Below are 72,089 nucleotides of genomic sequence, written 5' to 3' on the forward strand. Positions count from 1 at the left end.
CTTTAATGGTCAGGACTCTACCAGGATCACTACAGATTAGGTATTATTTAGGTGGTGGATGATTCTCAGTGAGTGTAGAAACAAGGTGGTGGTTTTAATGTTACGGCTGATTGGTGTATATTGCTTTATTTAATATCACATAGTGGCTATTTAAAGCAGCCACACTGCTTTTGGGAGATAGAAGGATACCGTATCCTGAGGAAACCTACATGAATATGGATACATCTCGCCAAACTTCTTACAGACAGTGACTTTGAAAAATCAGTCTAATGAGATTAATTATCAAGCAGTGTTCAATGTCACACACGCTGGTTCTATTATTTATTTAGAATGAGCTTGCTTATACACTATCAGATTCACAGCAGAGAAAATTACTGCAGTCCAGATTACTGAAATCTCATACCAACATGTGTTGTCTCTATGTTACTTGGGGCTAATTATTGTCATAAATTAACAGTATTATATAAGTATTGGAAAAGAAGTTACTTACACTTTTAGTTATACTACTTTTATTGAAAATAAGCTTTTTAATGGTCCTTTAAACTAATTTGATCAAGTTTAATGGCTAGAATTAAAACAGGATGCTTTTACCACATGGTGCAGGAAGGACACGATTGTAATGTGGTACTTAGTGTTTTCTGGGTAACTCTTGTTCCTGCTGCTATTAAATCATCCGGTTTTATCTTTATTATCATAAGTGTAGTGGTATGTTGTAGCGCTTTATAACATTTTGTTATATAACATATCTTATATTATATTTTGTTATTATAATATTATTATTATTATATTATGTTATATTTTGTTATTATAACATATCTCTCCGCTGCTGAGAGATACCAGATTGCATCCAAGGAGAGCACGCCGCTGTACACGCCTCTTTCGACACGTGCACAGCCCTCCTCTTCTCGCCCATGCATTCTGCACAGGCGTCTCTTCCGCCAATCAGGGTTCTTACACAGCGTATGAAGACCCACCCACCCACACATAGTCCGGCCCCCACCCTGCAGATACGGTGGCCAATTAGTATCTGCTGCAGGCACTGCCAATTATGCCCGCTAGATGGCACCCAGCCGACCCGAGGCAACACTGAGTTTCGAACCGAGGTGTTCAGAAACTCAGTGCTGGTGTGCAAGCGGAATATCCTGCTGCGCCACCTGGGCGCCTTTATAAAATTTTTTATTAAAACTGTGTTTAATATTTCATGAGTTTCCTGAGAACTTAAGGGAAGCAATTTATCTTCATCATGATAAATACTTACTGAGTGAAATATTTCCAAACAATAGCAACGTCTTATGTAATAAACTGAGGTGCAATCTGCACTAGAACATTAATTTTTGTAGCATTAATATCTGTTTTATAATTCATTTTGTCCCTTTTTCTGCCGCCCAATTTTTACCCAGTTGCATTATGCTTTCGCTCTACTGGAGCTGACCCCCGTCCTGATTGAGATTGAGACTGTCACACGCCCCCTCCGACACTGCATCTTTTCACCTGCACGAGGCGAGTTCATATGCCAATCAATTACTGACTGTAGTCCATCTGTTTCTTTACATACTTTTTTTTATCCTGCTTTCACCCTGTTCTGCAATGGTCAGGACCCCTACAGGACCACCACAGAGCAGGTATTTTTTAGGTGGTGGATGATTCTCAGCACTGCAGTGACACTGACATGGTGGTGGTGTGTTAGTGTGTGTTGTGCTGGTATGAGTGGATCAGACACAGCAATGCTGATGGAGTTTTTAAACACCTCACTGTCCACCAACCAAATATATCCAGCCAACAGCACCCCGTGGGCAGCGTTCTGTGACCACTGATGAAGATCTTAAAGATGACCAACTCAAACAGTAGCAATAGATGACTTCACCTGCACGAGGCGAGTTCATATGCCAATCAGCTTTGTTTATAGAGAGCCACACCCTGATTAGCATTATTCCTCTACTCTGTGCAGACACCATCAACCAGCCAGGTGACAGACAGAGCTGAGATTCAATAGAATGTATTCAAAATCACAGCTCTGGTGTGCTAGCGTGTTTTACCGCTGCGCCACCTGAGAGGCAATATCTGTTTTTTTTATTTAATTTTATTTCTTTTAATTATTTTGTTTATGCTTATTAAAAACACGTTTTTAAAAAAACAGATATTGCCTCTCAGGTGGCGCAGCGGTAAAACATGCTTTTTTATTTGAATTCATATATTGTGCGACCTTGAAGTGGATTAGTGGATTCTTAAAGTACTTGCACATTGTTGGTGTTGTGGATTTGATTTTAAATACAGAGTAATACAATTTTGTTTTTGGAGATATTCGAAAAATTATAAACAATTAGTAAAAAAAAGTTGTTCACAAAAGTATTCAGACCCTTTGTAAAGGCTATTGAGCAGAAGTATGAGGGTTTAAGTCCCACCATTACCAAGCTGCCACTGTTGGGCCCTTGTGCAAGGCCTAAAATGTAAATGATCTTCCCGCTCAAAAAACAAGTTACATTGAAGTGACAGTTGTGTTATTCCATACATGGGATAGTTGCAGAACTGTGTATGTTTGCCTTGTGTAAAAATTTAACATACATTAGAGTATATCTGGTGTGTAGGTTAGAATTTCATTCTGCATGTTACTGGGCAAAGAGAAAGAATGTGGTTTACACAGGCAGTTTCTGTATCAAGACATCAGCCAACAGCACACAAGGTCAGAGTACGGCCACATATGTAACAGTGCTCTGGTGTATTTTATCCACCTCCCCCCTGCCTGACCCCATACAAGCTTACACATGCACCCCACAGCAGCCAAAAGTCCATTAGAGCTAATTTAGCAGACTGAGTTTCCACTAACCTAACCTCCTACACCAGTAATGCTTTGCAAATCTGCCATCAATGCACTTGAATATTTTAGACATGGTCAATCATTTATCAGAAGGAACCACAAACGCAAAGAAGTCCGCGGCTGATCTGGTGAGCTAATGTTACACAATGTGAAACAGGGCTAATAAAAAAAGCTCATCTGAGATAAGTCCACATTTCTTGTTTTTGAAAAAAAAACACACACTCTCTAAAATCATATGGCAGTTGTAGCCTAGTGGTTTAGGTACTGAACTAGTAATCCAAAGGTCGCTGGTTCAAGCCTCACCACTGCCAGGTTGCCACTGTTGGGCCCTTGAGCAAGGCCCTTAACCCTCAATTGCTCAGACTGTAAACTGTCACTGTACTGTAAGTCGCTTTGGATGAAGGCGTCTGCTAAATGCTGAAATGTAAATGTAAAATAGGAATGCCTAAAGTTTTAAATAACTGTAAGCCAGTTGTAGCCTAGCGGTTAAGGTACTGGACTAGTAATCTAAAGGTCCCTGGTTCAAGCCCCACCACTGCCAGGTTGCCACTGTTGGGCCCTTGAGCAAGGCCCTTAACCTTCAATTGCTTAGACAATATAATGTCACAGTACTGTAAGTTGCTTTGGATAAAGGCGTCTGCTAAATGCCGAAGATGAAGATGAAATACAATGTCCAAAAAGCTTATAGTAAGGTGTCCAAATACTTTTGGCCATGTGGTATATTGTTCTGTCTTATAATGTGTCTGTCTTTAAATGTGACTACAGCACTGTGTTAACTAATTTGACCTAAATACACGTATAATATGTTTTATATTCATATATAATAAGTGTCAGTCACCCTAGAGAAATAAAATGAATCACCACTGTTCCATTGTAATTACAGCAGTATGTGTTAACTAAGCATACTGCCTGGGGAAAGTTTAGCCTAGTGGTTAAGGTACTGAACTAGTAAGCAGAAGGTTGCTGGTTCAAATCCCACCACTGCCAGGCTGCCACTGTTAGGCTCTTGAGCAAGGCCCTTAACCCTTAATTGCTCAAACTGTATACTGTAAGTCGCTTTGGATAAAAGTGTCTGCTAAATGCAGACAATTTAAATGTATACTGGTGGTCAAAAGTTTGCATGTAAGATAAGTCATGCGCATCCAATTTTTTTTTACCCAGTTGCATTATGCTTCCTCTCTACTAGTTCTAACCTCTGTCCCAATTGAGGAGAGCAAACTGACACACTCCCCCTCCGACACGTGAGCAGTAGCCGACTGCATTTTTTCACCTGCACCAGCCGATCACACCCTGATCAGCATTATACCTCCACTCAATCAGCCAGCAGAGGTCGTAATTGCATCAGTTATGAGAGAGTCCCTATCTGGCTCCTCACACTAAACGAACAACAGCCAAACGTTGTTCATATAGCCGCCCAGCCCAGCTGGATGGCAGAGCTGAGATTCAATATGATGTATTCAAAATCCCAGCTCTAGTGTGCTAGTGTGTTTTATCGCTGTGCCACCTGCGCAGCCAAGTGTCTTGGGATTTTAATTTTTTTGACTCACTATTTACTTACACTTACATTTTCGGCATTCAGCAGACACTTTTATCCAAAGCGATTTACAGTATAGTGACAGTATTTTGTCTAAGCAATTGAGGGTTAGGATCCTTGCTCAAGGGACCAACAATGGCAACCTGGCAACGATGGGGCTTGAACCAGCGACTTTTCAAAATGTATCTTCTTTGGATGCAGTGAAATAACGTTTGTGATGTGAGGCATGAAGACACTGAAGAGAATGTGACCACAGATATGTTATGTTTAAGACCTTATAAAGACAGCAACAAATTACACAAAACTGTCATTTAATGAAGACAGCAAAGTCACAGTTGAGCAGAGAACAGAGAAACCCACTGACATAAAAATAGTGTGTGTGTGTGTTCAAAAAAACTTCATGCATTCAGAGCTTTATTTGTACGACGAAAATCAGGTCAGTAGGCACATCACTACTGCAACAGCAAAAACATTTGGCTTCAAGGCAATGCAACGAGTGCTACTCTCCATTTATTTTAGCATACCACCCACTTATGTGATGTAAATTAAAAGCAAATACTGTACATTACTGCACATTCTAGCAGTAATATACAGGCCAAGATCCAACCTGGACAAGACAACAGTCTATTACAAGACATCAAACACTCACTCACTCACACACTTACTCACTCACATTTTGGGCAATGTGCAGAAGCAAATCCATCAAATAAATGTTTGGAAGGTGCAAGGAAACTAAAGTGTACCCAGAGGAAACTCACACGGTGGAACGTGCCATACTCTACAAACAGTAAGCAGTGATAAGGAATAAAACTTGGGTCTCTAAAGCTACTCAGCACCAACACTACTTGCTTCGTCTCTCATATTATATACTGTATATGAGAGCATATAGGACAGTGGTAGTCTAGTGAGTAGAGCTTTGGTCTATCCATTGAAAGGCTTTGGGTTTAAATAATTAAATTGTGCATTTCATGATCCTGGTATTACAGGTACAGAGTAGAAAATATAACAAGTTACCCTCTCTACCATCTTAAAATTAAACCATTTTAGTAATGCTGCAGTCCAAATTAAAGTAGAAAGTACACCGATCAGGCATAACATTATGACTGGTGAAGTGAATAACACTGATTATCTCTTCAACCCGGCACCTGTTAGTGGGTGGGATATATTAGGCAGCAAGTGAACATTTTATCCTCAAAGTTGATGTGTTAGAAGCAGGAAAAATGAACGAGTTTGACAGTGGCCAAATTGTGATGGCTAGATGACTGGGTCAGAGCATCTCCAAAACTGCAGCTATGGTGGGGTGTTCCCGGTCTGCAGTGGTCAGTATCCATCAAAGTGGTACAAAAAAGGAACAGTGGTAAACCGAGGAAAGCAAAGGCTGGCCCGTGTGGTCCGATCCAACAGACGAGCTACTGTAGCTCAAACTGCTGAAGAAGTTAATGCTGGTTCTGATAGGAAGGTGTCATAATACACAGTGCATCACAGTATCACAGTTTGTTGCGTATGGTGCTGCATAGCCGCACCCTGCCACAAAGTAAAAATGGTTCACGAATGGTTTGAGGAGCACAACAACGAGTTTGTGGTGTTGACTTGGCCTCCAAATTCCCCAGATCTCAATCCAATCGAGCATCTGTGGGATGTGCTGGACAAACAAGTCCGATCCATGGAGATCCTCCTCGCAACTTACAGGAGTTAAAGGATCTGCTGCTAACATCTTGGTGCCAGATACCACAGCACACCTTCAGGGGTTTAGTGGAGTCCAAGCCTCGACAGATCAGGGCTGTTTTGGCAGCAAAAGGGGGACCAACACAATATTAGGGAGGTGGTCATAATGTTATGCCTATCGGTGTATATAATAAAAGTCATTAAAGCCAGTAAAAAGAGAGTAATTCTCTGTCATACTAAAACATTTTGTCATATTGTTCCACCCCCCATATACTGTCTATGCACCTTATATAAACATTATACATCCTAACAACCTCATATAAATATTAAACACTTAAACAACCATATATAAACACTATACTTTTTTGCAATTATGCACTTTAGATCATCATAAGCTGCTGCAGTTCTTTGTGCAATACTTTAAAATGTAAATACTTCTACTTGTACTTTTTTAGTTTCTTAGTTTATTCTATTTTTATACTTATCTTAGTTTATTCTTATTTCATTCATGTCGCACACACTGAGGCCTGGGTAACTGTATTTCGTTCTATCATGTACATGGTTGAATGACAATAAAGCTAAGTCTGAGTCTAATATCAGCAACTGATGGGAACACTGACAGACTCCAACATTATGCAAAGCTAAAATGTGGAATATGTTCATTTATGATTTTTACATCAGTGTATGGGGCAGTGGCGGCTCCTGCCAAATCTCTCAGGGGGGGCAATTGTTGCGATGATGGCCAAGATGACCCGTTCAATGGGTAAATTAAAGCTTAAATAATTAACATCTTAAGTCATCTGTCAGTTTGCCCTCACAAATAACTTTGAACATGGAGAGAGACCAGCTTTACCATTAATCATAAAATGAAGTAAAGCTCTCACCCTAACAATTTAATTCAGTCTTCATCAGATAGCATTTTATTTTAGGTGCAGCAGATCCAGAATAAAGATTGGCATCGGGGCTGATGTGCAATGAATAAAGAAGTACAATCAAACAATTGGGGAGATACAAGTGCAATCACAATTCACAATTTAAAAATGACATTACTTACTTGTTTACCTTTGTAAATGCTTGATGTTTAAATTTGGTCTGGGTGGCCCTAATTCTTAAGTTGCTAATTTATCCTGATTACTACGATGACTGAACGGCATTTCCCATAATGACACGATGGAGTTGCTCCGAACTGATAATGATGGTAGGTGATGGTAGTCATGTTGACGAGATCGCGACACCAGGTTACGTGTGACGCGAGCACGTAAGTGCGAGCCCTCCCAGAACCCATTCAGATTGTATTGCAGCGCCTGCAGTTCGAAAAAAAAGTGCCTTAACATGAGAGTCTATGAGAGCAATCAGACTGAAATCGCCCCAAAAGGGGCAGTACTGTACGGAACACAACTCGACGCTGATTGGACTACGATATTCAAAGGCAAGACTGACTGTCCAGAACAGTCACAGCTGTGATAGAAACATTTCTTCCCTTTCGCCCTTTGGTGGTGCGTCGCCCGATCGCCCTAAGGAACGAGCCCCTGGTATGGGGGGCATATCTAAATATTGGGGGAAGTGTCCACCCAATACATATCGTGATTACAGTCTTGTTAGAACCCCAGAACTTAATGGGTTTAATAATATACCTTATATAGAGTGATAAAACAGACAATCAATGAATTAATAAATATTTTGTATTGATCAGGGGTGACGTGATCTGGTATTGCTGGTGAGAGCGCGCACATCAGCACGCGCGCTTGTTCTCTCTCACACTTACACACACTCACACACACACTCACACTCACACACACAGAGAGAGAGAGAGAGAGAGAGAGAGAGAGAGAGACCCGTATTTGTCTGTTGGGTGCACAGCTGGAGTTTAGAAGAGCGCCAGATCTGAAGCTGTGCAGCAGTGCATCAGTATGGCGGAATGCGCATCCCTTACGCGATGATTGCTGTGAACCAGACCGGGACCCGGACGCACACCGACACTCTTCCATTCGCGGTCGGGACTTACAAACTTCTCGCTTTTACTATCGGGACTATCGGTGCTCTGGGGTTCTGTAACAACGTGGCTGTTATTGTACTTTATTATAAGTTTAGGAAACTGCGCACCCCCACCAACCTGCTGCTGCTTAACATCAGTGTGAGTGACCTGCTGGTGTCGGTGATCGGGATCAACTTCACCTTCATCTCGTGTTTGGAGCGCGGGTGGGTGTGGAACAGCTCCACGTGTGTGTGGGACGGATTCAGCAACAGCCTCTTCGGTCAGTTTTTCTCTCATTAAATAATCAAACATGTATTATGTAGGATTTGTTAAACATAGTGAAAGAATTAGGGCAGTACTATAGTGGAGAAGGTGCTGTGTGGTAAAAGTCTGGAGCCTCTACCACCCGTGGTTCCTGCCATTCTAAACCATTCCTGTCAGATCAGCCACTGATGGGAATTTTCCAAAACATACCTGTGAGTGAACTGGCTGCTCTATATTGTCCCTAGGTTTAATTAGGTGTAATTAGGATTACAGTATGACTGAATAATCAACAGTAAACTAACATGTTTTAATTTAAGACACTAGACTCACTTTATGCCTGATTAGGATAAAATTTAATTAAAGATTATTTAATGAACGAATAATTGATGAATTTTACTCAGTGGTGAAGTAGTAGTAGCTTTATGTATCATTTTGACCCAATATACACTAATCAGCCATAACATTAAAACCACGTCCTTGTTTTTACACTCACTGTCCATTTTATCAGCTCCACTTAAAATATAGAAGCACTTTGTAGTTCTACAATTACTGACTGTAGTCCATCTGTTTCTCTACGTACTTTTTTAACCTGATTTCACCCTGTTCTTCAATGGTCAGGACCACCACAGAGCAGGTATTATTTAGGTGGTGGATGATTCTCAGCACTGCAGTGACACTGACATGGTGGTAGTGTGTTAGTGTGTGTTGTGCTGGTATGAGTGGATTAGACACAGCAGCACTGCTGGAGTTTTTAAATACCGTGTCAACTCACTGTCCACTAGTGATGGGAATTTCGGCTCTTTTTAGAGAGCCGGTTCTTTTGGCTCGGCTCTCTAAAAAGAGATTTAAAATGTATTACCTCTTTCGGCTCCAAAGTGGCTCCTTAGATTTTTTTGTTGCTTAAATTAATTTATTACCAAATTTCATGTAAAATGAATTACTAATGTAAAAAACATTGTATCAAATGTTTATTGTTTAAATGGCTTTTTTTATATACCCAACATGGAACAGTGCTACAACAATAAATTATAAAAAACAAAGACCCATCTCAATTAGTCAAAAAGGTCTGATTGTGTATATTATTTGTAAATTTGCATCTAGAGTGGGGCGGCAGGGTGGCTAAGTGGGTAGCACTGTCGCCTCACAGCAAGAAGGTCCTGGGTTCGATCCCCAGGTGAAGTGGAGTTTGCATGTTCTTCCCGTGTCTGCGTGGGTTTCCTCCAGGTGCTCCGGTTCCCTCCCACAGTCCAAAGACATGCAAATGAGGTGAATTGGAGATACTAAATTGTCCATGACTGTGTTCAATATAACCTTGTGAAATGATGAATCTTGTGTAATGAGTAACTACCGTTCATGTCATGAATGTAACCAAAGTGTAAAACGTGACGTTAAAATCCTAATAAACAAAACAAAATAAACAAGCATCTAGAGTGAAACAAAACAACATCAACGAAGCATCACTCAACTAAATATTAAAAATATTAAATGTGCAAAACAAAAAGAAAAAGCAGCATCCAGGTGACAGTATTTGTAAGTATTTAGTGAAGATTGGCATTCAGAAAAACCAAGCAGCTCATCTTTGATGGCTTGATCCTGTTTCTCCTTTCTGTTATGATCTGCCCTGTTAAAAAAGATTCTCTCTGAGGGGACAGATACACAGTCTATGTGCCATCACATGTATAAGGTGTGGGTAGACTGAACACTTGGTCTCCCAGTGAACACTTGGTTCAGTGGGTCTGAACTTCTCTGTAAAAGGGGCTTCTCGTGTCCAAACTTTACTATGTCTCCTCTCACTCATGTTCCTCACCTTTCCAGCGTGTAATGTCTGGCTGTGTAAAGCGCTGAGTTCTCTCTCTCCCTCCTGTTCATGTGCACGCTGTGTGTGTGTGTGTGTGTGTGTGACCCCTCCCCTCCTGCTCAGTGTAAACACACAAACGCCACCACGTATCTTGACCAATCACGTGCGGCTTTGACAGAAAAAAACCTCGGAAAAAAACGAATCGGCTCCCAGTCAGGAGCCGGATCCCGTCGTTCACTCTAAAGAGCCGGATGGTTCGCGACCCACCCATTACTACTGCCCACTCTATTAGACACTCCTACCAAGTTGGTCCACCTTGTAGATGTAAAGTCGGAGACGGAGGACTCTGTAGTGGTCCTGTGGGGGTCCTGACCATTGAAGAACAGCATGATAGGGGGCTAACAAAGTATGTAGAGAAATATATGGACTACAGTCAGTAATTGTAGAACTACAAAGTGCTTCTATATGGTAAGTGGAGCTGATAAAATGGACAGTGAGTGTAGAAACAAGGAGGTGATTTTAATGTTACGGCTGATCAGTGTATGTGTCAAAGTCCACAACAAATATATAAAATAAATAAGCGTTTTATGTAGAAGTATTTCATGGCAAAGAAGTGTGTTCCAATCATTCAGTTACAGAAAATGGACAGTTGCAAAAATTATTAAAATCCCAAAATCTGCGGTGGTGCAGAGGGATATTCCGCTAGCACACCAGCATCAAGTTTCTGAACTCCTCGGTTCAAAACTCGGTGTTGCCACCGGTCGGCTGGGCACCATCTGGCGGGCATAATTGGCAGTGCCTGCAGCAGATACTAATTGGCCACCATATCTGCAGGGACTATGTGTGGGTGGGTGGCTTTTCATACGCTGTGTAAGGACCCTGATTGGCGGAAGAGACACCTGTGCAGAATGCATGGGCGAGAAGAGGAGGGCTGTGCACATGTCGGAAGAGGCATGTACAGTGACGTGCTCTCCTTGGATGCAATCTGGCATCTCTCAGCAGCGGAAGATAAAATTGAGTGCACTAAATCGGGAGGAAAATGGGGAGAAAATGCGTAAAAAAATTCAAAATCTAATTTAATACCACAATGTAAATTCTGACCTCAAGTGTACTTGACATGTTTCTTGTATAGTTCTAAATAATCAGTTTGCACAGAGTTGGTTTGGTTATTGTGAAGATTAAGCAGCAATTTAAACCAGAACATCAATTACAAGCCAGGCCTTCTTGTCCAACATCATCATCTGACCTCACAAATGCTCTTTTGATTAAGATGGGCACAATTACCTACAAATACACTTAAAAGTCGTGTAGAAAGCCCTTCCAAAGTGTGCAGGCAATGCAAAATTCATTTCACTGTTCATATGGGATATTCAGTAAGCTTATGGTTGGTGTTTACATACTTTTGGTATATGGTGTATGAATGATTGCTTAAAGTTTTTCTTAAACCAGTCACTGTCTAAATAATTGGGTCAGTGTGTTATAGGTATGCAGAGGAAAAGGTCAGGCCTTTGCACTTAGTTGGCACTTGAGTTCTCCCAGCATAGGCACTTTGAAACATGGCACTAATGGATCCTGGTAGACATTTATTAATTTTACTGTTCCCCAGACGTAAGTACTTTTTCTTGAGAAAAATATTTTCAGAAGATGGGGGCACAGCTGGTAGAGTGGGTGCTGCACAGTAACATGGGTCTTAGGAACCTGCATCAATCCTTACCTCTGATCACTGTATGTTAGGAGTTTAGCAGGTCATGCTTAGTTTTGGTTACCTTGAAATACTCAAATTCCCTCCCTGTTAGCTGTTTGCAACAAACAAACTAATAAATAAATGACACGGACCATATGATTCACTGACCCAAGTTGTGAGCTAGTTGTGAGTTAGTTGTGAGTTCTCCCAGCATTGGCACTATGAAACATGGCACTAATGGATCCTGGTAGACATTTAAGAATTATACTGTTTCTTAGTCCTTTTTTGCTGACAAATCTTTTTTCTTGTCATTTTCAGGTATTGTGTCCATTATGACCCTATGTGCCCTGGCGTATGAACGCTACATTCGGGTGGTACATGCCAAAGTTGTTGATTTCCCTTGGGCTTGGAGGGCCATCACTCACATTTGGCTCTATGCTCTTGCTTGGACTGGTGCTCCGCTGCTAGGATGGAACAGATACACCCTCGAGATCCACCAACTGGGCTGCTCATTGGATTGGGCTTCTAGAGACCCCAATGATGCTGCTTTTATCCTTTTGTTTCTCTTGTTCTGCTTCTTTGTTCCTGTGGGGATCATGGTCTACTGCTATGGGAACATTTTGTACACTGTACACATGGTAAGTACATCTTAGGTAGCATTATTATTTTTTTCTTTTATCATCCTCATTTTCACAATTTTTGCATATTTGTTATTTGTTTTAGATCATCATACAAAATGTAATATAGGAATAAAAATAAATAAAGGTTATGCAACATCTGTATTATCTATGTGAAAAAGTGACTAGTTGTACCACTATGTAGAGAGACTGGAGGATTTTGAACACCTCTAAGGTCCTTCTGCAGCACCTCAACATACCCTGACTGGGCTATTCCAAACCTTAATTTTGTCATACACTGTACTCATACAAATAATTTACAACACAGCAGAACTGTTCTACGTCTACATGTCATTCACTATTTCACTTACTCCATTTCCCCAGACAGTGAAATTAGCATTACGAGGGCTGACATTTATTTTCGGTGTATAATTCCATCTGTCAGATTAGAGTTAGCTTTATTTAGTCTTAACGGCTTATAGAGAAGTCATGTATGTGATGGAGCCAGGTGGTCCTGATGCTGAGAGTAAATGGTGAAAAGGATATCCAGATGCTATTTATAAAGAAATATTTACAATTTACTATAACAGTTTTTCCCACTTTTTCTCCTAACCTGGTCGTACCATGTTACTCAATCGTGTTTCACCTCTGCTGGTCCAAATGTCTACTCCTGACTGAGGAGAGCCATAACTAACACACACCCTGTGTGCCCTACTGTGGGCAGTAGCCAATGATTGTCCATACAAGTGCTTGGTCGGCTGATAGCAGAGCTGAGTGGGCTAGCATGCACCACTCAACAGCCAAAATTACCATTTTAACATATTTTTTTTGCTATTTTATTTATGCATTTTCGCTTGTTATCTCCCAATTTAGCTTAGCCAATTAGTCTTTTGCTGCTTGAGACCCCGATCCTGTCTAAGGAGGACATGTTTGCCTGAAACACGCTTACTGTTGCATACTTATTCACCCATACTTTGGCAGATTCACGCTCAAGGTCAGTCTCACGCAGGGAGAGTCACACGCTGATTTTCGCATTATTGAACTTCTGTTCAAGCGCCTCAGGCTACATTTTATGCAGTGTGGAAGACCCCACCCCCGTTTAAGTCCAGTCTTTTCCCACCCTGCAGACTAGTTGCCAATTTTGCCTTCTGCAGGCAACTGGCATTTGTGCCTGCTAGGGGGTGCCCAGCTGACCAATAGCATAGCTGAGTTTCAAAATCTGAGAGTTCAAAATCCTAGGGAAATATCCCGCTGCAGTTGCAGTGTTCAACCCAAAAACACTGGAGAGGGTGTCCACCCATTACAGAGCTTTGCCCTTTACAGTACATAACAAATTATACACAGTCATTCAGTAAAGAAGAGATTAATTTAATTTATTGTAATATTTAATTTACTCAAAGAAAAGAATTGATTGTCAAGTTTGTGGAGATGAAAAAATATTTCTAGAAGATTTAGCAGATCTGCTAGAGTGGGTGCTGCACAGTAACATGGGTCTTTAGCAGGTCATGTTTTGTTTTGGTTACCTTAGAATACTCCAATTTCCTCCCTGTTAGCTGTTTGCAACAAACAAACTAATAAATAAATGACATATGACATATAAAGGACCATATGATTCACTGACGCAAGCTACTTTTTACCCAGAAGAGATGCAGGAGACATGCCAAAGTACACAAACAGAAACTGTTCCTAGCTCCCAGGACCCTTAAGCTGTGCTTCACCAATATTTCAGCTTTTTTTTAAATAAAAAAACAACGACACTATGGTTTTAATACAGCATCATTTGTGATGCATCCCTGTACTCTGCATCAGAATTCACGGGGGAATGAAAAAGCTTTTTACTGTTTGACTTTGATCTTTTCTTCACAGTAATACCCTTGCCGCCTGCTGCTGACCTACTTCTCACTATACAACCGTGCTAGTCTCAGTGGTGGGTGTTTGACTCTGACACAGCTCATATGCTGCCATCTTCTTAGAACATCTGTGACATGAATAAATGAATATTTAGGTTTCACTTCCTACACAGATTAAAGACTGGCATAATGGTTTCCCCTACATATTTTCTGAATTAGGATCTGATGTTTTAATAGTTCACACATTTCCAGTTCAGTTTACTGCCTCTTTGGTGCCTCCAATCTTATAAAAAGGTCCAGTTCCACTGGATTTTACAGCAAATGGATTTCCATTTAGCAGGAATGTAATTAGATGGGCACAACATAGCTGGATATTAGTGAAGTTAGTGCACTGATCATGTTAGATGGGCATCAGTGGTGTTGGAGCACTGAATATGTTATATGAGCATTAGTAGAGTTGAAGCACCAATCATCTTAGATTGGCATTAGTGAGGTTAGAGCACTGATTATGTTAGATAGGCATAAGTGGAATTGGAGCACTAATCATGTTAGATGGATGTTAGTAGGGTTCGGGCACTAATTATGTTGGATGGGCATTAATGAGGTTAGAGCACTGGTTATGTTAGATGGACATTAGTAGGGTTGGAGCACGAATCATGTTAGATGGACATTAGTTGGGTTGGAGTGGTGTTGGAGCACTGATTATGTTAGATGGACATTAGTGAGGTTGAAGCACTGATGATGTTAGATGGACATTAGTGAGGTTGGAGCACTGATGATGTTAGATGGACATTAGTGAGGTTGGAGCACTGATGATGTTAGATGGACATTAGTGAGGTTGGAGCACTGATGATGTTAGATGGGCATTAGTAAGGTTGAAGCACTGATCATGTTAGATGGACATTAGTGGGATAAGAGCACTGATCATGTTAGACAGGCATTAGTAGGGTTGGAGCACGAATCATGTTAGATGGGCATTAGTTGGGTTGGAGTGGTGTTGGAGCACTGATTATGTTAGATGGACATTAGTGAGGTTGAAGCACTGATGATGTTAGATGGACATTAGTGAGGTTGAAGCACTGATTATGTTAGATGGACATTAGTGAGGTTGAAGCACTCATGATGTTAGATGGACATTAGTGAGGTTGGAGCACTGATCATGTTAGATGGACATTAGTGAGGTTGGAGCACTGATCATGTTAGATGGACATTAGTGAGGTTGAAGCACTCATGATGTTAGATGGGCATTAGTGAGGTTGAAGCACTGATGATGTTAGATGGACATTAGTGAGGTTGAAGCACTGATGATGTTAGATGGGCATTAGTGAGGTTGAAGCACTGATGATGTTAGATGGACATTAGTGAGGTTGAAGCACTGATCATGTTAGATGGGCATTAGTGAGGTTTAAGCACTGATGATGTTAGATGGGCATTAGTGAGGTTGGAGCACTGATGATGTTAGATGGGCATTAGTGAGGTTGAAGCACTGATGATGTTAGATGGACATTAGTGAGGTTGGAGCACTGATCATGTTAGATGGGCATTAGTGAGGTTGAAGCACTGATGATGTTAGATGGACATTAGTGAGGTTGAAGCACTGATGATGTTAGATGGACATTAGTGGGGTTGGAGCACTGATCATGTTAGATGGACATTAATTGGGTTAGAGCACTGATCATGTTAGATGGACATTAGTGAGGTTGGAGCACTGATCATGTTAGATGGACATTAGTGAGGTTGGAGCACTGATGATGTTAGATGGACATTAGTGAGGTTGGAGCACTGATGATGTTAGATGGACATTAGTGAGGTTGGAGCACTGATGATGTTAGATGGACATTAGTGAGGTTGGAGCACTGATGATGTTAGATGGACATTAGTGAGGTTGGAGCACTGATGATGTTAGATGGGCATTAGTAAGGTTGAAGCACTGATCATGTTAGATGGACATTAGTGGGGTTAGAGCACTGATCGTGTTAGATGTGCATTAGTGAGGTTAGAGCACTGATCATGTTAGATAGACATTAATTGGGTTAGAGCACTGATCATGTTAGATGTGCATTAGTGGGGTTAGAGCACTGATCATGTTAGATGTGCATTAGTGGGGTTAGAGCACTGATCATGTTAGATGTGCATTAGTGGGGTTAGAGCACTGATCATGTTAGATGTGCATTAGTGGGGTTAGAGCACTGATCATGTTAGATGTGCATTAGTAGGGTTGGAGCACTGATCATGTTAGATGTGCATTAGTGGGGTTAGAGCACTGATCATGTTAGATGTGCATTAGTGGGGTTGGAGCACTGATGATGTTAGATGGGCATTAGTAGGGTTGGAGCACTGATCATGTTAGATGGACATTAGTGGGGTTGGAGCACTGATCATGTTAGATGTGCATTAGTGGGGTTAGAGCACTGATCATGTTAGATGTGCATTAGTGGGGTTAGAGCACTGATCATGTTAGATGTGCATTAGTGGGGTTAGAGCACTGATCATGTTAGATGTGCATTAGTGGGGTTAGAGCACTGATCATGTTAGATGGGCATTAGTGGGGTTAGAGTACTGATCATGTTAGATGTGCATTAGTGGGGTTAGAGCACTGATCATGTTAGATGTGCATTAGTGGGGTTAGAGCACTGATCATGTTAGATGTGCATTAGTGGGGTTAGAGCACTGATCATTTTAGATAGACATTAATTGGGTTGGAGCACTGATCATGTTAGTTGGGCATTAGTGAGGTTAGAGCACTGATCATGTTAGATGGACATTAGTGAGGTTGGAGCACTGATCATGTTAGATTAGCATTAGAGGGGTTGGAGCACTGATCATGTTAGTTGGGCATTAGTGAGGTTACAGCACTGATCATGTTAGATTAGCATTAGTGGGGTTGGAGCACTGATCATGTTAGTTGGGCATTAATTGGGTTAGAGTACTGATCATGTTAGATGGACATTAGTGGGGTTGGAGCACTGATCATGTTAGTTGGGCATTAATTGGGTTAGAGTACTGATCATGTTAGATGGACATTAGTGAGGTTACAGCACTGATCATGTTAGATTAGCATTAGTGGGGTTGGAGCACTGATCATGTTAGTTGGGCATTAATTGGGTTAGAGTACTGATCATGTTAGATGGACATTAGTGGGGTTGGAGCACTGATCATGTTAGTTGGGCATTAATTGGGTTAGAGTACTGATCATGTTAGATGGACATTAGTGGGGTTGGAGCACTGATCATGTTAGATGGACATTAGTGGGGTTGGAGCACTGATCATGTTAGATGGACATTAGTGGGGTTGGAGCACTGATCATGTTAGATGGACATTAGTGAGGTTACAGCACTGATCATGTTAGATTAGCATTAGTAGGGTTAGAGTACTGATCATGTTAGATTAGCATTAGTAGGGTTAGAGTACTGATCATGTTAGATTAGCATTAGTAGGGTTAGAGTACTGATCATGTTAGATTAGCATTAGTAGGGTTAGAGTACTGATCATGTTAGATTAGCATTAGTAGGGTTAGAGTACTGATCATGTTAGATGGGCATTAGTAGGGTTAGAGTACTGATCATGTTAGATGGACATTAGTGAGGTTACAGCACTGATCATGTTAGATTAGCATTAGTAGGGTTAGAGTACTGATCATGTTAGATGGGCATTAGTAGGGTTGGAGCACTGATCATGTTAGATGGGCATTAGTGAGGTTGGAGCACTGATCATGTTAGATGGGCATTAGTGAGGTTACAGCACTGATCATGTTAGATTAGCATTAGTAGGGTTAGAGCACTGATCATGTTAGATGGGCATTAGTAGGGTTGGAGCACTGATCATGTTAGATGGGCATTAGTGAGGTTGGAGCACTGATCATGTTAGATGGGCATTAGTGAGGTTACAGCACTGATCATGTTAGATGGGCATTAGTAGGGTTGGAGCACTGATCATGTTAGATGGGCATTAGTGGGGTTGGAGCACTGATCATGTTAGATGGGCATTAGTGGGGTTAGAGCACTGATCATGTTAGATGGGCATTAGTAGGGTTAGAGTACTGATCATGTTAGATTAGCATTAGTGAGGTTACAGCACTGATCATGTTAGATTAGCATTAGTAGGGTTAGAGTACTGATCATGTTAGATGGGCATTAGTAGGGTTGGAGCACTGATCATGTTAGATGGGCATTAGTGAGGTTGGAGCACTGATCATGTTAGATGGGCATTAGTGAGGTTACAGCACTGATCATGTTAGATTAGCATTAGTAGGGTTAGAGCACTGATCATGTTAGATGGGCATTAGTAGGGTTGGAGCACTGATCATGTTAGATGGGCATTAGTGAGGTTGGAGCACTGATCATGTTAGATGGGCATTAGTGAGGTTACAGCACTGATCATGTTAGATGGGCATTAGTAGGGTTGGAGCACTGATCATGTTAGATGGGCATTAGTGGGGTTGGAGCACTGATCATGTTAGATGGGCATTAGTGGGGTTGGAGCACTGATCATGTTAGATGGGCATTAGTGGGGTTAGAGCACTGATCATGTTAGATGGGCATTAGTAGGGTTAGAGTACTGATCATGTTAGATTAGCATTAGTGAGGTTACAGCACTGATCATGTTAGATGGGCATTAGTGAGGTTGGAGCACTGATCATGTTAGATGGACATTAGTGAGGTTACAGCACTGATCATGTTAGATTAGCATTAGTGAGGTTAGAGCACTGATCATGTTAGATGGGCATTAGTAGGGTTGGAGCACTGATCATGTTAGATGGGCATTAGTGGGGTTGGAGCACTGATCATGTTAGATGGGCATTAGTGGGGTTAGAGCACTGATCATGTTAGATGGGCATTAGTAGGGTTAGAGTACTGATCATGTTAGATGGACATTAGTAGGGTTGGAGCACTGATCATGTTAGATGGGCATTAGTGGGGTTAGAGCACTGATCATGTTAGATAGACATTAATTGGGTTAGAGCACTGATCATGTTAGATGTGCATTAGTGGGGTTAGAGCACTGATCATGTTAGATGTGCATTAGTGGGGTTAGAGCACTGATCATGTTAGATGTGCATTAGTGGGGTTAGAGCACTGATCATGTTAGATGTGCATTAGTGGGGTTAGAGCACTGATCATGTTAGATGTGCATTAGTAGGGTTGGAGCACTGATCATGTTAGATGTGCATTAGTGGGGTTAGAGCACTGATCATGTTAGATGTGCATTAGTGGGGTTGGAGCACTGATGATGTTAGATGGGCATTAGTAGGGTTGGAGCACTGATCATGTTAGATGGACATTAGTAGGGTTGGAGCACTGATCATGTTAGATGTGCATTAGTGGGGTTAGAGCACTGATCATGTTAGATGTGCATTAGTGGGGTTAGAGCACTGATCATGTTAGATGTGCATTAGTGGGGTTAGAGCACTGATCATGTTAGATGTGCATTAGTGGGGTTAGAGCACTGATCATGTTAGATGGGCATTAGTGGGGTTAGAGTACTGATCATGTTAGATGTGCATTAGTGGGGTTAGAGCACTGATCATGTTAGATGTGCATTAGTGGGGTTAGAGCACTGATCATGTTAGATGTGCATTAGTGGGGTTAGAGCACTGATCATTTTAGATAGACATTAATTGGGTTGGAGCACTGATCATGTTAGTTGGGCATTAGTGAGGTTAGAGCACTGATCATGTTAGATGGACATTAGTGAGGTTGGAGCACTGATCATGTTAGATTAGCATTAGTGGGGTTGGAGCACTGATCATGTTAGTTGGGCATTAGTGAGGTTACAGCACTGATCATGTTAGATTAGCATTAGTGGGGTTGGAGCACTGATCATGTTAGTTGGGCATTAATTGGGTTAGAGTACTGATCATGTTAGATGGACATTAGTGGGGTTGGAGCACTGATCATGTTAGTTGGGCATTAATTGGGTTAGAGTACTGATCATGTTAGATGGACATTAGTGAGGTTACAGCACTGATCATGTTAGATTAGCATTAGTGGGGTTGGAGCACTGATCATGTTAGTTGGGCATTAATTGGGTTAGAGTACTGATCATGTTAGATGGACATTAGTGGGGTTGGAGCACTGATCATGTTAGTTGGGCATTAATTGGGTTAGAGTACTGATCATGTTAGATGGACATTAGTGGGGTTGGAGCACTGATCATGTTAGATGGACATTAGTGGGGTTGGAGCACTGATCATGTTAGATGGACATTAGTGGGGTTGGAGCACTGATCATGTTAGATGGACATTAGTGAGGTTACAGCACTGATCATGTTAGATTAGCATTAGTAGGGTTAGAGTACTGATCATGTTAGATTAGCATTAGTAGGGTTAGAGTACTGATCATGTTAGATTAGCATTAGTAGGGTTAGAGTACTGATCATGTTAGATTAGCATTAGTAGGGTTAGAGTACTGATCATGTTAGATTAGCATTAGTAGGGTTAGAGTACTGATCATGTTAGATGGGCATTAGTAGGGTTAGAGTACTGATCATGTTAGATGGACATTAGTGAGGTTACAGCACTGATCATGTTAGATTAGCATTAGTAGGGTTAGAGTACTGATCATGTTAGATGGGCATTAGTAGGGTTGGAGCACTGATCATGTTAGATGGGCATTAGTGAGGTTGGAGCACTGATCATGTTAGATGGGCATTAGTGAGGTTACAGCACTGATCATGTTAGATTAGCATTAGTAGGGTTAGAGCACTGATCATGTTAGATGGGCATTAGTAGGGTTGGAGCACTGATCATGTTAGATGGGCATTAGTGAGGTTGGAGCACTGATCATGTTAGATGGGCATTAGTGAGGTTACAGCACTGATCATGTTAGATGGGCATTAGTAGGGTTGGAGCACTGATCATGTTAGATGGGCATTAGTGGGGTTGGAGCACTGATCATGTTAGATGGGCATTAGTGGGGTTAGAGCACTGATCATGTTAGATGGGCATTAGTAGGGTTAGAGTACTGATCATGTTAGATTAGCATTAGTGAGGTTACAGCACTGATCATGTTAGATTAGCATTAGTAGGGTTAGAGTACTGATCATGTTAGATGGGCATTAGTAGGGTTGGAGCACTGATCATGTTAGATGGGCATTAGTGAGGTTGGAGCACTGATCATGTTAGATGGGCATTAGTGAGGTTACAGCACTGATCATGTTAGATTAGCATTAGTAGGGTTAGAGCACTGATCATGTTAGATGGGCATTAGTAGGGTTGGAGCACTGATCATGTTAGATGGGCATTAGTGAGGTTGGAGCACTGATCATGTTAGATGGGCATTAGTAGGGTTGGAGCACTGATCATGTTAGATGGGCATTAGTAGGGTTGGAGCACTGATCATGTTAGATGGGCATTAGTGAGGTTACAGCACTGATCATGTTAGATGGGCATTAGTAGGGTTGGAGCACTGATCATGTTAGATGGGCATTAGTGGGGTTGGAGCACTGATCATGTTAGATGGGCATTAGTGGGGTTGGAGCACTGATCATGTTAGATGGGCATTAGTGGGGTTAGAGCACTGATCATGTTAGATGGGCATTAGTAGGGTTAGAGTACTGATCATGTTAGATTAGCATTAGTGAGGTTACAGCACTGATCATGTTAGATGGGCATTAGTGAGGTTGGAGCACTGATCATGTTAGATGGACATTAGTGAGGTTACAGCACTGATCATGTTAGATTAGCATTAGTGAGGTTAGAGCACTGATCATGTTAGATGGGCATTAGTAGGGTTGGAGCACTGATCATGTTAGATGGGCATTAGTGGGGTTAGAGCACTGATCATGTTAGATGGGCATTAGTGGGGTTGGAGCACTGATCATGTTAGATTAGCATTAGTGGGGTTAGAGCACTGATCATGTTAGATGGGCATTAGTAGGGTTGGAGCACTGATCATGTTAGATGGGCATTAGTGGGGTTGGAGCACTGATCATGTTAGATTAGCATTAGTGGGGTTAGAGCACTGATCATGTTAGATGGGCATTAGTAGGGTTGGAGCACTGATCATGTTAGATGGGCATTAGTGGGGTTGGAGCACTGATCATGTTAGATGGGCATTAGTGGGGTTAGAGCACTGATCATGTTAGATGGGCATTAGTAGGGTTAGAGTACTGATCATGTTAGATGGACATTAGTAGGGTTGGAGCACTGATCATGTTAGATGGGCATTAGTGGGGTTAGAGCACTGATCATGTTAGATGTGCATTAGTGGGGTTAGAGCACTGATCATGTTAGATGGGCATTAGTGAGGTTACAGCACTGATCATGTTAGATGGGCATTAGTGGGGTTAGAGCACTGATCATGTTAGATGGACATTAGTAGGGTTGGAGCACTGATCATGTTAGATGGGCATTAGTGGGGTTAGAGCACTGATCATGTTAGATGTGCATTAGTAGGGTTGGAGCACTGATCATGTTAGATGGGCATTAGTGAGGTTACAGCACTGATCATGTTAGATGGGCATTAGTGGGGTTAGAGCACTGATCATGTTAGATGGGCATTAGTGGTATTGGAGCACTGATCATGTTAGATGTGCATTAGTGGGGTTAGAGCACTGATCATGTTAGATGTGCATTAGTGTGGTCAGAGTGGTGTTTGAGCACTAATTATGTTAGATGGGCGTTAGTGGGGTTGGAGCACTGATCATGTTATATGGGCATCAGAAGGGTTAGAGCACTGATCATGTTAGATGGGCATTAATAAGGTTAGAGCACTGATCATGTTATATGGGCATCAGAAGGGTTAGAGCACTGATCATGTTAGATGGGCATTAGTGGGGTTGGGGCACTGATTGTGTCAGAAGGGCAGTAGTAGTGTTGGAGCACTAACAAATCATGTTACTTTTTAAAAGACCAGAAGATCAGATTTAAAAGACCGGAACATTCTTTGTATTAATGATACACCACAGACAATATAACCTTAAAGCAGCCAAATTTGAAATGCACCACTGTTCACTGCAATAAGAAATTAAAGGGGTAATAAAAAGTACTTGACTGCTCTACTTTGATCTTTTCTTCAGAGTAATACCACATGCCGCCTACCTAATTCTTGCTGAATCACTGTCAGTGGAGGATATTTAGCTCTGCCACAGCTCAGTTTTTACTCTTACTTCTGTGGTGGAACTTTTCCTGTCAGAAAGCAAACTCAGACACAAGAGATTCTTTTTAGCTGGATTGAAGTTTAATAAAAGCACAATTGTGGATTCTTACATACAGCATAGAAGCATACAGAACAACTAAGTAATTTTACATAGGTCCTTTAAACCCTATCGCCAACCCCTCCTCCTCGGAGTCAGGCACAAGAGAATCATCAGGAAGATCATTTTTACATACACATGTGTTATTAAAAAATAAGAAGATACATCTTGGTGCCATAGCGCCATAGAGTCTGCTATGTTCCAAATAATTCTGGTCTTGTTATGTGATAACCTGTCTTCCTTAGATATCTTTTGTTTTTACATCCTTGTTATGTTTATGTTTGCACGTTCTATCTGGTTGTTCTGTTCTCTTCTGTGACCTTATAAACAGTGCTCTTATAAACCTTACTGGATATTTGAAAACCATCTTACACTTTAAATATGTGAAATACTTTTATATGATTTTATAAGAAGCCCCTTACTCAATCTTCTATCACACTTCCTATATAATAATTAATAGTTTGCTTATTGTTGATTTATCAGATCCTAGTTGCATTCAGTATGTTGCTAATTAGCCTTATTGTTATTATTGCCTGCAACTTACCAGCATTACATGAACATGTGTATGTGGAAAATACAAACAAAGCAAACGTAGCTTCAAAGGTACACTTTTGGTGGCTAAGTTTTAATTCTTTTTAATTCAATTTCTTTGCACTTACACCGATCAGGCATAACATTAAAGCCACCTCCTTGTTTCTACATGCACTGTCCATTTAGCTGTCCACTTACCATACAGAGGCACTTTGTAGTTCTACAATTACTGACTGTAGTCCATCTGTTTCTCTGCATGCTTTGTTAGCCCCCTTTCATGCTATTCTTTAATGGTCAGGACCACCACAGAGTAGGTATTATTTGGGTGGTGGGTTGTTCTCAGTACTGCAGTGACACTGACATGGTGGAGGTGTGTTAGTGTGTGTTGTGCTGGTATGAGTGGATCAGACACAGCAGTGCTGATGAAGTTTTTAAACACCTCACTGTCACTGCTGGACTGAGAATAGTCCACCAACCAAAAATATCCAGCCAACAGCGCCCCGTAGGCAGTGTCCTGTGACCACAGATGAAGATCTAGAAGATGACCAACTCAAACAGTGGCAATAGATGAGCGATCGTCTCTGACTTTACATCTACAAGGTGGACCAACTAGGTAGGAGTGTGTAATAGAGTGGACAGTGAGTGGACACGGTATTTAAAAACTCCAGCAGCGCTGCTGTGTCTGATCCACTCACACCAGCACAACACACACTAACACACCACCACCATGTCAGTGTCACTGCAGTGCTGAGAATCATCCACCACCTAAATAATACCTGCTTTGTGGTGGTCCTGTGGGGGTCCTGACCATTGAAGAACAGGGTGAAAGCAGGCTAAAAAGGTATGTAGAGAAACAGATTGACTACAGTCAGTAATTGTAGAACTACAACGTGCTTCTATATGGTAAGTGGAGCTGATAAAATGGACAGTGAGTGTAGAAACAAGGAGGTGGTTTTAATGTTATGGCTTCAGTAAATGGTCCTTGACTGTTAAGAACTGATATTTTACTTAGTGTACTGTATTTGTATCTTTTAACATTGTACCTTACCTTTGTTTGTTTCTTCAGCTGCGGTCCATAGAAGATCTGCAGACAGTGCAAATCATTAAAGTCCTGCGCTATGAAAAGAAGGTGGCAGCCATGTTCCTGCTGATGATTTTCTGTTACCTAATGTGCTGGACGCCCTATGCAGTGGTCTCCATGCTGGTGGCTTTCGGCAAGCAGACTCTGGTCTCTCCAACTGTTGCCATAATCCCATCATTCTTTGCCAAATCCAGTACAGCCTACAACCCCGTTATATATGGCTTCATGAGCAGAAAGGTGAATGACTTGAAAGTTTGTAACATACTTAAATTGTACTTGTGTACATGGCTGGATTACTGACCGGGCCAGTGGGGCCAGCGCCCAGGGGCCCTTGAGGTCAGGGGGCCCCGGGGGGGCCCTGGCCCAAAACATTTTGCGATGCCTATCAACATTTATGATACAATATATTTTTATTTCCGAGGGCCCTCCATTTTAAGGATCCTCTGACTATTAGGTACTTTGACCCCAGGGCCTCTTGGGGGCCCTAGCCATGCTTTTGGGCCCTAGCCATGCTTTTGGGGGCCCTAGCCATGCTTTTGGGCCCCTTATGAAAATGGATGAGGCGTTGTGGCACTGCTCTGACTTCGACTTCTGGCTATTAGGGGACCTAGGAAAGAGGGGGGCATATTTTTAGAGGGCCCTGGTTATGAGAGCCCCTACCAGGGGGCCCTAGAGAAGAGCAGGGCATACCATTAGAGGGCCCTTGATCACGAGGGCCCCTGCTATGGGGCCCTTGACTTCCATAGAAGTCGTTTACCATGGCTCCTTGACTTTCTAGGGACCTACAAATTGCCAGGCAAGCTACCATATTTCATAACAGACGTTTTGTTGCAAATATGTGATTCAGGCCCTTACTTAATGTTTCTGAATTTGTATTGTTTCAAAATTATTATGTTAAATTTCTCTTAAGCGCAGAGACACAAATTAATTTAGCAATTTTGCAATTATTTAAATTTAAGACAAGCAATTTCAAGCAGTTTGAATGCATACACACACTTAACTGAGCTATTTGATGTTCTTTTCATGCCTGACAATATGTCCAACAGTGAGCTCACTTTAAAGGCTAACTCACTCGCTGCAGCATATCCTTCAGATCTGAACATGAGCCTGGCAGATGAATTGATACAATACAAATCATTCATAACAGAAAAAGAAAAATGTCCTAGTAAAATGCTCAAAACCATGATAAATTTGAATTTACAGTCAACCTTTCCAAATGTCTACATAGCACTTAGACTTTTTTTGACTGTGCCTATCACAAATTGTGAAGGGGAGCGTTCATTCTCCAAACTGGCTCGTATTAAGAATGAACTCAGGATTAGGATGCGCCAAAACCGCCTGAACTCACTGTCACTTCTGGCCATTGAATCAGATTTGGTCAGACAGCTTAATTTTGATGAATTAGTGGATGACTTTGCAAGAAAGAAGAGTAGAAAGAAACTTATACAAAATAGATTGCTCAGGGGCCCAGACTATCCTTAATCCGTCCTTGCTTGTGTACCAGATATACTGTAGATAAGCAGTTATGTTGTAAATGCATTTATTAAGTGTCCAATCTTATCCACAAGAGGCTGGTGTACCTCCAGCTTTTACCAACCAGGCTGGAGCTTCACCTCATACAAGGGATCAGTGCTTTGAAGACCAAGACCAAGTCACTTAGACAGGAACCAGTGTCAGTTGTTTGTAGTTGGATAAAACAAAATTGTGCTACACTGCCCTCTTGTGGATAGGCCTAGACCTCCGCTATGGCCTATTCTACTGAATTTCTGTCATTAATTAACTGCTTTGATTTTCAACAATATGTAACTTTTCCTACTCATAAACATGGTCACATCCTGGACCTTATCTGTTCCACTACTAATAATATCAGTAATCTTCAAGGACACAACATTGGTGTTTCGGATCATTTGTTTATAACTTCGAGTCTCTCACTGCCTGCCCTCGCTCATTCATCTAAGACTGTAATCACCTATCGGGACCTCTCCTCTGTTAACCCATTGTCCTTCTCTGCTACCCTACTATCCTCGAACTTTGTCTCTGTCACGTCTCAGCACTCTGTTAATCAGGCTGTGAATATATATAATCAGGCTCTCACAAATACTTTTGAGGTCCTTGCTCCTGTTAAAACTAGGGTTGTCCCCTCCTCTCACTCCTCTCCCTGGTATACTCCTGAGCTTCGAACCTTAAAAACCCAGGGCCGACGGCTTGAACGTCTGTTTAAAAAAACGTCTCTGCAGGTTCATGCCTTGGCGCTCGCGGACCACTTGGCCAGTTATAAAGCAGCTTTAAATGCTGCTCGATCTAGCTACCTTACTTCTGAGTTCAAAAAAGCTGGCAATAACTCGTCTAGACTTTTTTCTATTGTTAATAAGATTCTGTGTCCCCCATCTAACTCTGTCACTGCGTCGTCGGATCTCTGTAACTCTTTTCTCACTTTCTTTCAAGATAAAGTGTCGGGCATATATAGTGAACTTTCCACTTCGGAATCTATCTCCACTATATCTGGTTCTTACATTTCTCTATCCTCTTGCTCATTTCCGTGCTTCTCCACTGTTGACGCTGGTACCATTGAGAGAATTATATCTACATCGAAATCTGCCACCTCTTTCCTTGACCCTGCTCCTACTGCCCTTCTCAAACTCTGCTGTGCTACTTTATCTGTTCCCATCTCCCACATTGTCAATCTTTCACTTAGCTCTGGATTGGTTCCTGATGGCTTGAAACTTGCTGCTGTCACCCCTGTCATTAAGAAACCCGGTTTAGACCAGTCCATTCTCAGCAATTTTAGACCCATTTCCAACCTTCCATTCCTCGCTAAAATTCTAGAAAGAGTTGTAGCCTCCCAGCTGCTCGACTACCTTGATGCTAATAATTTATCTGAAATCTTTCAGTCAGGGTTCCGTTCTAAACATAGTACTGAAACTGCCCTAATTCGTGTTATAAATGATCTTCTTCTTGCCTCTGACAACGGTCTTGTCTCTATTCTCCTCCTACTTGATCTCTCATCAGCATTCGACACAATTAATCATAACATTCTCTTGGCACGCCTGTCTGAGATTGGTCTCATGGACACGGCTCTCTCCTGGTTTAAATCATATCTCACTGGCAGGTGTCAATTTGTTCGCATTGGTCACCACTCATCTGCTACCGTTCCGGTTCCACAAGGTGTTCCTCAAGGATCGGTCCTTGGACCCCTCCTCTTCACCATCTACATGCTCCCTCTTGGCCCCCTTGTACGCCAGTTTGGTCTGAGCTTTCATTGCTATGCTGACGATACTCAACTATATATTAGCTTCAAACCCTCTGACCCTGTGCCTCCCCCCTCGCTTACCAGTTGCATACAAAAGTTACATTCCTGGCTTCATAATAATTACTTAATGCTTAATGCTCTGAAAACTGAGTTTCTTTTTATTGGTCCGAAATCTGCTGTCTCTACTCTCTCTGATGTGACTTTTAATATTGGTTCCACTGCCATCTGTCCCTCAAATTGTGCTCGTAATCTTGGTGTCCTTTTCGATTCTCACCTTTCCTTTGACTCCCACTTAGCATCGGTCTCCAAATCTGCCTATTTTCACTTGCGCAATATCTCTCGCCTTCGTCCTTTGCTTTCACAAGACTCTGCTGAGACTCTGGTCCATGCTCTAGTCACCTCCCGGCTTGACTACTGCAATTCAATTTTATATGGGCTTCCTGCCAAAACCCTCCGCCCTCTCCAACGTATCCAAACTACTGCTGCTCGGATCCTTACATTTTCCCAAAAATATGACCATATTACACCTGTACTGGCTAAGCTGCACTGGTTACCTATCTCTTTGAGAATTAAATATAAATTACTTATACTTACATTTAAAGCGCTACATGGCCTGGCCCCGGTATATTTAGCTGACTTACTAACGTATCACTCTTCCTGTCGCAGTCTTAGGTCCTCTGACTCTGACTTATTGGCTGTACCCAGGTTCAAGCGGGCTTCTATGGGTGGCCGTTCATTCACCTGTGCTGCCCCTCGCCTCTGGAATTCCCTTCCTCTGGCTCTCCGCTCTGCGTCTTCCCTCACTATTTTCAAATCTTTGCTTAAAACACTTCTCTTTACTGAGCATTTTTCATAGTTTTTGTATTGTAAAAGTATTGTATTGTATTGTATTGTAAAATGTTGTAAAGCGTCCTTGAGCATTGAGAAAGGCGCTATATAAGTTTAACTTATTATTATTATTATTATTATTATTATTATCTGAAACAAACTAAGTAGTGAGTGGTACCTTGTAACTCGACGTCCCCCAAACTCGAAATATTTGAAACTCGACGCACCTCGGGAAGAAATTTGTACCCTTAAATTCGACGTGCCCGTAAATTTAATGTGTTCAGCCATCTAAAAATTGTTTATTTCACTTCAAATTAACAATGAACAGCCGCTTTGTTCAGCGCTCAGCTTGTAAGTATGAGTTGTGTTTAGCTGTACTTTCCTTACTGTTTCACTTATAAACTTGTGTTATAGCGGGGGGTTCTGAGAAATTGTGAGAATCAGCTTTTCCGGGTCTAAAACGCTTGTTGTAAAAAAATAAACTGCAAGTTTTACTGTATTTTTCTATTAATTTTAACTGTATTTAATTGTGTTTTAGTGTTTTGATATTATACTTGTGTTATGTTCAGTGTATAAGTGTCAAAAACAGCCCCATTATTTTACATTTCTTTTAGCCTAAAATATACACCTATCAGCCATAACATTAAAACCACCTCCTTGTTTCTACACTCACTCTCCATTTCATCAGCTCCACTTACCATATAGAAGCACTTTAAAGTTCTACAATTACTGACTGTAGTCCATCTGTTTCTCTACATACTTTTTTAGCCTGCTTTCACCCTGTTCCTCAATTGTCAGGACCCCCACAGGAGCACAGAGCAGGTATTATTTGGGTGGTGCATCATTCTCAGCATTGCAGTGACACATGGTGGTGGTGTGCTGGTGTGAGTGGATCAGACACAGCAGCGCTGCTGGAGTTTTTAAATACCGTGTCCCCTCACTGTCCACTCTATTAGACACTCCTACCTGGTTGGTCCACCTTGTAGATGTAAAGTCAGAGATGATCAGTCATCTATTGCTGCTCTTCATCAGTGGTCACAGGATGCTGCCCATGGGGCACTGTTGGCTGGTCGGTTTTGGTTGGTGGACTATTCTCAGTCCAGCAGTGACAGTGAGGTGTTTAAAAACTCCATCAGCATTGCTGTGTCTTATCCACTCAAACCAGCACAACACACACTAACACACCACCACCATGTCAGTGTCACTGCAGTGCTGAGAATCATCCACCACCCATGTAATACCTATACCTACCTCTCTAGTGGTCCTGACCATTACCAGTCTACAGTCAGTAATTGTAGAACTACAAAGTGCTTCTATATGGTAAGTGGAGCTAATAAAATGGACAGTGAGTGTAGAAACAAGGAGGTGGTTTTTATGTTATGGCTGATCAGTGTATGTAGTTCCATGGGACAATGGAACGCATTAACAGGTTTCCCAAACATCCTTATTATACAGCACCATAGCATCACCACTAAGCAGATAAAATGATGTTTGGATAAAATGATACAGAGCCATAACAACATCCTTCAACCTTCAACATCCTTGTCACTACAGCTTGTTTAAAATTTGAAGTGGAAAGTTTAGGAAACCAGAAGTAATCGCCCCTGGCAGGTGTGACCCACAGGATTTCATAACATGTTTTCATAACAAAGTTATGATGAGGAAAGCAGAAGAAAGCCATCAGTCACTAGGAAAAATATTTTAAGACAACCTAAAAGCAGCAAGGAACAACCGTTACACAGACGACAAAGAATCAATGATGTTCTACAGCACTACAGCAACTTTATTCCCAAACCCCACAGCAAAATATAAAATTCTGAGCATTGTGATGACGAGCTGCTTTTCTGAAACTAGGGCATTATACACCATCAGTAGGAAGGTTTCAACAGGATAATGTCAAAATCATTTCAGACTGGTTCTTTAAAAAATAAACTAAAGGTGCTTGCATGGCCAAGCCAATATTCTGATTTTATTATTTACTATCACAGATGTCTGAAAGCAGCAATTGCCAGCAACAGCTTCTCAACATGCCAAAATACTTTTTTTTCTATTTTATTTATGCATTCTCCCAATTTAGCATAGTCAATTTGTCATCCCCTGCTGGAGGATCCCTGATTGCAGTCGAGGTGGGTATATTGCTGCTCATGCCTCTGGCGACACGCGCGCAGCCCTTTTGCGAAACTGTTTTTCACCTATGCATTCTGCACAGGCGCCTCTCTATCAGTCAGGGTCCTTACACAGCTTTGAAGACCCCACCCACATAGTCCGGTCATCCCGCCATAGCAGAACCGTGTCTGCTGCAGGCACTGCCAGTTATGCCCGCTCGATGGCGCCCAGCTGGCCGGTGGCAACGCCGAGTTTTGAACCGAGGAGTTCAGAATCTCAGCGCTGGTGTGCTAGCAGAATATCATGCTATGTATGTACATATGACATAGTGGATATATGCAGGACATACCGAATGACCACTTGATGTGTTTTTACTGAATGTAATAACGGCTTAAATAAATAAAGCATTATTGAAACTTTAAACTTATCAATGACAAAGCAGTAATGATCTGTTAGTTCTATTGTAAGTGTTAAAATTGAACTTTTTTCTGACTGCATGTGTATTTTTGGCTAGTTCCGGCGCTGCCTGCTGCAACTGGTGTGCTCCCGTCTTGCCCGCCTGAAACGCAGCATCAAAGAACGCCCGCTGACCTGCACCAGCCAACCTATACGCCCCATTGTGATGTCACAGAGCCGTGATGACCGGCCTAAGAAAAGGGTGACCTTCAACTCATCCTCTATCGTTTTTATCATCACCAGTAATGACACTCACACTCTTGAAGTCAACTCTAAATGCCACAGCGATGCATCAGAGGTCAACGTCATTCAAGTACGACCCCTGTGATTCTGGTCAAGAATGCAACTTCCATTGTTCTGAAATACAGTGTATCACAAAAGGGAGTACACCCCTCACATTTCTGCAAATATTTCATTATATCTTTTCATGGGACAACACTATAGAACTAAAACTTGGATATAACTTAGAGTAGTCAGTGTACAACTTGTATAGCAGTGTAGATTTACTGTCTTCTGAAAATAACTCAACACACAGCCATTAATGTCTAAATGGCTGGCAACATAAGTGAGTACACCCCACAGTGAACATGTCCAAATTGTGCCCAAAGTGTCAATATTTTGTGTGACCACCATTATTATCCAGCACTGCCTTAACCCTCCTGGGCATGGAATTCACCAGAGCTGCACAGGTTGCTACTGGAATCCTCTTCCACTCCTCCATGATGACATCACGGAGCTGGTGGATGTTAGACACCTTGAACTCCTCCACCTTCCACTTGAGGATGCGCCACAGGTGCTCAATTGGGTTTAGTCCATCACCTTTACCTTCAGCTTCCTCAGCAAGGCAGTTGTCATCTTGGAGGTTGTGTTTGGGGTCGTTATCCTGTTGGAAAACTGCCATGAGGCCCAGTTTTCGAAGGGAGGGGATCATGCTCTGTTTCAGAATGTCACAGTACATGTTGGAATTCATGTTTCCCTCAATGAACTGCAGCTCCCCTGTGCCAGCAACACTCATGCAGCCCAAGACCACGATGCTACCACCACCATGCTTGACTGTAGGCAAGATACAGTTGTCTTGGTACTTCTCACCAGGGCGCCGCCACACATGCTGGACACCATCTGAGCCAAACAAGTTTATCTTGGTCTCGTCAGACCACAGGGCATTCCAGTAATCCATGTTCTTGGACTGCTTGTCTTCAGCAAACTGTTTGCTGGCTTTCTTGTGCGTCAGCTTCCTTCTGGGATGACGACCATGCAGACCGAGTTGATGCAGTGTGCGGCGTATGGTCTGAGCACTGACAGGCTGACCTCCCATGTCTTCAACCTCTGCAGCAATGCTGGCAGCACTCATGTGTCTATTTTTTAAAGCCAACCTCTGGATATGACGCCGAACACGTGGACTCAACTTCTTTGGTCGACCCTGGCGAAGCCTGTTCTGAGTGGAACCTGTCCTGGAAAACCGCTGTATGACCTTGGCCACCATGCTGTAGCTCAGTTTCAGGGTGTTAGCAATCTTCTTATAGCCCAGGCCATCTTTGTGGAGAGCAACAATTCTATTTCTCACATCCTCAGAGAGTTCTTTGCCATGAGGTGCCATGTTGAATATCCAGTGGCCAGTATGAGAGAATTGTACCCAAAACACCAAATTTAACAGCCCTGCTCCCCATTTACACCTGGGACCTTGACACATGACACCAGGGAGGGACAACGACACATTTGGGCACAATTTGGACATGTTCACTGTGGGGTGTACTCACTTATGTTGCCAGCTATTTAGACATTAATGGCTGTGTGTTGAGTTATTTTCAGAAGACAGTAAATCTACACTGCTATACAAGCTGTACACTGACTACTCTAAGTTATATCCAAGATTCATGTCTATAGTGTTGTCCCATGAAAAGATATAATGAAATATTTGCAGAAATGTGAGGGATGTACTCACTTTTGTGATACACTGTATATAATTCTTTTTTTTTTTTTTCACACTGGTCACATGTATTACATGCCTATAAAACATGATATTTATTTTTTTATATACAGTATGTAAATGTATTTTGTTTATATGTTTTACATTTGTATTATATTTATGTATAATACAAAAGCAAGAAAACATAAATCAGAAAACCGAGAGGATGGACTTATGATAAAACATTCTTGTAATATAAACCCATCAGGCACTTTATTAGGAACCCCTTGCTTATTCATATGTACAATCAGCCAGGTGAAGAAACACCTTGTTGCTTAGAAAGGTCAAAAAGGTACAGCCAGGGGTGATTGGGTGGCACAGCGGTCTAATGATTTAGCCCATTACGGCTAAGCTCTCAAGCTCTTGGCTGAGCTATTATCCTGACTGGGCATACAACAGTGCCTGAGGTACATCAAATAGGTTCCTCATTGCTGCTAAAATGCAGCCTCCACCGCCAGTTCCAGGAGCCTGCATGAGAGATGGGTGATTCACAGACAGCAGTGTGTGACTCTGTATGCCATACGGCTCTGTGTTAGACTCGGTTAGTTGCTAATGAAAAGAAGAAGCTTCTTGATCAGAAGTAGTGGGTCAAGGGTGGTGCAGCATTAACGAATGTTACAACCTGGGATATTAAACTGCCAGACTCTATTAAACTATTGTATAACTATTGCCAAAGACCAACTAAATATTTAAAGCACTTATGGTACCTGAACCACAGAGCTTCCACTTTAACTGTGTATAATTAATAGCCAGTTATCCAAGAATGTACCATTACACACAATCCATGCTGTGATATGTATTGCAAATGATACATTTAGAATAAATAGTCCCAGGTTTCATTTAGCATTTAGGGTCAAATGTAAGTAAATGTGTGTTTATGTGTGTTTATGGAATACTGGCTGATAAGTGCAGTGTTAAGATATAAGTGTGAATATTTTACATTAAAGTCAGTGATTCTAACTAGAAGAAGCAGCTTATTCATATATATATCATGTAAATTAGTTCTGTTCAGCCAGATTTGTATGTATTTTTGTGCTTGTCACTTTTATTTGTGTCTTACATCAATGTTTTATTCCACGTGTTCCACATCAGACATAGACAAAGACATAGACAATTATTCTAATTAATTAGGCTGTTATAAATCATGACAGGTAATGAAATCCAGTTGAATCCAATCTTATTCAAAACATTATAAAATACATAATTTCTGAATAGAATTGCACCACTGAATAAATTACTGCTTAAAACTGATTTGCTATAAATCATTTAGCTATAGGTACTTCACAGTTTGAAAGAAAAGATTAAATCTTAGATGAACAAACCAAAGCTAGGGTTCACAATGAGAGCTAAATTACTTTACAGGATGTTATCCTCCAAAATGTCATCCTGGTGAATCCTGCACATTCACTTTAAGGCTCTTATTTCTGGAACCAGTTAAGGGCAGAAGCTTGGTTCCATAGGTGCTCCACAATACCACTGAAGTTTTTGGGAAAATATTTGATTAGTAGATAAATTGATCCAGCTGTAGACACTGACCCAAAGAGGAACAGTCCCCTAGTAATCACCTGCAGAAGACAAACAACAAACAAAATTACATAAATCTGTCAGGATATTGTTAAATTTTGCATATGAAATGCAAAAGCGTGTTTCTAGTGTATAGGTGCAAACTGTAACTATAAATTCTCATTATTGGCTTTGTTTGAAACTGCATACTATACATACTACTCACACCTTATACAGCAACAGTATGTCAGGTACACCAAAGGTAAGTGGATGAAGTGCAACTCAGGGCTGCTTTAATAAGTTTAGGTTGGGTTTTAAACTGGATTCTAACTACTGCATAGTTTATGCTGAAACTGTTACTAGTGCAAATGACTTAGAAAGCAGCAGCCTAACTGAGTGGGCAGCACTGTCGCCTCACAGCAAGAAGGTCCTGGGTTCGAACCCAAGGTGGGGCGGTCCAGGTCCTTTCTGTGTGGAGTTTGCATGTTCTCCCTGTGTCTGCGTGGGTTTCCTCCGGGTGCTCCGGTTTCCTCCCACAGTCCAAAAACATGCAGCCAGGCTAATTGGAGACACTGAATTGTCCTATAGGTACCTAGCCACTAGGATGCATAAACCAGTGCATTGTAGTGCCAGTCCCAAAAATCCTTCACTGCCTCCTTCATGCAATAAAAAACGCATTGGTATTCACGTGTTTAGTTCTTTTGCATTGGAACACAAAAGAAAGAGAAAAAAGTAAGATCTGATATTATTCCACACAGAACTTCAGAAATGGCTTAAACTTGCACACCGTTTGGAAACCATAACTGAAATCAATCGTGTCCTGTAACCATGAATGAGATGCATACACATCTCTAGTGGAATTTTGGACCACTCTGCTCTTGCCAACAGCTCCAGGTCTCTCAAATTTTAAGGGTACCTTCTTACAACCAATGTTTTGTGATCTCTTTACAAGTGTTTGATGAGATTTAGATCTGGGCTCATTGCTGACCACTTCAGAACTCCCCAGCAATTCCATTTTGGGTGCTTTTTTGAGGTTTGCTTAGAGATCTTACCCCACTGGAAGACCCAGTGCCAGAAAGCAGGGCATACATGAAGTACATTGCACTCCAAAACTCTATGATAGTCTTTAGATTTTATGATGCTATGCACACTGTTCAGGCGTCCAGTGCCAGAACAGCAAAGCAACCCAAAAACCTCTGTAAACCTCCATCATGTCTGACCTCTATTTTGGTCTTATGTGTCCACAGAACAGAGGGATTGTGGTTTTCCCAGGTAAGCTGTAGCAAACTTCAGCCTGACTCTTTTTTTAGCAGTGGGGGCCTCCAGGTTTCTTAGCCTAGTGTCTCATTCAGATGATGACAGATGCTGACTGACACTGCTGTACCCTCTATCTGCAGGACAGCTTCAATTTGTTTGGAGGTTGAATAAGCTCCAATTTAAATAATCCTTCACTGAAATCTTCTATCTTTTTTCTGTTTCGTCCATGTCCAAGGAAGTCCACTACAATGCAATGGCCTGTAAACTTCTTAATGATGTTGTGCATAGTGGACACAGGAACTGGAGCTCTGTATGGCATTCTCTTTTTGTGTTTTTTTTTCAGCTAATATGAACAAAAAAACAAAGAATTTTTGAAAGAAATTGTGCATTTTCTGAAAAAAATGAAGGGGCTAATATTTTTGGCCATGCCTGTAACTATAGAAACAAACTGATTAAGGTGTATGTGTGTGTGTGTGCTTTTTTTTTACCCTAGAACCAGCACTACTTGTCAGAGCCAAGCTGAAATAGAAAAATGTATACGTCTTTGTTCCTGAATTTCCAAATTGTTGGTTACACCTGTGAAACCTATTAAAGCTTTTAAATATTTAATGTTATAATGTAAATTATATTAATATTATGATCATGCTTGGGTAAAAACCCTAGCCAATCAAACAACATGTGGCAGATAAAAGAAAACACTGTAGTAAAAAAGGACTGAGTGGTCTTTAGAAACCACACTGGACATGGACAGTAAGTTAACGTATATGTGGTCACCCAGTTGTAATATTTTATGCTACATGTAAGTAAAGTAAAATGGCTAAAAAGCTGCTCTTGACTTTCTGGTACATAGTGACGCTTTTTCCAGTTGCTTAGAGACGACTGTCAGTTCTCACTTACCTTGACTTTACATCTCACTCAGAATTTAACAATTCCAGAGGGGGACAAAAATAATCAGATTGTTCTCACATTAGCTGCAAGAACAATCTGTTAGATCTAAGCTGTACACACACACTCTCTCACACACACACACACATCACACACACACACCCACACTAAGGGTTTAGGGTTCACCTTGTTCTGCCATTGCCAGTGGATCACTGCTTCATGATAGCGTGTTCTAGTAAAGGTGACCTGAGAGAAAATAATTAAAAATGCAATTAAGACATTAAATAGAGATCGAACCATTTTATAGTAATTAAAAAAAAGAACCAGAACACAGCTTACCATTGTGTACAACGGGATGATGGTTTTTGGCATGAAAAAATGGAGAACCCTGTCCAAGTACTTGCGGAATAGGAAGTACTTAGAATTTACATGTGCTCGCATCTAAGTCACAAGAAAACAAAGCAAAATTTTACACAGTACAAGGGTGACAAAATTCTACACAAAACCCAAAGGTTCAACCAGACATTCATTTATTTATACACTGACCAGGCATAACATTATGACCACTGACAGGTGAAGTGAATAACACTGATTATCTCTTCATCACGGCACCTGTTAGTGGATGGGATATATTAGGCAGCAAGTGAATTTTATCCTCAAATTTGATGTTAGAAGCAGGAAAAATGGATAAGTGGAAGGATTTGAGCGAGTTTGACGAGGGCCAAATTGTGATGGCTAGACGACTGGGTCAGAGCATCTCCAAAACTGCAGCTTTTGTAGGGTGTTCCCTGCAGTGGTCAGTATCTATCAAAAGTGGTCCAAGAAAGGAACAGTGGTAAACCAGCGACACAGTCATGGGCGGCCAGGGCTCATTGATGCACATGGGGAGCGAAGGCTCGCCCGTGTGGTCCGATCCAACAGACGAGCTACTGTAGCTCAAATTGCTGAAGAAGTTAATGCTGGTCCTGATAGAAAGGTGTCAGAATACACAGTGCATCGCAGTTTGTTGTGTATGGGGCTGCAAAAGGGGGACAAACACAATATTAGGAAGATGGTCATAATGTTATGCCTAATCGGTGTACATGCATACATTTTTAGTAACTGATTTCTTAGACAGGGTTTGTGGTGCATCCAGAGAGTTGTCATGGTCTACAGTATCTACAATTTCTTGTTTCAGTTCTATACCCCAGTGTTTCCCAACCTTTTTGAGCCACGGCACATATTTGACATTACAAAAATCACAAGGCACACCACCAAGAAGTTGTACTGCCCTCTAGTGGAAGAGAATGTAATTGTTCTGCCTGTCACTACATGCCGCTCGCTTAGATTACCAATTGTAATACTCTGTTATATACTTTCAATGAGACTCTTATTTTGATATAGCCAGCATGAGAAACAGTGAGTGTTGCTTACCACTAGTTGGCTTCGCACCGGTGTGTGTTACGTGCATGAGTGAATGACTGTAACGGGAGTTAATAAAGAAAAAGTTATAGAATTCATATAACGGTGTGGAACTGGATTTATTAATAAACAGGCAGACACAACACCAATCAGGTGAAATTGGATAATTTTTCACGGCACACCTGATGATTTCTCACAGCACACTTACGTGCCGCGGCACAGTGGTTGGGAAACACTGCTATACCACATCAAAAGCAGAGTTGCCATATAAGCCAGATGACTTACAATGGCACCGTTATATTCACTGTTTAAAAAAATAATAAACAAAATAAACACCAACAGCCAAATATTTTATAGTGAAGTAAATACTGTAAAATAAAATTACTATAAAAATGTCAATACTTTCAGTTAACTGATGTACACTACATGGCCAAAGGTATGTAAAACCCTGACCATGAACTTAGTGGGCATCCTATTTTAAAAGGGGGGACTGAGGTTAGGGCTTAGTGCAGGCCACTGGAGTTCCTCTACTCCAGCTATCAAGTAAAATCCTTGTCCTAATTTACAATCACATGACAGTGTTGAAACTCTGAATGACTCTTCTGAAGACATTTTATTTTAAATAAATAGTTATGTATGCAAACTTGTATATGCAAACTTTTGGCTTCTTTTGTACATTTGGCCACTGTATACTTAAATAAGAAACTCTCACCTCTACATAGTTGTACATAGCCAAATCAGCTATGGCATGATCATCAGGTGCACGTATGCGGGTGTACTCTGGGAGAACTGCATCTGCAGAAAAAGGAACAGGAATTTAAAAGGTTTATAGTGTTTATGTCAAATGTTATTGCTAAGAATACAGTTCCTAGTAGCATGCAAAAGAAAGCTGCAATCAAAATCTTTTTCATTTATACATTTACACAAATAGCATTTAATTGCTTTTTAAAAACAACAAACATTAAACTGGAAATATTAATAGTAAAGAATAAAAATATACTGTATATTACATTACAGTGCTTGTGTTATAAACTGAAGAGGGAAACAGATTTACCAATGTCTTCATCAAACTTATCCATGATCTCGTCAAAAACAAGGCAGTCCTCAAAGCCCTGGGACACAGAAATATGTAGCAATGTTAATTTGCCCCTAGAAAGTAACAAACATTTTATTAATAATATGCTCTGTACACAGACTAGTTGTATAGGTGGTATAATGCCACTCTAGTACATTCCTCATTAAAATTTCTGCCACAGACACAATGTACACCGTGTGATCAGCCATCACATTATAACCACCTCCTTGTTTCTGCACTCACTGTTCATTTTATCAGCTCCACTGACCATATAGAAGCACTTTGTAGTTCTACAATTACTGACTGTAGTCCATCTGTTTCTCTACATACTTTTTTAGCCTGTTTTCATCCTGTTCTTCAATGGTCAGGACCCCAACAGGACCACTACAGAGTAGGTATTATTTGGGTGGTGGATCATTCTCAGTACTGCAGTGACACTGACATGGTGGTGGTGTGTTAGTGTGTGTTGTGCTGGTATGAGTGGATAAGTCACAGCAGCACGAATGGAGGTTTTAAACACCTCACTGTCAGTGCTGGACTAAGAATAGTCCACCAACCAAAAATATCCAGCCAACAGCGCCCCGTAGGCAGCGTTTTGTGACCACTGATAAAGGTCTAAAAGATGACCAACTCAAACAGCAGCAATAGATAAGCAACATCAGCATTGCTGTGTCTGATCCACTCATACCAGCACAACACACACTAACACACCACCACTATGTCAGTGTCACTGCAGTGATGAGAATGATTCACCACCCAAATAATACCTGCTCTGTGGTGGTCATGTGGGGGTCCTGACCATTGAAGAACAGAGTGAAAGCAGGCTAAAAAGTATGTAGAGAAATAGATGGACTACAGTCAGTAATTGTAGAACTACAAAGTGTTTCCCTATGGTAAGTAGAGCTGATAAAATGGACAGTGAGTGTAGAAACAAGGAGGTGGTTTAATGTTATGGCTGATCAGTGTATTAAAAACAACAGTAATATTGTTATATTTTAGTAGTAGTACTAGTAGTATTTGGGCTTATTGCCATACCAGCATCTATGGCTACATTCATGGCATTAACTTGGTGGCATTTCTGAGTATATGGTTTTAGGTAGCTTTGGGGATAACTGTGTTTTGGTAGTAATGTCCGTATTTATTTCAGATGGTTTATGTGATGGTTAGATTTTCTTATCTCATTCTGTTTGCCATCTGTACATAATGTAGTTTTTTTTTATTTTTATTAAGTTAAATGTCCAATAGTCAAATTTAGCATCTGGTGATTTCCTTTCTGTTAGTGCTTTGAGCCGTCATTTGTAACAGTAAGTAAAAGTAAAGGTGGTTACAACCACCTCTCTAATAGCCCATTCTTAAGTGTACTTACAGCATTCATGCCCTGACCAAAAAACGGGACCACAGCATGAGCAGCGTCTCCCATCAGAACACATTTGTCCATCAGATGGTAAGGAGAGCACTTCACTGACACCATGGCCTGTGCAGGCAGTCGGAAAAGGTCTCTCTTTAAAGCATCACTGAAACATACAATGTCATGTCATGTAAAACTATAATAACATTTATCTTTAAAATAAGATCCTAAACACTCTTAATTAGCCTCTGTGCTATCTAAGATAATTCAGTAACAGTGAGGAAATCATAACTGAGCATAAACGAAGGATCCACCACAGGCTCAGTCTTTGCAAGCGTTCACCACTTTACAGTTTTAAAAATGAATAGTTAATCAGTTCAAAAAGAACATTTTTCTATACAAGATTACATCTAATTTATGTCTTTCACCTACCATCTACCATACCATAGAAAATATGGTAAAAAAAAAGAATGCAGGGAAGAGAACGGGGTTTGACAAAAACCAGAATGAAAGTGGGAGAGACAGAGCGGTCCTTACACTCCTATAAGTGGGATTAAATCAGGGAAAAATTTCTGAAAGAAGTTCATCATTTTATCTTCTGTGGTGAGCTTCTCAAAGTCTTCAAAGGGCATGAAAAGTGTGCAGGTAAATGTCTTGTCCTTTAAAGCATAAGATAACAACATATTAGAGTCGTTGTCATGGAGACTCCAAATATAGAACATATCCCATCCTAACAATAGCAATGATACATTTACAATCAAAATAAAATGGGATTATAAAACTAAAAATGTGTCATAGTTGCATATTTGAGCAGACAATGATCCAACACAAAAAAAAAAAAAATATATATATATATATATACATTGATACTTTTTTTACTAAGTAGCAGTAGCAGTAGTATTTCCTTTATATATATACAGTGTATCACAAAAGTGAGTACACCCCTCACATTTCTGCAGATATTTAAGTATATCTTTTCATGGGACAACACTGACAAAATGACACTTTGACACAATGAAAAGTAGTCTGTGTGCAGCTTATATAACAGTGTAAATTTATTCTTCCCTCAAAATAACTCAACACAGCCATTAATGTCTAAACCACTGGCAACAAAAGTGAGTACACCCCTTAGTGAAAGTTCCTGAAGTGTCAATATTTTGTGTGGCCACCATTATTTCCCAGAACTGCCCTAACTCTCCTGGGCATGGAGTTTACCAGAGCTTCACAGGTTGCCACTGGAATGCTTTTCCACTCCTCCATGACGACATCACGGAGCTGGCGGATATTCGAGACTTTGCGCTCCTCCACCTTCCGCTTGAGGATGCCCCAAAGATGTTCTATTGGGTTTAGGTCTGGAGACATGCTTGGCCAGTCCATCACCTTTACCCTCAGCCTCTTCAATAAAGCAGTGGTCGTCTTAGAGGTGTGTTTGGGGTCATTATCATGCTGGAACACTGCCCTGCGACCCAGTTTCCGGAGGGAGGGGATAATGCTCTGCTTCAGTATTTCACAGTACATATTGGAGTTCATGTGTCCCTCAATGAAATGTAACTCCCCAACACCTGCTGCACTCATGCAGCCCCAGACCATGGCATTCCCACCACCATGCTTGACTGTAGGCATGACACACTTATCTTTGTACTCCTCACCTGATTGCCGCCACACATGCTTGAGACCATCTGAACCAAACAAATTAATCTTGGTCTCATCAGACCATAGGACATGGTTCCAGTAATCCATGTCCTTTGTTGACATGTCTTCAGCAAACTGTTTGCGGGCTTTCTTGTGTAGAGACTTCAGAAGAGGCTTCCTTCTGGGGTGACAGCCATGCAGACCAATTTGATGTAGCGTGCGGCGTATGGTCTGAGCACTGACAGGCTGACCCCCCACCTTTTCAATCTCTGCAGCAATGCTGACAGCACTCCTGCGCCTATCTTTCAAAGACAGCAGTTGGATGTGACGCTGAGCACGTGCACTCAGCTTCTTTGGACGACCAACGCGAGGTCTGTTCTGAGTGGACCCTGCTCTTTTAAAACGCTGGATGATCTTGGCCACTGTGCTGCAGCTTAGTTTCAGGGTGTTGGCAATCTTCTTGTAGCCTTGGCCATCTTCATGTAGCGCAACAATTCGTCTTTTAAGATCCTCAGAGAGTTCTTTGCCATGAGGTGCCATGTTGGAACTTTCAGTGACCAGTATGAGAGAGTGTGAGAGCTGTACTACTAAATTGAACACACCTGCTCCATATGCACACCTGAGACCTAGTAACACTAACAAATCACATGACATTTTGGAGGGAAAATGACAAGCAGTGCTCAATTTGGACATTTAGGGGTGTAGTCTCTTAGGGGTGTACTCACTTTTGTTGCCGGTGGTTTAGACATTAATGGCTGTATATTGAGTTATTTTGAGGGAAGAATAAATTTACACTGTTATATAAGCTGCACACAGACTACTTTTCATTGTGTCAAAGTGTCATTTTGTCAGTGTTGTCCCATGAAAAGATATACTTAAATATCTGCAGAAATGTGAGGGGTGTACTCACTTTTGTGATACACTGTATATATGAAATACTACTGCTACTTTTTTACCTCACCATTAAAAAGTAAATACAAAGCTTCACTACTTTTGGACAAACTTCTAACAAACGAACTCATCAGTAAGATATGAAGTTTTCTGTGTTTTTGGTTGACAAGGGTGAAACCCAATGTGGTTGACTGCTGCTGTAGCCCATCCGCCCCAAGCACCCCATCCTTCCAGGTTCTCTCTGTTCAACATGGTTGTGAATAGTAGTTAGTTAAGTTACTTAGTAAACTGGGTAAACCGTACATGGTTGTGCATGAAATCTCAACCAGTTCCTGGCATACTTAAAGTCTTACTGGCATAAACAACCATGCCACATTTTTTTTATGGTTTTTGATTAACTGGTTTATGGTGAACATTAACTGAAACTTTGGACTTGTGGCTGGAAGATATTATGCAATGCTATTTACACACTGCAATAAGCACATTATTAAGCAGATATAAAAGTGTATCTAAGAAGTGACAAATGAGTGTATCCCAGTAATACTTTCTCAAAAAGTAGTGTATGGCACAAAACATGTTCAGTCTTATTCACCGAGCAGAAACAATAACTTTTGGTAGCTGTTTAAGAGTTAACAATTTGTCAGTGAATGTGCCCTAACTATTAAATTAATGATTTATCTAACCTAACCTGTATTTCTATTTGTATTTCTATTATTTAAGTTTATTACAATTACATAAATAATAAACTGCTGTATTTATCTCTTTTTTCTTCCATAAATATATATAAAAAATACTTAAAAACCTGTATTCAGTTTGTTTTACAAATGCATGCAGACTTAGAATGGCTTTTTAGTTCAAAAATTGCAAACTGACAAATACGTGGTTCCATATTACAAAATAAGGACATGAATGAATAAAGAATAAATTAGAACATGATTTGTAAAATTCTCACTTACCAAATTGGGCAGAGCAATCATCATGAATGTGTTTCTTGGCCAGATATGGAGAAAATTGGGCTCCATAGCAAACTAATGATGGAAACAAAGATAATGAGGCATTGCCTACATCAAACAGTGTTTACATGTTTAGCAGACTATATTTAATCATTTCATTTCATCTAGGCACTCTTTAATTAGAATGTGTACTTTGTAAAGGACACTAATGTACAGTGGAGATGTTTAATTCCAGCTCCTAAAGTAAGAGTGATTTAATGATATTATTAATGAATTCTTACTGCTGACTTGATAATAAGCAAAGCAACTTTTAGAACCTGAACTTTACACTACTGATCCACAGCTGGCAAATATGCCTGAAATACTGATGGAATGAATTGCTTAGTCACTTTGTCAATTCCCTTACAACCCTCAAAACACATTCTTACTCACTCACTTTCTTAACTGCTTATAGTATCACCTTTAAGGCAATTCAGTGTTTCCAATTAACCTGACTGGTTGTTTTTGGACTGTGTGAGGACACCGGAGCTCCCGGAGGAAACCCACGCAGACACGGGGAGAACATGCAAACTCTGCACATAAAGGACCTGGTGAGACAGAATACAATCCAAAGTACTTACATCACCGTTTTTAGGAGGCATAGTGAGCTCCAGATATCCATGTGGGATGTAGGTCTGGCTGTAATCAAATCGACTACAGCGCAGAAATTGTTTTCTGGTGGCAGAGAAGGCACCATCACAGCCAACTATTAGATCTGCCTGAATTTCCTTTTCAGTACCATCTGGCCTACAATAAAACAGAGAACAAATGACCTTCTAACTTCATTGGAATTTTTTTTCTTTTAATTACTGTACAATCTTACTTATCTTAATTTTAGCTAATGTAAAGGTTATTCAAAACTATAAACTGTTATTCAACCATATATTTAAAACTCAAGCAATAAATCAAGCAAATATACTCCAGGCTTAAATATTCTATATTCTATAGGGGCAATTCATCATGTTTAAATTATTAGAGGCTGCTAGTAAATAGAAAATAAAATGAAAAGTTATCTTATTTATTAAATCCGCAATTTATAATTTACTGCATGCCTTACTATTTGTAATCATTATTATTATTCATTTAATGTGTAAATTAAAAGAGAGCACCCTCTCTGGTTAAGAAGAGCCTCAGGCTAGCACACTCGGACTCTAACGTGTGTAAAGCTGCCGTTTGGTTCACTACACCAGCCAGAGGCAGATTTATACAGAGCTCTGACTAACAAATAATCACACAACTTCCTTCTTTCTTTTGCCACTTATGCAGTTGCTTATGTCTATTACTCTGTGAAGGAGTTGATTTTCCTTCTGGTCGTACCTTCTTCAGACATTTTGAATTGTGTCTGTTGAGTGCCTGTCTAGACAAGTAGGCTACAACATTAGGCTGTCGCCTGGGTGCCTTAAATAATGATGATTAGGAGTCTGCTAATGTTTCCTTTAAAAAGCTTGTAAATGATCTCTAAATGTCTAAATAAAAGTAAAACTGAATAGCTGAATAAAAGTAAACACTGTGTACCCAAGAAAGGTCATGATCCCCGTTTCTGGACTCCAGTCAAGCAACTTGTATTTAAAGTGCAGTTCTGTATTTGGATATGCCTCAGCCGCTGCAATGAGGACAAATGAAACAAAGCTACATTTAGACTTTTGAAAATAGTAAAAATACTTTATCAGACATTACATTAATAAAACAGATGTGACTGATGTGCTACTACCTGTTAGCAGATCCTTATTGAGGTTGGCTCTGCCTACTGAGAGGATGTACTGAAATAAAACAATATGAGTGTTGAGTCTTAACAGAAATACCCACATTCATACATTCTAAGTTGAGATGCCAATTTGCTTATGTTCTATATAAAGAGTTTTGTCATTTTGTCCATGTTTCCCAATTTGTGATTAGACAAATAATTTACTTCAACCAATCACAAAAACAATTATACTTCAGGTCAATACTAAACATGTTGTTAACCAGGTGTGCAACAAACTTTAGTAAATTTGTCTAATCAAATACACCTAGAATTATACACCGATCAGCCATAACATTAAAACCACCTCCTTGTTTCTAAACTCACTGTTCATTTTATCAGCTCCACTTACCATATAGAAGCACTTTGTAGTTCAACAATTGCTGACTGTAGTCCATCTGTTTCTCTGCATGCTTTGTTAGGCCCCTTTCATGCTGTTCTTCAATGGTCAGGACTCTCCCAGGACCACCACAGAGTAGGTATTATTTAGGTGGTGGATCATTCTCAGCACTGCAGTGACACTGACATGGTGGTGGTGTGTTAGTGTGTGTTGTGCTGGTATGAGTGGATAAGACACAGCAGTGCTGATGGAGTTTTTAACACCTCACTGTTACTGCTGGACTGAGAATAGTCCACTAACCAAAAAAATATCCAGCCAACAGCGCCTCGTGGGCAGTGTCTAGACCACTGACGAAGGTCTAGAAGATGACCAACTCAAACAGCAGCAATAGATGAGCAATCGCTTTACACCTACAAGGTGGACAAATTAAGTAGGAGTGTCTAATAGAGTGGACAGTGAGTGGACACAGTATTTAAAAACTCCAGCAGCGCTGCTGTGTCTGATCTACTCATACCAGCACAACACACACTAACACACCACCACCATGTCATTGTCACTGCAGTGCTGAGAATGATCCACCACCTAAATAATACCTACTCTGTAGTGGTCCTGACCATTAAAGAACAGGGTGAAAGCAGGCTAAAAAGTATGCAGGGTAACAAATGGACTACAGTCAGTAAATATAGAGCTACAAAGTGCTTCTATATGGTAAGTGGAGCTGATAAAATGGACAGTGAGTGTAGAAACAAGGAGGTGGTTTTAATGTTATGGCTGATTAGTGTATATACTTATAATTGACATGTGGAGGACAAGCAAAGTAAGAAGTTCATTGTACAGTGTAACTGCTGTTTCTTCTGTGCACATGACAATAAAAGTCTTGAATCTTGAATGAACATACAAAATTGTTTTTAAGTCTTTGTCGAAGTTAGGTGGTTCTTTGCCGCCTATAAAAAAAGGTTTTTACTGTAAAGCTTTAGAGAATTTGGGTGATGAACAATGAATTCAAATATACGTAGAGATAAATAATCAAAATAAAAATGTTTAAACAGAAACAGTTGGGGATATTGCTGATAAAAGAGGTTTAAATTACTAAAAGTTACAGTTACGAAATACAAAGTTTAACATTTTGAACTGTTTGAAGAAAGCACTCAGCACACATGGAGAACAGCACGGATGTTTGGTTACTGGTTAAACCAGATTGTGACAGAAGCTCAGGCCACTTCATTTTTTGTAACTTAGTTTTATGTCAAGGATATGCATTGGAACAAAGTGCACATGTTTGTAAGCAGAAAATCAATGTATAGTGTAAATCATTAGCTTTAACTGGATTTCTACAAGAGTTTTTATATGTGAGAAATAATTGAACTGCACAGGAAATGGTCTCAAGTAGCACATTATTGATTAAACCATTAGTCTGCAGTAAAATTCAAACAGTGGTTAGTTTGTGGTAAAATGGTGATAATGCAGGTTAATACAAAGGGCAGGATTAGCATAACATGTAATTAGGTGCATTTACAAAACCACCAGATGGAACACAACATTTAGAGATAATACTTTAACAAAACTTTAGAAATAATTAAATAAAATGGTTGTATTTACTAAGTAAAAAGAGCTAAAAGGCTCCTGATCCCGAGAGGTATTTTAATACAGATAAGAGCCTTAGCAATACATGCCCTTAGAGTAAATTAATCTAAACATTATCTTAAAAATAGATTATACAGGCGCCCAGGTGGTGCAGTGGGATATTCCGCTAGCACACCAGCACGGAGATTCTGAACTCCTCGGTTCGAAACACAGCGCTGCTACCGGTCGGCTGGGTGCTATCTAGCGGCCGTAATTGGCAGTGCCTGCAGGAAGGGATGACCGGAATATGTGGGCGGGGTCTTCAAAACAATGTGTAAGGACTCTGATTGGCAGATAGAGGCGCCTGTGCAAGGGTGGAAAAGGGTTCTGTTAAGGGCGTGCGGGTCGGAGGAGGCGTGAGCAGCAATATACTCTCCTCAACTGCAAAATATCGGGGATCCCCAGCAGTGGAAAACAAATACATTTTACAGTAAGGGTGTTTTTACCTTCTTTTATTACATTTTTTGTAATTTTTTTCTTTTAGCTGCTCTGGTATCTATATTAGGGTCGTCACTGCAGACCTGATCCGCATACCAGACTTAGTACTTTTTATGCCGGATGCCTTTCCTGGCACAACCCTCCTATTTTTAAACAGGCTTGGGACCAACACTGAGAGCGCACTGACAAGTGTACCTCCCAATGGCTACACTGTTTTGGCAATCCCCTGCCCTCAAACACTAGCTAATTATGTCCATGCAGCTTGATAAGATTTAAACCCGGATCTCAGCAGTAGTGGGCTAGCATAATTTACCTCTGGGCCTCCGGAGTATTTAACATATCTAATCTAAACAGCTTCACATTTAGTAAAAATGCATTAACTTTACTTCAAAAAGTTGGCATCACTTCAAAATTTTAAACACGCAGAATAATTAGGTAGGGCATAATGTTGTGTGCATGTGTACAAGGATTTTTTTTATGTTTATTAGTTGTTTATATTACCTGGCCTTTCTTTCCATATGGTATAGAAGACCGTTTTCCATTCAGACTATGGATCATGCGACCATGCATTGGAATGCCCTTGGAGACAACCTACATACAAGAGAAATAACAGAAAAATACAAAACAAACAACAGTCATGCAAATTAATAAAAAAAAGACAATGCAAACACTCGAACAACCAGAATGACTTTAATTAATACAAAATAACACAATAGATCTGAATTTCATTGTGTTTTTGCTGCAGTTTACTGACTTCCAACTACACTACCAAGTTTTTTTTCTTTGCAAACAAGGATGTATCAGAGCTCAGCACTTGTTAGTCAGCTGAAAGACAGTGTTTCCTAGTGCGGCATTGCAAAGAATTTAGGTATTTCACCATCTACAGTTCATAATATCATAAAAAGATTTAGGGAGTCAGGGGAAAATCTGCATGAAGGCCAAGAGTGGAAACTGCTGTCGAATGTGTGTGACCATTAAGCTTTAGGCGGTATTTGAGAAATTTCTAAATTTATTTATTTTTAACAAATAGAATTAAATCATTGAAAACACTGAAAATCTTTTTTGTCATTTTATCTATTGAATATATTTACAAATTGCAGATTTCAGATTTATTGTTGAAGGAGCCTTGTTGAAGTAGGAGGCTAAAAACACGTTACCTTTTCTTCCATTCCAACATGGTTTAAAGCTCGTCTGCCCCTGTGTGAGAGAGCTAGATTTATGCTTCTGCCCTTTACTGTTTTGGCACTGCGAATATCTAACAAAGCAAAGGGTTAGTCAGTCAAAAACCATCAGTGCTATTATAAAATGTAGCCCTTATTATTACACACAACGTTCCTGCTCTTACCTTCTCGAGATTCAAACACTGCAACCTCAAATCCTCTTTTCGCAAAAAAACATGCATTTAGGGCTCCAACCTACATCAGGAAAGAAACAGAAAAGAGAGCGTGTCCACTGATTCCAACAACATAATTGACAGTGTACAGTTATCATTGCATAAATTGTGTAATACCACTTTAAAATTGCATTTCAGTTTTTAGTGTTACTGTAAAAATTATTATTATTATTCGTATTACTATACAATTTAGTCCTTAAATATAAAAGTACACTTTTTAAAAATCTTTTTACTAAAATTTTACTAATATCGATGTGCTCCCACAACAATCATTTAAAAGATCTTGATTCAGTATTTCCAAATATTTAGTCAATTATTAAACCTAAATGCACAAGCTAAACCTCAGAATTCAGCTCAAGATAAAAAAATAGAATCAGTACTTGGTAGTGAACTGGGGAGAGTGAATATCAGCATTTGTGGGTTGTCTGACAATAAGTGGTCAGACACCAGGCACTTCAAGACATTGAATGGACACAGTGCTGTCCTCTGGCAAAGAGTGCCGTGAAGTTGCATCATGGTACCCAGATCAACACAAAAACTTCAATGTGAAAGCAGAAGATGCTCAGAAGAGATAAACAAGCTGAGTTGGATTCAGTATGCAAAGAAAGGAAACAGCAGACCTGTGTTCCTGATAGTGAAGAAGCTCACCAAACCATTCCAACCTAAAACTACATTCATCAAGGACAAAAAGGAAAAGAAACTTGTTAAACCAAAGAAAGTGTGTCAACGATGGAAAGACTACTTTGAAGAATTGTAGTGTTGAAGAGGGAAACATACAGATCAATGTTTGATAAAAGAAGCTGCCACCCAGGAAGAGATCAAGTGTGCCATGCCAGAAATGGCTAAGCGAAAGGCACCTGGTCCGGATGACATAGCAGTTGAACAGCTCAGGTTTTGTGAATAGATGACTCTGAACAAGCTGCATAAGATCTGCAGGAAAGTGTGGGAGACTGCCCAGAAGAATACACAATCAGTCTCAATTCTGGTGCCTAAGAAAGGTGACTTGCTCCATTGCAGCAATTACAGGAACATTGCACTGGTCTTACATGCTAGCAGGACTTGTTGTGAATAATCCTGAAATGAATGCAAACCAAGCTTGGTGAAAAGACTGCCTAAGAGCAAGCTGGATTTAGGCCAACAATCCAATCACAAATCATGAAAAAAGCAAGAGAAAGGAAGAAGGCACTATATATTTATGTTTTACTGATTTCACAAGGTTATTCGACATGGTACAGCATGGTGAACTATGAATAGAAATGCTTGAAATGGGTTTCCCCTCGCACTTGGTCCAACTATTAAGGAGTCTGTATAGCCAACAACATGCTGCTGTCAGGACAGCCAATGACACATTAGCATGGTTTAGGGTAAGAAAGGGAGTCCGACATTTGATGTAACGTCTCACCATATATGTAATACACAAATGTATTACAGACATCGTGAGACTTTACATGGATTTCCTGGAGGATTCAGAGTTGCTGGAAAGACACTTAGAAATCACGGGTATGCTGCTGACTGTATTATTGGTTACATCACCAGTAGAACTACAGGAGCTAGTGATAGAATCAGTACTTGGTAGTGAACTGGGGAGAGTGAATATCAGCATTTGTGGATTGTCTGACAATAAGTGGTCAGACACCAGGCACTTCAAGACATTGAATGGACACAGTGCTGTCCTCTGGCAGTGAACGCTGATGAATGGAGCAAAAACAAAAGTGATGGTGGAAACTGAAAAAATACTGGAGATCATGGAAGGTAATAGATTGGAACTTATGGACTCTTATTTATGGGAAGTAGAGTATCGAATACTGCAGAACATGCTGGTAAAAGGAAGTCAAAAATAGCAGTGGAAAAGGCTGTAATGGTCAAATTGAAATGGATATCAAGCTGCATATGGATGTGAGGGCTGGATACTGAAGAAAGAGGAAGAAAGACACAGTCAGGCATTTAAGAACAAGTGCATCAGAAAACTGGTAAAAATCTCATGGAAGAGGGTGATGACCAACATTGAAGGCAGTGCTATGACAGGACTTGTGGAAGAACTCAGAAGACCAAGAATAAGCTGGATTGACAACATCATGACATGGATTGTCATGATGTTGTCTATCTATCTGCTACAAGCGACACGAGACAGAGGGCATTGGAGTTAGCTGACCCCACCTGTGCAGCCAACCATTGCAAAGCGATAACAGCAGAGTGACATGACCAAGTTAAATACTGCAAAGTCATAGTTCATTGGATTTTTAGAGCTGCCTTTAAAATACACTCTATAAACCACAATATGTAGGCTACTTTTGATGGGAACTAGGGGAGCTGAACCTGTAATTATTCCTTTGTGCAATAAAGCTGTAATATATAGTTTAAAGCATAAGATAAGATAAGATAAGATAAGATAAGATAAGATAAGATAAGATAAGATAAGATAACATGACCATATACAGTATGTATACACCAATCAGTCCTAACATTAAAACCACATCCTTGTTTCTACACTCACTGTCCATGTTATCAGCTTAGCATACAATATAGAAGCACTATGTAGTTCTACAATTACTGACTGTAGTCCATCTGTTTCTCTGCATGCTTTGTTATCCCCCTTTAATGCTGTTCTTCAATAGTCAGGACCCCCACAGGACCACCACAGAGCAGGTATTATTTAGGTGGTGGATCATTCTCAGCACTGCAGTGACACTGACATGGTGGTGGTGTGTTAGTGTGTGTTGTGCTGGTATGAGTGAATCAGACACAGCAATACTGATGACTGATACTGATTTGGTCCACCAACCAAAAATACCCAGCCAACAGCGCCCCGTGGGCAGAGTCCTGTGACCACTGATGAAGGTCTAGAAGATGACAGCAACAATAGATGAGCGAACATCTCTGACTTTACATCTACAAGGTGGACCAACTAGGTAGGAGTGTCTAATAGAGTGGACGGTGGGTGGACACAGTATTTAAAAACTGCAGCAGCGCTGCTGTGTCTGATCCACTCATGCCAGCACAACAAACACTAACACACCACCACCATGTCAGTGTCACTGCAGTGCTAAAAATCATCCACCACCTAAATAATACCTGCTCTGTGGTGGTCCTGTGGGGGTCCTGACCATTGAAGAACAGCATGAAAGGGGCCTAACAAAGCATGCAGAGAAACAGATGGACTACAGTCAGTAATTGTAGAACTACAAAGTGCTTATACAGTGTATCACAAAAGTGAGTACACCCCTCACATTTCTGCAAATATTTCATTATATCTTTTCATGGGACAACACTATAGAAATGAAACTTGGATATAACTTAGAGTAGTCAGTGTACAACTTGTATAGCAGTGTAGATTTACTGTCTTCTGAAAATAACTCAACACACAGCCATTAATGTCTAAATAGCTGCAACATAAGTGAGTACACCCCACAGTGAACATGTCCAAATTGTGCCCAAATGTGTCGTTGTCCCTCCCTGGTGTCATGTGTCAAGGTCCCAGGTGTAAATGGGGAGCAGGGCTGTTAAATTTGGTGTTTTGGGTACAATTCTCTCATACTGGCCACTGGATATTCAACATGGCACCTCATGGCAAAGAACTCTCTGAGGATGTGAGAAATAGAATTGTTGCTCTCCACAAAGATGGCCTGGGCTATAAGAAGATTGCTAACACCCTGAAACTGAGCTACAGCATGGTGGCCAAGGTCATACAGCGGTTTTCCAGGACAGGTTCCACTCGGAACAGGCTTCGCCAGGGTCGACCAAAGAAGTTGAGTCCACGTGTTCGGCGTCATATCCAGAGGTTGGCTTTAAAAAATAGACACATGAGTGCTGCCAGCATTGCTGCAGAGGTTGAAGACGTGGGAGGTCAGCCTGTCAGTGCTCAGACCATACGCCGCACACTGCATCAACTCGGTCTGCATGGTCGTCATCCCAGAAGGAAGCTGACGCACAAGAAAGCCCGCAAACAGTTTGCTGAAGACAAGCAGTCCAAGAACATGGATTACTGGAATGCCCTGTGGTCTGACGAGACCAAGATAAACTTGTTTGGCTCAGATGGTGTCCAGCATGTGTGGCGGCGCCCTGGTGAGAAGTACCAAGACAACTGTATCTTGCCTACAGTCAAGCATGGTGGTGGTAGCATCATGGTCTTGGGCTGCATGAGTGTTGCTGGCACTGGGGAGCTGCAGTTCATTGAGGGAAACATCAATTCCAACATGTACTGTGACATTCTGAAACAGAGCATGATCCCCTCCCTTCGAAAACTGGGCCTCATGGCAGTTTTCCAACAGGATAACGACCCCAAACACAACCTCCAAGATGACAACTGCCTTGCTGAGGAAGCTGAAGGTAAAGGTGATGGACTAAACCCAATTGAGCACCTGTGGCGCATCCTCAAGTGGAAGGTGGAGGAGTTCAAGGTGTCTAACATCCACCAGCTCCGTGATGTCATCATGGAGGAGTGGAAGAGGATTCCAGTAGCAACCTGTGCAGCTCTGGTGAATTCCATGCCCAGGAGGTTTAAGGCAGTGCTGGATAATAATGGTGGTCACACAAAATATTGACACTTTGGGCACAATTTGGACATGTTCACTGTGGGGTGTACTCACTTATGTTGCCAGCCATTTAGACATTAATGGCTGTGTGTTGAGTTATTTTCAGAAGACAGTAAATCTACACTGCTATACAAGTTGTACACTGACTACTCTAAGTTATATCCAAGTTTGATTTATATAGTGTTGTCCCATGAAAAGATATAATCAAATATTTGCAGAAATGTGAGGGGTGTACTCACTTTTGTGATACACTGTATATGGTAAGTGGAGCTGATAAAATGGACAGTGAGTGTAGAAACAAGGAGGTGATGTTAATGTTATGGCTGATCAGTGTATATACAGTGGACTTAAACAGTGCAAAACAGAAAAGTGTAAACAAAGTTTTGGTTAAGTTTTGTATTAGCTTTGCCATTTATTAGCAAACAAGTGTACACTGGAACAAAAGGTAATTTACTCTGGTTCAGCAGTGCAGAATGCTGAATTAAAAATGTAATAGTAATTCTAGTAAAATAACAAAAAATAAAGAAATATCAATAGAATAAACACAGTATAAACATGTGTAAATAGTGTGCACACCTAAAATATTTATTAAAAATGTAAATTGAAAGTGTGTACAATTTCTAAAAAAAAATAATAATAATAATAAAATTGAAAACCCTGTGATGAATTTCAGAATCCCATGGTGTCCCGACCCCAAGATTAAAAACCACTGACATATGGTAACAGTATTCCATACAGTTTTAGTTGCATATAATTGACATTTACCATCAAATTAAATTGTGTGGGTTAATAAAATTAAAATAATACCACAACAAATTGTGCAGCTTCTTTACTTTGTATTTTGTAAAGAACAAAGGTTGTCTGCTTGAGTAATGTGAGTAAATACAGAAGGAAAAGTGGAAAGCAACAGCAGGGAAAATGCTCTACTGCACTATGTGTAATGAAATGCTGTGAAAATATTCATTTTCCAAATATTAGTTTTACCTGCATTTCAATTCCTTGACTGTTTTATTTCAACCAGTCAAATTAAATATAAGCATATATGAACCACCTGACAGAGCAACTGAAACATCATTGAATAGTCAACAGGTGGCATTCCAGTCCCCTGGTGAATATTGTTTTCCAATTTATTGAATTATAAAAATAGTCATAAAGATATCTTACCAGACCACCTCCCACCACAGCAACTTTTTTCTTGTAGGCTGATTTATTTTTAGTTGAATGATCCATGTTTTACCTCCACTCTTTGTCCTGAAATACACCAAACCAGTATTTTTACCTCAGTTTTACAATATTTACCCAGAAGCGACCCAGTAAGCACACAAGAAAAGTAAGCAACAGAAACTGCTTTCCTGTGAGACAGTTCTTCGGATAGATGGACTTAGTTGTCAGAAGACGGAGTTGTCAGAATTGCACTGAGGGTTTACTGCATGCAAACAGAGTATGTGGCATTCAGCCCATCCCCTGCCCTGCACCTTTACCACTCATTTACTAAATGACCTTCCTCAGTTAGTGCCGTTCAGAAGTGGGTGCTAGGCAGGAGTACACCATAGACAAATCACCAATCAATCGCAGACCACTATTCAGACTCAACCATTTACAGTTGGAATCAGAAAGTCTTTAACAGTTACTTTAACAAATGAACAAATTATGTATTATAGAGCTGTGGGATATTTTGTTAATAATACTGGCATGTCAATTATTAAACCACTACATAATATTGCTGATCCTAAAACATACTCCTAGTCTGTAACTGGGTTACACAATAACCAATAGAAACTCAATAATGCCCCTCAATTTGCTTCGGCTGGGATGTGTTATATAAGATAAGAAGCTGTCGCAAACGCTGAGAGAAGAAAATTTCACTGCACTACTATGCACTTTACTGTTATTGTAAATAGGAGAGCCCCAAATTTTGTCCAGATGTTTCAGCAATCTTATGACAAAAAAATCCCTGTGTTGAAGGCTGAGACAAAAGTGTAATTGGCAACCATAAGAAGAGCTCTTAATGACCAAAAACTTCATGGCTGGACTTCATGATGCACACCACTCTTGACTAAAAAGGGTTGACTAAAATACCGAAGAAGGAATTTGAATAGGCCTGCAGAGTTTGGAGACCTTTCTCTCTTTGGATAGGCCAAACGGAGATAGAGCTCTGTTTACTGAGACTTCTTGACTAAGGCTATTTATTTATTTTTTTGAGAAGAGATAAATTGCAACTGTATATTCCTTTTAGTGAATGTTTTTATTGCAAAGTTACCAGAACTGTATGGCCTAAATTAGTGACTCTTCCGTTCAATAGTTCTGTACCCTAACTTAGGAATTTTGCTGCTCAGGTGGCGCAGCGGTAAAACACGCTAGCACACCAGAGCTGGGATTTCGAATACATCGTATTGAATCTCAGCTCTGCCATCTGGCTGGGCTGGGCGGCTACATGAACAACGATTGGCCCGTTGTTCAGACAGGGTGGGGAGCCGGGTAGGGACCTCATAACTGATGCAATTACAACCTCTGCTGGCTGATTGATGGCGCCTGCACAGAGTTGGGAATAATGCTGATCAGGGAGTGGCTGTCTGTACACAAAACTGATCCGCATATGAACTCGCCTCGTACAGGTGAAAAGATGCAGTTGGTACTGAGCATGTGTCTGAGGGGGTGTGTGTCAGTTGCGAAGCTCCTCAGTCAGCAGTGGAGGGTTGTATCGGTAGAGGTAAAGCGTAACGCAATCAGGGTAATTGGATATGACTAGATTAGGGGAGAAAATAGGCATATATACTGTATATACACATACATAATATGGCAAGCCAAACAGGAAATATATAGCAAACGCTGATATACAGTGTATCACAAAAGTGAGTACACCCCTCACATTTCTGCAGATATTTAAGTATATCTTTTCATGGGACAACACTGACAAAATGACACTTTGACACAATGAAAAGTATTCTGTGTGCAGCTTATATAACAGTGTAAATTTATTCTTCCCTCAAAATAACTCAATATACAGCCATTAATGTCTAAACCACCGGCAACAAAAGTGAGTACACCCCTTAGTGAAAGTTCCTGAAGTGTCAATATTTTGTGTGGCCACCATTATTTCCCAGAACTGCCTTAACTCTCCTGGGCATGGAGTTTACCAGAGCTTCACAGGTTGCCACTGGAATGCTTTTCCACTCCTCCATGACGACATCACGGAGCTGGCGGATATTCGAGACTTTGCGCTCCTCCACCTTCCGCTTGAGGATGCCCCAAAGATGTTCTATTGGGTTTAGGTCTGGAGACATGCTTGGCCAGTCCATCACCTTTACCCTCAGCCTCTTCAATAAAGCAGTGGTCGTCTTAGAGGTGTGTTTGGGGTCATTATCATGCTGGAACACTGCCCTGCGACCCAGTTTCCGGAGGGAGGGGATCATGCTCTGCTTCAGTATTTCACAGTACATATTGGAGTTCATGTGTCCCTCAATTAAATGTAACTCCCCAACACCTGCTGCACTCATGCAGCCCCAGACCATGGCATTCCCACCACCATGTTTGACTGTAGGCATGACACACTTATACTCCTCACCTGATTGCCGCCACACATGCTTGAGACCATCTGAACCAAACAAATTAATCTTGGTCTCATCAGACCATAGGACATGGTTCCAGTAATCCATGTCCTTTGTTGACATGTCTTCAGCAAACTGTTTGCGGCCTTTCTTGTGTAGAGACTTCAGAAGAGGCTTCCTTCTGGGGTGACAGCCATGCAGACCAATTTGATGTAGTGTGCGGTCTATGGTCTGAGCACTGACAGGCTGACCCCCCACCTTTTCAATCTCTGCAGCAATGCTGACAGCACTCCTGCGCCTATCTTTCAAAGACAGCAGTTGGATGTGACGCTGAGCACGTGCACTCAGCTTCTTTGGACGACCAACGCGAGGTCTGTTCTGAGTGGACCCTGCTCTTTTAAAATGCTGGATGATCTTGGCCACTGTGCTGCAGCTCAGTTTCAGGGTGTTGGCAATCTTCTTGTAGCCTTGGCCATCTTCATGTAGTGCAACAATTTGTCTTTTAGGATCCTCAGAGAGTTCTTTGCCATGAGGTGCCATGTTGGAACTTTCAGTGACCAGTTTGAGAGAGTGTGAGAGCTGTACCACTAAATTGAACACACCTGCTCCCTATGCACACCTGAGACCTAGTAACACTAACAAATCACATGACATTTTGGAGGGAAAATGACAAGCAGTGCTCAATTTGGACATTTAGGGGTGTAGTCTCTTAGGGTTGTACTCACTTTTGTTGCCGGTGGTTTAGACATTAATGGCTGTATATTAAGTTATTTTGAGGGAAGAATAAATTTACACTGTTATATAAGCTGCACACAGACTACTTTTCATTGTGTCAAAGTGTCATTTTGTCAGTGTTGTCCCATGAAAAGATATACTTAAATATCTGCAGAAATGTGAGGGGTGTACTCACTTTTGTGATACACTGTATATAAATTGAAACTTGATATATATAAATTGAAACCTGATATATATAAATTGAAAGTTGATATATATAAATTGAAACTTGATATATATAAATTGAAACCTGATATATATAAATTGAAACTTGATATATATATATATAAATTGAAACCTGATATATACATAAATTGAAACCTGATATCTATAAATTGAAACTTGATATATATAAATTGAAACCTGATATACAGGGGTTGGACAAAATAACTGAAACACCTGTCATTTTAGTGTGGGAGGTTTCATGGCTAAATTGGACCAGTCTGGTGGCCAATCTTCATTAATTGCACATTGCACCAGTAAGAGCAGAGTGTGAAGGTTCAATTAGCAGGGTAAGAGCACAGTTTTGCTCAAAATATTGCAATGCACACAACATTATGGGTGACATACCAGAGTTCAAAAGAGGACAAATTGTTGGTGCACGTCTTGCTGGCGCATCTGTGACCTAGACAGCAAGTCTTTGTGATGTATCAAGAGCCACGGTATCCAGGGTAATGTCAGCATACCACCAAGAAGGACAAACCACATCCAACAGGATTAACTGTGGACGCAAGAGGAAGCTGTCCGAAAGGGATGTTCGGGTGCTAACCCGGATTGTATCCAAAAAACATAAAACCACGGCTGCCCAAATCACGGCAGAATTAAATGTGCACCTCAACTCTCCTGTTTCCACCAGAACTGTCCGTCGGGAGCTCCACAGGGTCAATATACACGGCCGGGCTGCTATAGCCAAACCTTTGGTCACTCGTGCCAATGCCAAACGTCGGTTTCAATGGAGCAAGGAGCGCAAATCTTGGGCTGTGGACAATGTGAAACATGTATTGTTCTCTGATGAGTCCACCTTTACTGTTTTCCCCACATCCGGGAGAGTTACGGTGTGGAGAAGCCCCAAAGAAGCGTACCACCCAGACTGTTGCATGCCCAGAGTGAAGCATGGGGGTGGATCAGTGATGGTTTGGGCTGCCATATCATGGCATTCCCTTGGCCCAATACTTGTGCTAGATGGGCGCGTCACTGCCAAGGACTACCGAACCCTTCTGGAGGACCATGTGCATCCAATGGCGGTGCCGTGTATCAGGATGACAATGCACCAATACACACAGCAAGACTGGTGAAAGATTGGTTTGATGAACATGAAAGTGAAGTTGAACATCTCCCATGGCCTGCACAGTCACCAGATCTAAATATTATTGAGCCACTTTGGGGTGTTTTGGAGAAGCGAGTCAGGAAACGTTTTCCTCCACCAGCATCACGTAGTGACCTGGCCACTATCCTGCAAGAAGAATGGCTTAAAATCCCTCTGACCACTGTGCAGGACTTGTATATGTCATTTCCAAGACGAATTGACGCTGTATTGGCCGCAAAAGGAGGCCCTACACCATACTAATAAATTATTGTGGTCTAAAACCAGGTGTTTCAGTTATTTTGTCCAACCCCTGTATATAAATTGCAACTTGATATATATAAATTGAAACCTGATATAAATAAATTGAAACTTGATATATATAAATTGAAACCTGATATAAATAAATTGAAACTTGATATATATATAAATTGAAACCTGATATATATAAATTGAAACATGATATATATAAATTGAAACCTGATATATATAAATTGAAACTGGATATGTATAAATTGAAACTCGATATATATAAATTGAAACCTGATATATATAAATTGAAACTCTATATATATATAAAATGAAACTTAATATATAGAAAGAGCATTGTGCAGATTATTCTACTTCCTGTGCCTTTTCAAGTTATTTCCTGTTACTGTTTACAGCCACCCACTTTTCTGCACCATATTTCTTCTTCAATAAACATGGACTGGTCATATTGAGCAGTAATTCTTGGAACTGCATAACTTTCTTATTTGAGCTGGACAGCAGACTATGGATTTGAATATTTTGGAACAAAGGTCAAGATATCTTGAAGACCATGTCACAATGCTAATGGCATTCTTGGTAGCTTTGAACAGTTTTTCTCCCATGAATGTAACATTTGTTAATGGTATGCATCTATTAAGTAACATTTGTGGAATTCTAAAAGACAAAATGATGTCACAAATCAACTTGAATTTTTTGAGTGGAATAGACAACCCCAACAAAGCTGCATGGCAGCTACAACGCAAGCCTCAGTGTACCCTGGAAGACCAAGGCAAGCAACACATTAAATCAAATTGTCAAAATCAAACTGGCTATTTATTTACATCAAATTAACATACTACTGTATTTACAACAATAAGATGTATTACACAGAGCAGTAGGAATCTATTGTATTTATATTAAATACAAGGTTGCTCTAAATAGTGCTCGCTCTGCTTATTATGCAGATGTACTTCTAAAAGCTGGTCAGAATCCCAAACTTCTTTTCTCAGTTGTAAATAAGCTCCTGCGCCCGCCGTCTGATTCTCTGGCCGCTTCAAGTGATTTATGTAATGCATTCCTGACTTTTTTCGATGACAAGGTGTCAACTATTTATCAGGAATTGCTAAATTCCCCTGCTACCCATCCTGAATTCCTCTCATCTTTTTCCCCAGCATTTTCATTCTCTACCTTTTCTCTAATTGACTCAGCTAACATTGTTAAAATTATTACAAATTCCAAGTCTTCATCTTCATATCTTGACCCTGCTCCCACCTATCTTCTCCAGCGCTGTGTTTCTGATCTGTCTGAACCTATCTCACACCTAGTCAATCTCTCACTCTCCTCTGGCTGTGTTCCGGCTACATTAAAAACTGCTGCAGTAAGCCCAATCATCAAAAAACCTGCCCTTGATAGATCCGTTCTGAGTAACTTCAGGCCGATTTCTAATCTTCCCTTTATTTCCAAAGTTCTAGAAAAAGTCGTTGCCTCCCAGCTTCTTGACTATCTAAACTCTAACAAACTTTTTGAAAGATTCCAGTCTGGTTTTCGTTCCAACCATAGTACTGAGACTGCTCTTTTGTGTGTTCTGAATGACCTTCTTCTCTCTGCCGACACTGGTTCTGCTTCAATTCTACTACTTCTGGACCTTACTGCTGCCTTTGATACGGTTAACCACAACCGTCTCCTAACCAGGCTCTCTGAGATTGGTCTCTCAGGGACTGTATTGTGCTGGTTTAAATCTTATCTTACTGATAGGCAACACTTCATCTGTATTGGAAGTCATGTATCGGACACGGTCTCTACCACACAAGGTGTACCTCAGGGTTCCGCCCTTGGACCGCTCCTATTTATCATCTACATTCTCCCTCTTGGCAATATTTTTCGAGATTATGGTTTGAACTTTCATTGTTACGCTGATGATACTCAGGTTTATCTCAGCTTTAAACCCTCTGATAATTTTCCTCCCACTCCCCTAACTAGGTGTCTCACTGAGCTGAACTTATGGCTTAGAGCAAATTTTCTGTTACTAAATGCTCACAAAACAGAGTTTATGGTGACTGGCAAAAAATCTGTTGTTTCCTCTCTCACTGATTTGGTCCTTCCCATAAATGATATCAATATCAAACCTGCTGTTACAGTACGCAATCTTGGTGTCATATTTGACTCTACTCTGTCTTTCGAACCTCACCTAAAATCAATATCCAAGTCGGCCTTCTACCATTTACGTAATATTGCGCGTATCAGCCCTTTACTGTCCTCTAGGGCAGCGGAGACTCTGGTTCATGCTTTTGTGACCTCTCGGCTGGACTATTGTAACTCTCTGCTTTACGGGCTTCCTTCCAGGTCACTTCGCCATCTGCAAATTGTTCAAAACTCCGCTGCTAGGATCCTCACTCACACCAAAAAATATGATCACATCACTCCTGTCCTTGAGCAGCTACACTGGCTGCCCATTAATAAGCGTATTCAATACAAAATATTGCTTCTCACTTTTAAGGCACTGCATGGGTCAGGTCCGGCTTACTTGAAAGACCTTCTCAGGTTCCACACTCCATCTAGGAATTTAAGGTCATCGAATGCTGGTCACTTGGTTGTTCCTAGGCACAGGCTCAGTACCATGGGCGGTCGTTCCTTTAGTGTTGCTGCCCCCTCACTCTGGAACTCTCTTCCTTCCTCTTTACGTTCCATTTCCTCTCTTTCTGAATTTAAAATTCTCAAGACTCACCTTTTCTCTTAGTACTCCTAGTACTCTTAGTACTTTCTCACTCCTTAAGACTCACCTTTTTCTCTTAGTACTTTCTCACTTCTTCTTCTGCTATTTCTGTGTGATTGTTTTATTTTCTGTTCAATATTGTGTGATTGTCTATTAACTTTCTGTTCAATTTTGTGTGTTTGATTATTTTCTGTTCAATTTCTGCGTTGTGCTCATCTCCGGTTTATTTTCCGGTGTGTTTTGTTATCTTTAATGTAAAGCGACCTTGGGTTTGAGAAAGGCGCTATATAAGTTCAACTTATTATTATTATTATTATTATTATTGTGTATTTACAGCAACAAAAAGTTTTATTGTGCATAGGGAGTATTACTGTACACTGTAAGCCCGGACTTTATATTTAATCAAACATTTTTAGTACAACATACATAAATTATTTAAGTTTTTTTGCTCTACTATAAAATGCAGAGTACATTGTACTAATTTGAGTACACATTTAAATGTGCTAAAAGATTTAAGTTTACTAAACAAAAAAAATTGCTTTTCTATCAGATTAACTTAAAAAAGTTAAGTTAAGGTAATAAAACAGAAAAACGCCACCATTTACATGTAAGTCCGCCTTTTTTCAGCTTGCTGTTGGTGAATCAGGCAGCCATTTGTTTTAACTTTTGAAACCTGTTGTTGCAAATTACTTTTTACTTTTCATTGAAGGCTTTTTGCAAAAGTAAACTTGTCTTCCTGAAATGTTTTTTGTGAAGTGGAACCTTTGTTAAACTAAATGGACAAACATTTTCTTCCTCATTATGCTATTTTTGAGTAGCATGTACACCAGTCTGATGGGGCTTTTTCATCTTCCGTCTAATTTTGGTAAGTGTTGTACTTTACTTAACAATTTTGTTTAAAATAAATGATCTTAATGTTGACACTAAATAAATAATCAAACAGCGCTGCTTTATTTGCCGTATTTAGGCTACATGCTAGCATGCTAGCCTTCATACGAAGCAAAGAGTGTGCTGGTTTGCTTTATTTTAATCCTTAAATTAATGCTATTAATGTTGATTTTAATACTTCTGTTTCTTTTTGTTGTTTTACAGGTTTATGGTTACTGTGAGGAGCTGTTTGTGTTTCATCAGAACTTTATATACAGTTTGTACAGTTTTAAAGATGTTTTCTTGACATGTTGTATTTTAAGTAAATACTTCTGAAGTGAAATAAAGAAAAATAATTTTATAATTGTGTCTGTTTCTCTATAAACCTTTGTAATTCATATTTAAAATGTAATTAACATGAAAACTAAGAAAAAATCAATAGTTTTTTCCATTGAGCTCAAGATATTAAGTAGAATTATTGGGAAAAGCAGTTGGTATAACAAAAAAAAGAAAGTTTAATCAACTTGCCTTTTAGGTGTAATAACTTAATGTTTTAAGTTATGCTAACTCAAGTTTTCATTATACATTACTTTTTAAGGCAACCGGTTTCCTCAAATTTTTTAAGTAGATTGAACTTATCCGGGCTTACAGTGTATTTACAATAGGATATACTCTGTCTATAACAATGACATACTATGTTTTACAATAACAGCCTATATGTACAACAATATTTGCAATGTGTTGCACTGTCAATATACCGTAACTTAGTATGTATTAAATTGACTTGCTCTTAGACGTTTTAAAGTCATGTACTATAAAACACTGGCATTTCATTAAATGCTAATTACTTAATTACTTAAGTAATACTTGTCTCTCTCTCGCTTAGATTTCATATACCTGGATATCAGCTTGTAAATCTATGTGATTTAGGATTCAGCTGGGCAGCTATAGCACGAATGCTTTGTGTAAATGTGCACACATTATTTAATCACAGAAGAGAGTTGGGTCTCTTGGATTATGGCAGTCATACCTCAATATCAAACACAGATCTGGACAATCTCATTCTTGAAGTTCTTGCATTGACACCAAAGGCTGGTGAGACGTATATTGCAGGGAGTTTAAGAAGTCAACATCTAAGAGTGCAAAGGTGGCGAGTTCATGAAAGATTACGAATTTTAGATCCTGTTGGAAGAGCAGTGAGGAGGAGACGGGTGATTCGAAGGTATTTTTTATTGCTGTGCTTTTGATAAATAGTTCTAGATGACAATCTTTCAAATAACTAAATATACATGAGTTTACAAACCATAGCAGATTAGGAAGATGGACATTATAGACCCTTCTTCGAATCACCCGTCTCCTCCTCACTGCTCTTCCAATAGCATCCGTGCTATAGCTGCCCAGCTGAATCCTAAATCACGTAGATTTACAAGCTGATATCCAGGTATATGAAATCTAAGCGAGAGAGAGACAAGTATTACTTAAGTAATTAAGTAATTAGCATTTAATGAAATGCCAGTGTTTTATAGTACATGACTTTAAAACGTCTAAGAGCAAGTCAATTTAATACATACTAAGTTATATTGACAGTGCAACACATTGCAAATTTTGTTGCACATATAGGCTGTTATTGTAAAACATAGTATGTCATTGTTATAGACAGAGTATATCCTATTGTAAATACAGTAATACTCCCTATGCACAATAAAACTTTTTTTTGCTGTAAATACACAATATAAATACAATAGATTCCTACTGCTCTGTGTAATACATCTTATTGTTGTAAATACAGTAGTATGTTAATTTGATGTAAATAAATAGCCAGTTTGATTTTGACAATTTGATTTAATGTGTTGCTTGCCTTGGTCTTCCAGGGTACACTGAGGCTTGCATTGTAGCTGCCATGCAGCTTTGTTGGGGTTGTCTATTCCACTCAAAAAATTCAAGTTGATTTGTGACATCATTTTGTCTTTTAGAATTCCACAAATGTTACTTAATAGATGCATACCATTAACAAATGTTACATTCATGGGAGAAAAACTGTTCAAAGCTACCAAGAATGCCATTAGCATTGTGACATGGTCTTCAAGATATCTTGACCTTTGTTCCAAAATATTCAAATCCATAGTCTGCTGTCCAGCTCAAATAAGAAAGTTATGCAGTTCCAAGAATTACTGCTCAATATGACCAGTCCATGTTTATTGAAGAAGAAATATGGTGCAGAAAAGTGGGTGGCTGTAAACAGTAACAGGAAATAACTTGAAAAGGCACAGGAAGTAGAATAATCTGCACAATGCTCTTTCTATATATCAAGTTTCATTTTATATATATATAGAGAGAGTTTCAATTTATATATATCAGGTTTCAATTTATATATACTGAGTTTCAATTTATATATATCCAGTTTCAATTTATATATATCCAGTTTCAATTTATATATATCATGTTTCAATTTATACATATCTAGTTTCAATTTATTTATATCATGTTTCAATTTATTTATATCATGTTTCAATTTATATATATCAAGTTTCAATTTATATATATCAAGTTTCAATTTATATATATATCAGGTTTCAATATATATATATCAGGTTTCAATTTATATATATCATGTTTCAATCTATATACAGTGTATCACAAAAGTGAGTACACCCCTCACATTTCTGCAAATATTTCATTATATCTTTTCATGGGACAACACTATAGACATGAAACTTGGATATAACTTAGAGTAGTCAGTGTACAGCTTGTATAGCAGTGTAGATTTACTGTCTTCTGAAAATAACTCAACACACAGCCATTAATGTCTAAATAGCTGGCAACATAAGTGAGTACACCCCACAGTGAACATGTCCAAATTGTGCCCAAATGTGTCTTTGTCCCTCCCTGGTGTCATGTGTCAAGGTCCCAGGTGTAAATGGGGAGCAGGGCTGTTAAATTTGGTGTTTTGGGTACAATTCTCTCGTACTGGCCACTGGATATTCAACATGGCACCTCATGGCAAAGAACTCTCTGAGGATGTGAGAAATAGAATTGTTGCTCTCCACAAAGATGGCCTGGGCTATAAGAAGATTGCTAACACCCTGAAACTGAGCTACAGCATGGTGGCCAAGGTCATACAGCGGTTTTCCAGGACAGGTTCCACTCGGAACAGGCTTCGCCAGGGTCGACCAAAGAAGTTGAGTCCACGTGTTCGGCGTCATATCGAGAGGTTGGCTTTAAAAAATAGACACATGAGTGCTGCCAGCATTGCTGCAGAGGTTGAAGACGTGGGAGGTCAGCCTGTCAGTGCTCAGACCATACGCCGCACACTGCATCAACTCGGTCTGCATGGTCGTCATCCCAGAAGGAAGCTGACGCACAAGAAAGCCCGCAAACAGTTTGCTGAAGACAAGCAGTCCAAGAACATGGATTACTGGAATGCCCTGTGGTCTGACGAGACCAAGATAAATTTGTTTGGCTCAGATGGTGTCCAGCATGTGTGGCGGCGCCCTGGTGAGAAGTACCAAGACAACTGTATCTTGCCTACAGTCAAGCATGGTGGTGGTAGCATCATGGTCTTGGGCTGCATGAGTGTTGCTGGCACTGGGGAGCTGCAGTTCATTGAGGGAAACATGAATTCCAACATGTACTGTGACATTCTGAAACAGAGCATGATCCCCTCCCTTCGAAAACTGGGCCTCATGGCAGTTTTCCAACAGGATAACGACCCCAAACACAACCTCCAAGATGACAACTGCCTTGCTGAGGAAGCTGAAGGTAAAGGTGATGGACTAAACCCAATTGAGCACCTGTGGCGCATCCTCAAGTGGAAGGTGGAGGAGTTCAAGGTGTCTAACATCCACCAGCTCCGTGATGTCATCATGGAGGAGTGGAAGAGAATTCCAGTAGCAACCTGTGCAGCTCTGGTGAATTCCATGCCCAGGAGGGTTAAGGCAGTGCTGGATAATAATGGTGGTCACACAAAATATTGACACTTTGGGCACAATTTGGACATGTTCACTGTGGGGTGTACTCACTTATGTTGCCAGCCATTTAGACATTAATGGCTGTGTGTTGAGTTATTTTCAGAAGACAGTAAATCTACACTGCTATACAAGTTGTACACTGACTACTCTAAGTTATATCCAAGTTTCATGTCTATAGTGTTGTCCCATGAAAAGATATAATGAAATATTTGCAGAAATGTGAGGGGTGTACTCACTTTTGTGATACACTGTATATACTGTATATCGAGTTTCATGAAACCTGATATATATAAACATGGCTGGATTACTGACCGGGTCAGTGGGGCCAGCGCCCAGGGGCCCTTGAGGTCAGGGTGCCCCGGGGGGGCCCTGGCCCAAAACATTTTGCAATGCCTATCAACATTTATGATACAATATATTTTTATTTCCGAGGGCCCTCCATTTTAAGGATCCTCTGACTATTAGGGACTTTGACCCCAGGGCCTCTTGGGGGCCCTAGCCATGCTTTTGGGGCCCCTAGCCATGCTTTTGGGGGCCCTAGCCATGCTTTTGGGCCCTAGCCATGCTTTTGGGCCCCTTATGAAAATGGATGACGCGTTGTGGCACTGCTCTGACTTCGACTTCTGGCTATTAGGGGTCCTAGGAAAGAGGGGGGCATATTATTAGAGGGCCCTGGTTATGAGAGCCCCTACCAGGGGGCCCTAGAGAAGAGCAGGGCATACCATTAGAGGGCCCTTGATCACGAGGGCCCCTGCTATGGGGCCCTTGACTTCCATAGAAGTCGTTTACCATGGCTCCTTGACTTTCTAGGGACCTACAAATTGCCAGGCAAGCTACCATATTTCATAACAGACGTTTTGTTGCAAATATGCGATTTAGGTCCTTACTTAATGTTTTTGAATTTGTATTGTTTCAAAATTATTATGTTCAATTTCTCTTAAGCGCAGAGACACAAATTAATTTAGCAATTTTGCAATTATTTAAATTTAAGACAAGCAATTTGTCTGATGAATGCTATCTTTGACACCGATTAAATTGAGTGAATTTGGCCAAGGGTGTGATTTCACTTATGTGAAAACAACAAGCCATCCATTTGACTAGTTTCATGTTTCCCCTTTAATAAACAACAGTAAAGAGACCAGTGGTCACTCTAGCTCTAAAGGAATGCATGAAAGGAAAAGTGCCTTTTCATACAACAGAACTGCAAGCTAATTTTACTGAGTAGCACAATTTTGGTTTAGTGACAGATGATGAAACAGCAAGTGGTTTTGTTGTAGTAGCTGTGGCTGCGTATGCGTGTAACCCTGATATTTTGTTTGAGGATTATTTATTGGAAAACATATTTTATTCAGCTTGTTATTCAATGACTATTCAATGACAGTTTGACATGACTTGACATGTTTCAAGGCAGTGTGAAGGGGTCTCGACAATAATTAAACTTGATTTAATATCATTAACACAGCATTTTTTATATACTCAAAACCTTCCCCCTGTCTCCCTCTCCATGCCTCTCTCTCTCTCTCTCTCTCTCTCTCACACACACACACACACACACACACACACACCACACACACACACACACACACACACACACAAAACAGCATTTTTTGTAGTAGATAGTGGCTGCCCCTCCCCCACTCTCTCACTCAGTGGTGAAAAAATGTTACATTGCCCTAAATTCCCACGGGGGCTGAGCCAATCAGGTGTTGCGAGAACTTCCAAGTGAATATGCAAGATCTATATAAAACCCCCTGCCAGTATCAAAACTCCTCACATTCAGACAGTTCAGCTTGCGAACTTGCTCTGTGCTTTTACTACAACTTTTACCTTGCTATTACCAGATCAGCAACCAACAGCCTTTTTAAAGGCTCATTGCCCTTTATACTGCATTATATTATTTTATAATATATATATAAATATTTTTATATTATATTATACTATACTATATTGCATATATTCTGTTACATTCTTTTCATAGTCTTTTCAAAGGCTTATATATTATATTATATTATATTACATGGTATAATATTATATTACTATATATAATATATTCAACTTTGAAAGGTTCACAGCCTTTTTCAAGGCTAGTGTAACGTTGCTAACTAGCAACTCACAGCTTTTTTACATTTACATTTACATTTTCAGCATTTAGCAGACGCTCTTATCCAGAGCGACTTACAGAAGTGCTTCCATAGTGAACATTTCATTCCTTAAGTTTAGATAGACAACAGTCGAAGAACACAACTCTGCTAAAACCTGTTAGAACCAAAGTGCCTTTTTTTTTTTTTTTTTTTTTTTTTTTTTAAATGGAAACGATTGGAATAAAGTGTTAGTAAATAAGTACAAATCAGCCTAAGTGTTTAGTAAAAAGGTGGGTTTTTAATCGTTTTTTAAAGACAGCAAGAGACTCAGCTGTTCGGACAGACAGAGGAAGTTCGTTCCACCATTTGGGCGCTAGAACAGAGAACAGCCTTGATGCTTGTCTTCCTTTAGTCCTGGATGGAGGCTCAAGTCGAGCTAGACTAGAGGCTCGGAGGTTGCGTGGTACAGAGCGGGGTTTGATTAGACCCCGAAGGTAGCTTGGGGCTGGTCCATTTTTGGCTTTGTAGGCGAGCGTCAGTGTTTTAAACTGAATGCGTGCAGCTACAGGAAGCCAGTGAAGAGAACGCAGCAGTGGGGTGATGTGGCAGTGTTTAGGTTGGTTAAAGACCAGACGGGCAGCTGCATTTTGAATGAGCTGTAAGGGTTTAATAGTGGCCATGGGAGCTCCTGCCAGGAGGGAGTTGCAGTAGTCCAACCGAGAGATTACAAGTGATTGCACCAGAATCTGGGTAGCTTCTCTGGAGAGAAATGGCCGAATCTTCCTGATGTTGTACAGGAGGAACCGGCACGATCTCGTCATGTTGGCTATATAAGGAGAGAAGGTCAGCTGGTTATCCAGGACAACACCAAGACTTCTTACCTTATCAGATGGTCTAATCAGGAAGTCATCCAGAGAAATGACTAGGTCCTGGGTTGGAGACAGATCTCCAGGAATGAGCAACATCTCTGTCTTGCTGGGATTAAGTTTTAGATGATGAGCTGACATCCATTGTGAGATATCTCGCAGACATGCTGAGATGCGAGCTGAGACTTGCGTGTCTGAAGAAGGAAATGACAGAACAAGCTGAGTGTCATCTGCATAGGAGTGGTAGGAGAAGCCATGGGAGGCTATGACCTTACCCAGAGAGCGGGTGTAGATAGAGAAGAGAAGTGGGCCAAGTACAGAGCCCTGAGGAACACCGGTTGAGAGAGTGCATGGGGTAGATATGGATCCCCTCCATGACACTTGGTAGGAGCGCCCTTCCAGGTAGGAGGCCATCCATTGCCATGCTGAACCTGTTACTCCAAGGTTGGAGAGAGTGGTCAGGAGAATGCCGTGATTCACTGTGTCGAAGGCTGCAGAAAGGTCAAGAAGAATAAGAACAGATGACAGTTTGGCTGCTTTGGCTGCATGAAGCTTCTCAGTAACAGCTACAAGTGCTGTTTCTGTAGAATGTGCTGCCTTGAAGCCAGACTGGTACGGATCGTGGAGATCATTCTGAGTAAGAAAGGCAGATAGTTGGTTATAGACAGCACGTTCAAGAATTTTGGATAGAAAAGAGAGGAGTGAGACAGGTCTGTAGTTGTTAATGTCTATAGTGTCTAGTGTAGGTTTCTTAAGAAGGGGAATGACCTGAGCCTTCTTAAAAGCAGTAGGGACAACACCTGATGTCAGGGAGTTGTTGATGATGGGTGTGATGAAGGGGATTAGGTCCTGTGAGATGTCTTTGAGGATGGTGGATGGTATAGGGTCAAGTGTGCATGTAGTGGGATTGCTGGATGAGAGGAGCTGTGTAACCTCATTCATGGTGAGTGGGGTGAAGCTGGTGAGTGTGTTGGTGGGTTGAGGGTCAGTTGAAAGTGGGTCAGTTGGAGACAAGGATTGATTGATTTTGTCAATCTTGTCCTGGAAGAATGTT

General features: G+C 40.5%; 2 protein-coding genes across 2 annotated transcripts; one reads left to right on the plus strand and one right to left on the minus strand.

Annotated features, from left to right (window-relative positions):
- The first annotated feature begins 7,950 nt into the window (after positions 1-7,950).
- Positions 7,951-31,977, plus strand: opn3 (opsin 3). Its single transcript, XM_062995263.1, has 4 exons — positions 7,951-8,269; positions 12,054-12,373; positions 24,995-25,246; positions 31,708-31,977. The coding sequence occupies exons 1-4, from the start codon at positions 7,951-7,953 to the stop codon at positions 31,975-31,977; spliced, it is 1,161 nt and encodes a 386-aa protein (XP_062851333.1).
- Positions 31,978-34,632: 2,655 nt separating this feature from the next.
- LOC134314605 (kynurenine 3-monooxygenase) lies at positions 34,633-56,174 on the minus strand. The gene is made up of 15 exons (XM_062995264.1): positions 55,831-56,174; positions 50,087-50,156; positions 49,899-49,996; positions 49,243-49,332; positions 46,311-46,359; positions 46,115-46,202; positions 45,181-45,346; positions 44,564-44,635; positions 41,622-41,743; positions 41,103-41,250; positions 39,716-39,773; positions 39,374-39,456; positions 37,600-37,701; positions 37,447-37,506; positions 34,633-35,180 (listed from the first exon to the last, which is right to left on the minus strand). The coding sequence occupies exons 1-15, from the start codon at positions 55,894-55,896 to the stop codon at positions 35,034-35,036; spliced, it is 1,419 nt and encodes a 472-aa protein (XP_062851334.1). The 5' UTR covers positions 55,897-56,174; the 3' UTR covers positions 34,633-35,033.
- Positions 56,175-72,089: the final 15,915 nt, after the last annotated feature.

This window comes from Trichomycterus rosablanca, chromosome 5, assembly GCF_030014385.1.
Source record: "Trichomycterus rosablanca isolate fTriRos1 chromosome 5, fTriRos1.hap1, whole genome shotgun sequence".
Lineage (NCBI taxonomy): Eukaryota > Metazoa > Chordata > Actinopteri > Siluriformes > Trichomycteridae > Trichomycterus > Trichomycterus rosablanca.

Excerpts from the sequence above, each read along its gene's own strand:
- opn3 (XM_062995263.1), top strand. The coding sequence starts at position 7,951 with ATGATTGCTGTGAACCAGACCGGGACCCGGACGCACACCGACACTCTT. Across the intron at positions 8,270-12,053 it reads ATTCAGCAACAGCCTCTTCG|GTATTGTGTCCATTATGACC; the intron begins GTCAGTTTTTCT and ends TGTCATTTTCAG. Across the intron at positions 12,374-24,994 it reads TTTTGTACACTGTACACATG|CTGCGGTCCATAGAAGATCT; the intron begins GTAAGTACATCT and ends TTGTTTCTTCAG.
- LOC134314605 (XM_062995264.1), bottom strand. The coding sequence starts at position 55,896 with ATGGATCATTCAACTAAAAATAAATCAGCCTACAAGAAAAAAGTTGCT. Across the intron at positions 39,774-41,102 it reads TTGGTCAGGGCATGAATGCT|GGCTTTGAGGACTGCCTTGT; the intron begins GTAAGTACACTT and ends TCTGTGTCCCAG. Across the intron at positions 37,702-39,373 it reads CTATGTACAACTATGTAGAG|ATGCGAGCACATGTAAATTC; the intron begins GTGAGAGTTTCT and ends CTTGTGACTTAG.